Source organism: Ictidomys tridecemlineatus, chromosome 4 (assembly GCF_052094955.1).
Source record: "Ictidomys tridecemlineatus isolate mIctTri1 chromosome 4, mIctTri1.hap1, whole genome shotgun sequence".
NCBI classification, from domain to species: domain Eukaryota; kingdom Metazoa; phylum Chordata; class Mammalia; order Rodentia; family Sciuridae; genus Ictidomys; species Ictidomys tridecemlineatus.
In genome coordinates, this window is record NC_135480.1 from 16,984,338 (window position 1) to 17,056,426 (window position 72,089).

General features: G+C 33.9%; 6 protein-coding genes and 1 pseudogene across 6 annotated transcripts; all 7 read left to right on the top strand.

Moving 5' to 3' along the window:
• Positions 1–6,185: 6,185 nt before the first annotated feature.
• LOC144376641 (olfactory receptor 1165-like) lies at positions 6,186–7,303 on the top strand. Its single transcript, XM_078044895.1, has 2 exons — positions 6,186–6,193; positions 6,337–7,303. The coding sequence occupies exons 1-2, from the start codon at positions 6,186–6,188 to the stop codon at positions 7,301–7,303; spliced, it is 975 nt and encodes a 324-aa protein (XP_077901021.1).
• A 7,226-nt stretch (positions 7,304–14,529) lies between these two features.
• On the top strand, positions 14,530–15,489 carry LOC101968302 (olfactory receptor 1165). Its single transcript, XM_013365802.2, has one exon. The coding sequence runs from the start codon at positions 14,530–14,532 to the stop codon at positions 15,487–15,489; it is 960 nt and encodes a 319-aa protein (XP_013221256.2).
• Positions 15,490–22,275: 6,786 nt separating this feature from the next.
• On the top strand, positions 22,276–23,225 carry LOC106145447 (olfactory receptor 1165-like; annotated as a pseudogene).
• A 7,419-nt stretch (positions 23,226–30,644) lies between these two features.
• On the top strand, positions 30,645–31,604 carry LOC106145446 (olfactory receptor 1165). Its single transcript, XM_013365801.2, has one exon. The coding sequence runs from the start codon at positions 30,645–30,647 to the stop codon at positions 31,602–31,604; it is 960 nt and encodes a 319-aa protein (XP_013221255.2).
• A 13,009-nt stretch (positions 31,605–44,613) lies between these two features.
• On the top strand, positions 44,614–45,573 carry LOC101956161 (olfactory receptor 1165). Its single transcript, XM_005342917.2, has one exon. The coding sequence runs from the start codon at positions 44,614–44,616 to the stop codon at positions 45,571–45,573; it is 960 nt and encodes a 319-aa protein (XP_005342974.2).
• A 6,167-nt stretch (positions 45,574–51,740) lies between these two features.
• Positions 51,741–52,718, top strand: LOC144376750 (olfactory receptor 1165-like). The gene has a single exon (XM_078045030.1). The coding sequence runs from the start codon at positions 51,741–51,743 to the stop codon at positions 52,716–52,718; it is 978 nt and encodes a 325-aa protein (XP_077901156.1).
• Positions 52,719–62,632: 9,914 nt separating this feature from the next.
• On the top strand, positions 62,633–63,592 carry LOC101967735 (olfactory receptor 1165). The gene has a single exon (XM_005341556.2). It carries the CDS (start codon positions 62,633–62,635, stop codon positions 63,590–63,592), a length of 960 nt encoding a protein of 319 aa, XP_005341613.2.
• Positions 63,593–72,089: the final 8,497 nt, after the last annotated feature.

Consider the following 72,089-nt stretch of genomic DNA (forward strand, 5'->3'; position numbering starts at 1 on the left):
CTAGGTTGGCTGCATACTTAGCTCCGGTAAAATGACTGCTATAAACATTAATTGAGCTCCTTCACTGTAGTATGATGATTTTAATTCCTCTGGGTACTTATCCAGGAGTGGGATATCTGGGTCAAGTGGTTGTTCCATTCCTAGTTTTCTGAGGCATCTAAATACTGCTTTCCAGAGTGATTGCACCAATTTGTGCTCACTTCAGCAATGTATGAGTATAGAGTTATCCCCACATCCTCATAAAAAATTTATTGCTACTTGTTTTCTTGATAATGCCATTCTGACATCAATGAGATGAAATCTCTGTGTAGATTTAATTTGCATTTCACTAATTCCTAGAGAATACTTTTCATACATATATTTTGACCATTTGTATTTCTTCTTCTATTACTTGCATTTTCAGTTCCTTTTCTCATTTATTGATTGTATTATTTGCTTTTCTTTTTGTGTTAAGCTTTTTGGGTTCTTGATATTTATCCTGGAAATTAATGCTCTATCTTTTGGGCAAGTGGCAAAGATTTTCTCACATTCAGTACACTTTCTCTTTACATTCTTGAGGGTTTTCTTTGATCTGAAGTCCCAAATGCCAATGTCTAGGCTTGGCACACCACCACACAGCTTTGTAGGTTCAAACAGCAATTCTTTATTCCCGCTCTCACACGCCTCCACACAGGTCCAGGGGCAATCCCCATCTCCCTCACAATTCAAGTCCTAAATACTTTCTCTCCAGGAGAACTCAGCCTGGAACTCAGGCAGCAGGCACGCCCTACTCCCAGCAGGAATAATCTTCAACCTCCAACTTCCCTAAAACTCCTATTGTCACGCCCTAAACCCAAGGACCAGGATACTTCCTGCAAGATACACCCTAATCCTGGATCCACCCTGGTGATTGAGCAGGGTCACCTTTCTCAAACACACAAGCAAGGTCCCAGCAAATTTCCAAGGCAAGTCCATTTAACATGGGGTACGCTGGCAAGGATTTCGATGCGTCATTCCTACTTGGTAATGGCCCTCAGCACTGAAGAAGCTTTTTAGTTTGATGCCATTCCATTTATTGTTTATTGATTTTAATTTTTGATATTTGGGTCTCTTATTAAGGAAGTCAGTTCCTGTTCCAATATATTGAAGTATTTGGCCTATGTTTTTTTCTAGTATATGCAAGATTTCTTGTCTAACACCTAGATTCTCAATCCACTGTGAGCTGAGTTTTGTGCAGAGTGAGAAAGAGGGGTAAAATTTCATTCTACTCCATATGCGTTTACAGTTTTCTGAGCTCAAATTGTTGAAGAGGCTCTTTTCCCCAGTGTAAGTTATTGGCTCCTTTGTCTAGGAGGAGTTAGCTGTGTTTTTGTGTTTTAATTTCTGTGTCTTCTGTTCTATTCCATAGGTCTTCTTCCCTGTTTTGCAGCCAATACTAGTTCTATTCCTATAGCTTTTTAGTATAATGTAAGTCTGATATTGTGATGCCTCCTGCTTGATTTTGTTTTTTTATTTATTATTTATTTTTCCATTTTCTTTTGCTAAGAATTGCTTTGGCTATTCTGGTGAGTGCTTCTTCCACTCCCATGAAGAACATAATTATAATTTTGATGAGAATTGCATTGAGTATGTAAATTTTTGGTCATGTAAACAATATTAGAAGTTCCTTGGAATTTTTATGTGAATCCTCCTTATCAAGTAGATCCCTTTTCATTTCCTTGGGTAAATAATATGTATATTTCTTGATATTAAAATTTAAAATAAATAGTTCTTAATGTTTTCATCATTACATGAGTTCACCCTTAAAATCAACTGTGTTTGAATATGTTTAAAATAACACTACTCAATTTCTAATTAATAATATCATTGATCATTTATCTAAATATTTATGCTGCTTAGAGCTTTTGTAAGCATGAGTCCCCTTGTATCCTAAACACATAAGAAATTTTCATATTTTGGATCACAGTATATGTTCTTTAAAAATATGTTCTGATACATTAATCAGTCATTCAGGGTTGTTATTGTTTGTTTGTTTGGGTCTTTTTTAAATTTTCTTGTTGCTTGTCACTATAATTGCTATGTTAGTAAAAGTGAAAAAATTATAAAAGTGTATCCATATTTTCATTCATTATTTTATGACTGAGAATATTCGACATCTTTTTTTTAACAGATTTTATCTATGATTATGCAGAAGGTTATTGGGATACTTCTGTATTTTAACTCAAGGATAAGCATCATCACAATGAAGATATGAAATTCTTATCTGTTTCTATATAGCAAGTATCACTTCTTGGTTAATACTGCCAGAGTTTAGTTCCTGGATCAAAAATTATGTCATGTCAACAGCTCATTAAAATAATTCTTTACAAATCTAATGAGATTACATATCAGATGATAAAACAGTCAATATCAGATACACAGATTCCTAAACCAAAATCTTCATGTTGTTTTGGAAAGCATATGTACTGTTTTTCACTTAATATGATAAAGAACTAGTAGTTTTTAAAACATAGACATAATTACACAATTGCTGTAGTGCACACATTGCTTTGGGCGTCTTTATTCTTTTATTTTTTTAAACATGCTGTAGTGAAATGAAAGTAGAATAGAGAGGGGAAAATGAAATGAATTTGGTTCTCAGTGTTCTGTTTTAAAGCACTTATTTGCTTGGACTTAAAAGTATTTTTACTGATTAATCTCTGCTATAACTTAAGCTCACATGCTAGAAAAAATACACTGATGTGGATAAACAAGCTAAAGGGCTTCCAAGCAAAAATATTTATTCTGCAACTATCCCCAATTGAAAACAGTTGATACTTGTAAAGATGAACATAAAATGCTGCTTCATTTTTCCCTATCTATTTCCCCAATTCCTTCAGTGTAACTGCATCAGAATGTCCAATCCCTTGTAAAAACCAACCAAACAACCAACAACAACAAAAATATCTTGGTAGTTATTATTTTCAAATGCCATTACCTCTGTGCATTTCTCAAACTTCATAGTCATTCATGAAACTCGGTATTATTTTTGTGGTGTTTGACACAACACTATTGTTTTTACAATGACCTACATCCTACAAGAATAAGTGTAACAGGTATAATAGATGAATGAAAAATACCAGTGCTATAATCTACAGGGCTGTTCTGAAGAATATAGCTAGGTCTATAGTGAAAGCCAGATACTTAACATATGTAAGGTTTCTGAACTCCTTAGATGAAGGCATATTTAGAAGATATACCAGAGTGTAGAGTAGAGTTCTGTCTAAATACATGTATCTAGGTTGGTACATGAAAAAAATATAAAACCATATCTATCTTTTCATTATTTCAAGACTAAGATTATTTGACATCTTTATTTGAACAAACTTTATCTATGATTAGGCAGAATGATATGCAAGCAAATCAAACAATACTAAAAATGCTTATAATATATAATTATGTTGATTTGATTGAAATAAATATGGTCTTGTTCTTTCATTGAGATTTTTGTGATTTTCAGAGTGTACCCTCCATATAGAAGTCAGGTATTTTTAAGACAAGTCTATCAATATATTGCCAATTTAGAAGAAACTATACTCCAGGTAACAGAAGAGTGAACTTCTCTAATTCTGTTGTTTATACTTCTTCAAAATAATCAGGATTCTCCAGGGTCTGTATCCCTAGTGTTAAAGAGCTAGATGTAAAACAAAGAGCATTATTATGGGATATATGTTCATGAGCTATATCTTCCTCAGAGCATCATTATGTTGTTGACAGTTGGAAAAATTTTAACTCCCTCCTTTATTGAATTCTATTTTGGAAGATTCACTGCCTTTAAAGGGATGTGAAATGTATAAGAACATTTTAATCATGAGGGAGAATGTGCATGAAGTGTGTTCATAAGGCAAGAAAGTACACGATTAATATGGAGAATATGTCCTTTGGTGAGTTGCTTCAATGCTGGGCAACTTTTCATTCTTCCAAGAGATGTGTTGAAATCCAGAAATGGCTTGGAGAGAAAACAAAAACAAAAACAACTGTGGGGTCTGAGATAGAGGAATGTCTCCTTAGTTCAGTGAATGGTGCATATTCAATATACTAAATTCTGATTTCATGACTCCAAGGATAATTTGACTGAGTTTAAAATTTGTTCTGAATTCTATGTCACCCTAGAGGGTTTAAGTGAACTGTCAATGGTAAGTTTTTGTTTTCATTATTTATTGAATTAAGTAAAATAGAGAACAGACCTGAATGCAAACATCAAATAGCAAATCTGTTATGCTTTCATAAATGTTCCAATAATATAAGTGCAATGAATGTATAGCATGAGAAAAACTCACATTTGGATAACCATACACATTTTCTTGGAAGAGATATACAGGGAAATTGTGATTAAACAAGATTAAAACACAAGTGGAGGAATGGAGTCAATATAATAGATCAGAAGAAATAAATATTTTTAGAGAATGCAATTTTAAGATACCTGTATGAATGGACAGTATTGCTTGTTGATGTATTAAGGAAAAGTGATCAAAATTCATAGATTCCATTTATGCACTTTGAAAGACAGTGGAGTCAAAACTTCAGTGATTCTATTCAAGGGTTAGTTGGAGAATAGATTTTATTAGATAGCAAGCAATGTTCTGTTGAAATGCCTGCTGCAAGAGTAGGAGTGAAGAATGAGAGACAGCTTTATATTTCCTCATTTTTCATTAACTGTGCCTGATTTTACAATAGCCCCAATCTGAGCATCTAAAAGGATAAGCAAAGGCAAAAATCACCAGGCAGTGGTTGGGGAACAGTGCAAAGTGAGCATTATCTAAGCACTGGAAAATGAGTCCATGGGCACTAGAATACAAAAAGAAATGTGAATGTGAAAACAAAAAGAAATTAGAAAGTAAATGTCTAGGTCTAGTTTTTCAAGATCCTAAGTGTATAAATAAGGGGTATGTGGTTCACCAGTAACCCTATGTGTGACTGTTTGCAAAAGTCACCAGCTCACCTAAGTTTCTACCATTGCACCATGTCAAGTTTGCAAGGTACAGCAGTGCTCTGTCCTGGGACTAATACTTGTAGGTTTCAGAGATCCTGTCACTTGAAACACAATAGCAAAAAATTTGTCCCAGTTCTCAGATGTGTTAACATCACAGTTTTTTGACCTCTATTCACTCAGACATTGTGTGGATTACAAAAATAGGATGTATTCATTATTCAGCCTTACATATGTTTTTAGTTCTCTTTGGTCAGCATTCCAAAATGATCTCATGAAGCAAAGGTGATAGATACTTGGAAAGAAAAATTATTATTTTTAGTATTCTATTTAACTGCTGATAATGGGTTGTTTCTTTGTGTTTAATAAAATATGTGCTATAAAATGCACAGATGGAAGGTAATCCATCTGAAACTCTTAAGAAAATTTCAAAATACACACTCAGCACATCACTGTAAATATTTAGCATTGTCAACCTTCTAAATGACCATACAGTTTTGTATATAACTGCAAGAATGTATTTATCAGTGGAAGGGTTGATGATATACTTAAAAGTCTTCTTCAGTAGATGCTTCATGATAAATTGAAAATAAGGTTTGCTAGGTCAAGGCTCACCTGCAATCCCAGACACTTGGGAAGCTGAGGAAGGATAATTGCACTTCTAGGACAGCCTGAGGAGCTACTCAAAATCTAAGAAAATTAGTGAGACCTTGTCCTAAAAAACAACTGGGGATGCAGTTCAGTGGTATTACATGCAAGAACTCTGTAACCAAACAACCAACCAAACAAGTAAAACAAGAAACATGAAAAAAAAATAGAAAAAAGGAAGGAAAGAAAAAAGAAAAAGATACTAGAATATGTCTTGAATATGAAAAAGTTAATTATGTTGATAAAGAACTGTAAAAGTTTGAAGAGGTATATTTTGTTCCTCCAATTTTTATTCATTTCTTTGTATTTGCATTTAGAAGTATTTCCTATTCCCAAGGATTCTCTTGATGTGATCATATAAAAAATATGATTAGCTCAATGATTTTCCAACATTTCTACATGTCTCCATGCTTGTCATAAAATATTTTCACATGAAGCCTTCTATGCATGCATCTGATACATTTATATACATTTATATATATTAAATAATCATTATCACTCCGACTTTTTATTCAGATAAAAAAACTACAGTCCTGAAGAAAACAGTAACTTCCTCTTTATCAAGGACCAGGTAAGGGGTCAAGTAAGAATGCAAAGGTAAGCAGAGGACTCACCACAGAAAAACTGACAGCCCTCTTCCTCACTGGGCCACACTGAATATCACCTAAGTCTCTGCAATTACATTATGTCATGTTCTGCTGCTCTAATTTTATTTCTTTCCTCATGTTTTTTCTTTTAAGAAAAATCACATTACATGAAGCCAGAAACCAGAGCACCATAACTAAATTCATCCTGGTGGGGTTCTCAGAATTCCCACAGCTCCAGGCTCCTATCTTCCTGCTGTTCCTCACCATCTACATAGTCACTCTGGTGGGGAATGTGGGCATAATTATAGCGAGAAAGATCAATGCCAAGCTTCACACACCCATGTACTTTTTCTTCAGCCACCTCTCATTTCTGGATATTTGCTACTCCAGTATGATTACACCCAAGATGTTAGAGATCTTGATTGTGGAAGATAGAACTATCTCCTTCAATGGATGCATGACACAGTTTTTCTTTGGCTGTGCATGTGTGATTACAGAAATGTTCATGTTGGCAGCGATGGCCTATGACCGGTTTGTGGCTGTGTGTAACCCGCTTCTCTACACAGTTGCCATGTCTCACAAGCTCTGTGCCCTCCTGGTGGGTGGATCTTACATGTGGGGTGTCCTGTGCTCATTGATACTCACATATTCTCTGGTAAGACTGTCCTACTGTGGGTCTAACATCATGAATCATTTTGGCTGTGAGTACTCTGCCATCCTCTCTTTGTCCTGCTCTGACACATCTTTCAGTCAGATGGCATGTTTCATCATTTCTACATTCAATGAAGTGTGTAGCCTCCTGATCATCCTTGCCTCCTATGTCTTCATCATAGCCACTGTCAGCAGGATGCCTTCTAAGGGTGGCCTCCGCAAAGCCTTCTCCACCTGTGCCTCTCACCTGACTGCCATCAGCATCTTCCATGGGGTCATCCTCCTTCTCTACTGTGTGCCCCATGACAAAAGCTCCTGGCTCTTGGTCAAAGTGGAGACTGCACTTTACTCTGTCATGATCCCCATGCTGAATCCCCTCATCTACAGCCTCAGGAACAAAGATGTGAAACAGACAGTCAGGGGGCTCTTCTATGCCAAACTGCATTCTCTCTATGTAAAATTCAGATAAATATGTTTTTGTATAACTGACCCATGCATAGTTCTTAAAAAATGTTTATATGAAACTTGTTTCAACTGAATGTTTTAATATGTTTACATTCATGAAATATTCCATATGAAATGATCATAAATGTTCTGAGTGTTTTGTGATTTTCAATTTGATTTAAAAAATGCTACTTTTGTATATTTCTTGTGAAGAATTTCAGAAGGTAGTATGCTTCTAAAATTCCCCAGTGAACATAATTCAGAATAATGAGTTAGAAGTACATATCTAGAGCTCACACCTTGTGCTACAGCCTAGCTTTTCCTTGTGCTTACCAGAGGTGCCAGAAACAAAAATGAAAAGTGACTGCAGCAGATTCATATGTGAGTCTTTAGAACTAACTGTGTTGAGTCAGCAGTTCTATAAAGCATCACTTTTTGTTTCACCTTAATAGAGTAAATACAATGAGAACTCTTGGTTATATTATGACAACTATTGACAGAATTCAGCAAGTAGAAATTAAAAATAAGAGCTACTTGTTTTATGCATCCTTTGTTGTCTGAGTTCCAGTGTAATGTATTAGAGTTCAATGAAATTATTGAGATAATGCTGAGTGCAAAAAAAATTTATACTTACCTTCTAACAATACTTGTTTCCTGTTTTGAGGGATAGGAAGATTGTTTTGGAATTGTACCTTTGATCATGCATTCTAACAATAAACTCATGTCTTCTGTAAGTCTTCATCAGTAAATTGCCTTATGTACCCACTCAGTTGATTAAACAAAGGAGTCAGTGTTGTATGGTGTATCTTTCCTTTTCTTCCAAAATTTATAGAATGACAGTCACTAAGAAAGAAAGATATTAAACAGTTGGTTAGAAAATGTATTGCAGGACATCGGATTTAAGAGTCGGAGTTTTCTGGTCTCTGAACCCTAAATATATGGAATATGCAATCTCATGTGTATCCTATCTCTCTTCCTTTTGTTCCATTTCCCATTATCTAATCTACTGCACTTCTAATTTCCCTCATTGCCTGCCCTTGCACTTTATTGTGAGTTACCTTTCTTGGATCTATTAGAGAAAGCATCTGACCTGTGGTTTTTTGAGACTTGCTTACTTCACTTAGCATGACAGTTTCCAGATCTATCCATTTGTCAGCACAAATGTCATAAGGTCTTTCTTCTTTATGACTAAGTAAGGCTCCATTGTGTATCTATACCACATTTTCTTTATCTATTCATCTCCTGAAGGACACCTAGGTTGGCTCCATATTTAGCTCCTGTAAAATGACTGCTATGAACATTAATGGAGCTGTAGGATGATGATTCTAAATCCTATGTGTACTGACCCAGGAGTGGGATATCTGGGTCAAGTGGTGGTTCCATTCCTAGTTTTTTTGAGGCATCTCTATACTGCTTTCCAGAGTGATTGCACGAATTTGTGCTCATCCTATCAGTGTATGAATGTTGATTTATCACCACATTCTCACTAAAAATTTATTGCTACTTGTATTCTTGATAATGCCATTCTGACATCAATGAGAGGAAACCTTTGAAGTTTTAATTTACATTTCTCTAATTCCTAAAAATGATCCATCGATCTATCTATCTATCTATCTATCTATCTATCTATCTATATGCCATTTGTATTTCTTCTTCTATGACTTGCCTTTTCAGTTCCTTTGCTCATTTATTGATTGGGATATTTGATTTTTTTGATGTTAAGTTTTTTTTGGTTCTTGATATTTATCCTGGAAATTAATGCTCTATCTTGCGGGCAAGTGGCAAAGATTTTCTCCCATTCGGTATGCTCTTTACATTCTCAAATGTTTTTTGATGTGAAGAAGATTTTTAGATTAGTGTCACTCGTTTATTGTTTATTGATTTTAATTTTTGATATTTTGGTCTCTTATTAAAGAAGTCAGTTCCTGTTCCAACATATTGAAGTGTTTGGCCCATGTTTTCTTCCAATATATGCAAGATTTCTGGTCTAATACCTAGATTCTCCATGCACTGTAAGCTGAGTTTTGTGCAGAGTGAGAAAGAGGGGTAAAATTTCATTCTACTCCATATGTATTTACAGTTTTCTGAGCTCAATTTGTTGAAGAGGCTGTCTTTTCCCCAGTGTAAGTTATTGGCTCCTTTGTCTAGGTTGAGTTAGCTGTGTTTTTATTTCTGTGTCTTCTATTCTATTCCATAGGTCTTCTTCCCTGTCTTGTTGCCAATATTAGTTCTATTCCTATAGCTCTTTAGTATAATATAAGGCTGATATTGTGATACCGCCTGCATAATTTTGTTTATTTATTTATTATATATTTATCCATTTACTTTTGCTAAGAGTTGCTTTGGGTATTCTGGTGAGTGCTTTTTCCACTCCCATAAATAGCATAATTGAAATTTTTATGGGAATTGCTTTATGTATGTAAAGTGTTTTGGGGCCAATGTTTTCTCGTATATGCAAGATTCCTTCTCTAATACCTAGATTCTTGATCCACTTTGAGCTGAGTTTTGTGCAGGGCGAGAAAGAAGGGCAAAATTTCATTCCACTACAAATGCACTTACAGTTTTCTGAGCTTTTAAACAATATTATTACTTTCTTCTGGAAATGTCATGTGAATCCCCCTTATCAAGTTGATCTCTTAATTTTCTTGGGTAAAGAATATGTGCATTTGTTGATATTAAAATTTAAAATAAATAGTTCTCAAACTTTACATCATTTCAGGAGTTCACCCTTGAAATCAACTGGTGTTTGAATGTGTTTCAAATAACACTAGTCTGTTATTAATTAATACTATAATTGACCATTTATCTAAATATTTACATTGCTTAGAGCTTTTCTAAGCATGAGTCCCCTTGTATGATAAACCCATAAAAATCTTTCCCACTTTGGATCACAGCATATGTTCCTTAAAAATATGTTCTGATACATTAACCAGTCATTCAGGGTTGTTTTTGTTTGTTTGTGTCTTTTTAAATTTTCTTATTGCTTCTCACTATATTTGCTGTGTTAGTAAAAGTGAAAAAATTATAAAACCATATCCATCTTTTTTTCTTTCATGAAAGAATATTTTACATTTTTTGAACAAACATTATCTATAATTATGCAGAATGTTATTGGGATACTTCTGTATTTTAACTCAAAGTTACACATCATCACAATGAAGATATGCAATTCTTATCTGTTTCTATATTGCAAGTATCTCTTCTTGGTTGATACAGCAAAAGTTTAGTTTCTGTATCTAAAAAACATGTCTGTAGTTCATGAAAATAATTCTGTAAAAATCTAATGAGACTACAAATCAGATGATAAAACAGTCAATATCAGAGACACATATTCCTAAACTAAAATCTGCATGTTGTTTTGGAACTCATATGTACATTTTGTCACTTAATGTGATAAAGAATTAATAATTTTGAAAACATAGAACTAATTGCACAATTGCTATAGTGCACACATTGCTTTGTGTGTCTTTTATTCTTTTATTTTTTTTACATGCCATAGTGAAATGAAAGTAGAATAGAGTGAGAAAATGAAAAGATTTTGGTTCTCAGTGTTGGGTTTTAAATTGATCATTTCTTTGATTTAAAAGTATTTTTAGTGATTAATATCTCCTGTAATTTCAACTACTATACAAGAACAAAAACACTGATGTGGGTCAGCCAACAAAGTCTTCCAAGCAAAAATATTTATTCTGCAAGCATTCCCCAATTCAAAAAAGCTGATACTTGCAAAGATGAACATAAAATGCTGCTTAATTTTTCCCTATTTCCCCAACTCCTCCAATGTAACTGCATCAGAATTTTCAATTCTTTGTTCAAACATCAAACAAACAAAACCTTTGGTAGTTACTATTTTTAAATGTCAGTGCCTCTGTGCATTTCTCAAGACTTCATAGTTACTCAAGAATCTGGGTATTATTTTTATGGTAAGTGTTTGACCCCACTATTTTTTTTACCCTGACCTGCAACCCACAAGTATAAATGTAACAGGTATAATAGATGAATGAATAATACCAGTGCTTTAATCTATAGGACTGTTCTGAAGAATATAGCTAGGTCTAGATTGAAAGCTAGATATTTAACATATGCCAGTTTTCTGAATTCTCTAGCTGAAGGTATATTCAGAATATATAGTATAGTGTAGAGTAGTGTTCTTCCTATATACATGTACCTATTTGGTACATGAAAAAAATTATAAAACCATATCCATCATTTCATTATTTCATGACTCACACTATTTGACATCTATATATTAAACAAACTTTATCTATGATTTTGCAGAATGTAATGCAAATAAATAAAACAAGAGTAAAAATGCTTATAACATAAAATTATATTGGCATGTTTGAAATAAATGCAGTCTTGTTCTTTCATTGATGTTTTTGTGATTTTCAGGGTGAACCTCCATATAGAAGTCAGGTATTTTTAAGACATTTCTATCAATATATTACCAATTTGGAAGAAACTATACTCCAAGTAACAGAAGAGTGATTTTTTTCTAATTATGTTGTTTCCAGTTCTTCAATATAATCAGGATTCTCCAGGGTCTGTGTCCCTAGTGTTAAACAGCTAGAAGTAAAACAAAGAGCATTATCATGGGATATATGTTCATGAGATGTATCTTCCTCCAAGCATCATTATGTTGTTGACAGTTGGAACAATTTTAACTCCCTGCTTTATTAAATTCTGTTTTGGAAGAGGCACTGCCTTTAAAGGAATGTTAAATGTATAAGAATATTTTAATTATGAGGGAGAATGTGCATGAAGTGTGTTCATAATGGCAAGGAAGTACACAATTAAAAATGTCTATCAGGAGAATATGTCCTTTGGTGAGTTGCTTCAATGTTGGGCATCTTTTCATTCTTCCAAGAGGTGTGTTGAAATCCAGAAATGGTTGGAGGAAAAAAACAACTGTGGGGTCTGAGATAGAGGAATGTCTCCTTAGTTCAGTGAATGGTGCATATTCAATATACTAAATTCTGTTTTCATGACTCCTAGGATAATTTGACTGGGTTTGAAACATTGTTCTGAATTCTATGTCACACTAGAGGATGTATGTGAACTGTCAATGGTAAGTTTTTGTTTTTATTATATTTACTGAATTTAGTAAAATAGAGAACACATCTGAATGCAAACATCAAATAGCAAATCTGTTATGCTTTCATAAATGTTCTGATAATATAAGTGCAAAGAATGTATAGCATGAGAAAAAAATCACATTTGGGTAACCATACACATTTTTTTGGAGGAGATATACAGGGAAATTGTGATTGAACAAGATTAAAACACAGGTGGAGGAATGGAGTCAATTCAATGTATTAGAAGAAGTAAATATTTTCAGAGAATGCAATTGTAAGATACCTATATGAATGGACAGTATTGCTTGTTGATATATTAAGGAAATGCCATCAAAATTCATAGCTTCGATTTATGCACTTTGAAAGACAGTGGAGTCAAAACTTCAGTGATTGTATTCAAGGGTTAGTTGGAGAATAGATTTTATTAGATAGTAAGCAATGTTCTGTTGAAATGCCTGCTGCAAGAGTAGGAGTGAAGAATGAGAGACAGCTTTATATTTCCTCATTTTTCATTAACTGTGCCTGATTTTATAATAGCCCCAACCTGAGCATCTAAAAGGATAAGCAAAGGCAAAAATCACCAGTGAGTGGTTGGGGAACAATGCAAAGTGAGCATTATCTAAGCACTGGAAAATGAGTCCATGGGCACTAGAATACAAAAAGAAATGTGAATGTGAAAACAAAAAGAAATTAGAAAGTAAATGTCTAGGTCTAGTTTTTCAAGATCCTAAGTGTATAAATAAGGGGTTTGTGGTTCACCAGTAACCCTATGTGTGACTGTTTGCAAAGGTCATCAGCTCACCTAAGTTTCTACCATTGCACCATGTCAAGTTTTCAAGGTACAGCAGTGCTCTGTCCTGGGACTAATACTTGTAGGTTTCAGAGATCCTGTCACTTGAAACACGATAGCAAAAAATTTGTCCCAGATCTCAGATGTGTTAACATCACAGTTTTTTGATCTCTCTATTCACTGGTACATTGTGTGGATTACAAAAATATGATGTTTTTATTATTCATTCTTACATATGCTTTTAGTTCTCTTTGATCAGCAGTCCTAAAATGACCTCATGAAGCAAGGGTTTTGGATACTTGGAAAGAAAAATTACTATATTTTAGTATTCTATTTAACTGCTGATAATGGTTGTTTCTTTGTATTTAATAAAATATGTGCCTGAAAATGCACATATGAAAGTGAAACTTTTAAGAAAATTTTCAAAAAAAAAAACTTAGCACATTGTTGTAAATATTCTACATTATCAACCTTCTAAATGACCACATACTTTTGCATATAACTGAAAGAATCTTTTTATCAGTGGAAGGGTTGATGATATACTTAAAAGTCCTTTTCAGTAGATCCTTCATGATAAATTGAAAATAGGGTTTGCTAGGTTAAGGCACACCTGCAATCCCAGACACCTGGAAAACTGAGAAAGTATAATTGCACTTCTAGGACAGCCTGAGGAACTAGGCCATAATCTAAGGAAATCAGTGAGACCCTGTCCCATAAAACAATTGGAGATGCAGTTCAGTGGTATTGTATTCAAGGACTCTGTAACCAAAGAACCAAAAAAAAAATAAAAAAGAAAAAAAGAAACATGAAAAGAAATAGAAAAAAAGGAAGAACAGAAAAAAGAAAAATATAATAGTATATGTATTCATAATGGAAAAATTAATTATGTTGATAAAGAACTGTAAAAGTTTGATAAGGGATATTCTGTGCCTCAAATTTTTATTCTTTTCTTTGTATTTGCATTTAGAAGTATTTTTTATTCCCAAGGATCCTGTGAGGTGATCATGTAACACATATGATTAGTTCAATGATTTTCTGACATTTCTACATGTCTCCATGCTTGTCATAAAGTATTGTCAAATGAAGCCTTCCATGCATCAGATATATTTATACACAATTTACATAATATAATGATGATCACCTTTTTATTCAGATTTTTAAAAAAAGCACAGTCTTGAAGAAAACAGTAACTTCCTTTTTATCAAGGACCAGGTAATGGGTCAAGTAAGAATGCAAAGGTAAGCAGAGGACTCACCACAGAAAAACTGACAGCTCTCTTTTTCACGCGGCCACACTGAACATCACCTAAGTCTCTACCATTACACCATGAAGTTCTGCTGCTCCAATTTTATTTCTTTCCTCATGTTTTCTCTTTAAAGAAGAATCATGGCATATGAAGTCAGAAACCAGAGCACCATAATTAAATTTATCCTGGTGGGGTTCTCAGAATTCCCACAGCTCCAGGCACCTATCTTTCTGCTGTTCCTAACCATCTACACAGTCACTGTGGTGGGGAACGTGGGCATCATTGTAGTGAGAAGGATCAATCCCAAGCTTCATACACCCATGTACTTTTTCCTCAGCCACCTCTCATTTCTAGATGTTTGCTACTCCAGTATGATTACACCCAAGCTGTTAGAGATCTTGGTTGTGGAAGATAGAAGTATCTCCTTCAATGGATGCATGACACAGTTTTTCTTTGGCTGTGCATGTGTGATTACAGAAATGTTCATGTTGGCAGTGATGGCCTATGACAGGTTTGTGGCTGTGTGTAACCCGCTTCTCTACACAGTTGCCATGTCTCACAAGCTTTGTGCCCTCCTGGTGGGTGTATCTTACATGTGGGGTGTCCTCTGCTCATTGATACTCACATATTCTCTGGTAAGACTGTCCTACTGTGAGTCTAACATCATGAATCATTTTTGCTGTGAGTACTCTGCCATCCTTTCTTTGTCCTGCTCTGACACTTCTTTCAGTCAGATGGCGTGTTTTGTCATTTCTACATTCAATGAATTGTGTAGCCTCCTGATCATCCTTGCCTCCTATGTCTTCATCATTGCCACTGTCAGCAGGATTCCCTCCAAGGGTGGCCTCCGCAAAGCCTTCTCCACCTGTACCTCTCACCTCACTGTCATCAGCATCTTCCATGGGATAATTCTTCTCCTCTACTGTGTGCCACATGCCCAAAGCTCCTGGCTCCTGGTCAAAGTGGACACTGTTCTTTTCACTGTCATGATCCCCATGCTGAATCCCCTGATCTACAGCCTCAGGAACAAAGATGTGAAAGAGACAGTCAGGGGGCTCTTCTATGCCAAACTGCATTCTCTTCAATTAAAATTCAGATAAATATGTTTTTGTATAACTGAACCATGCAGAATTCTTAAAAACATGTTTATATGAAACTTGCTTCACTGAATGTTTTTTAACATGTTTTCATTCATGAAATTGAATTTGAAATAATCATAAATGTTCAGAGTGCTTTATGATTTTCAGTTTGATTAAAAAATATGCTGCTTTTGTATATTTCTTTTGAAGAATTTCAGAAGGTAGTATGCTTCTAAAATTCCGCAGTGAACATTACAGAAGTCAGAATAAGGAGTTAGAAGTACATATCTAGAAATCACTCCTTTTGCTACAGCCTAGCTTTTCCTTGTGCTTAATAAAGCTGCCACAAACAAAAATGAAAAGTGACTGCAGCAGATTCATGTGTAACTCTTTAGAACTCACTGTGTTGACCCAGGAATTGTATAAAGCATCCCTTTTTGTTTCACCTTAATAGATTAAGTACAATGAGTACCCTTGGTTTTATTATGAGAAGTATTGACAGACTTTAGTAAGTGGGTATTAAAAATAAGAGCTACTACTTTTATGCATCCCTTGTTGTCTGAGTTCCAGTGTAATATATTAAGAGTTCAATGAAATGTATTGAGATTATTCTGAGTGCAATAAAAATTTATACTTACCTCTAACAAAACTTGTTCCCTGTTTTGAGGGATATGACACTATTGTTTTGGAATTATACCTTTGATCATGCATTCTAATGATCAACTCATCTCTTCTCTAAGTGTTTTATTATTAAATTGCTTTATGTACCCACTCAGTTGCTTAAACAAAGGAGTCAATGTTTTATGGTGTACCTTTCCTTTTCTTCCAAAATTTATAGAATGACACTCAGGAAGAAAGGAAAATATTAAGCAGTTGGTTGGAAAACATATTGCAGGACATCTGATTTAAGAGTCAAGGATTTCCTGGTCTCTGAACTCTAAATATATGGAATATGCAATCTGATGTGTATCTTATCCTTCCTCCCTTCGTTCCATTCCTCATTATCTAATCTAGTGCACCTCTATTTTCCCCTCATTCCCCTGTTCCTGCACTTTATTGTGAGTTACCTTTCTTCTACCTATCAGAGAAACCATCTGACCTTTGGATTTTTGGGACTTGCTTACTTCACTTAACATGACAGTTTCCAGATCTATCCATTTGTCAGCACAAATGTCATAGGTAATTTTTCTTTATGACTGAGTAAGTTTCCATTGTGTATCTATACTACATTTTCTTTATATATTCATTTCCTGAAGGACACCTAGGTTGGCTCTATACTTAGCTACTGTAAAATGACTGCTATAAACAATGATAAGCTCCTTCACTCTAGGATGATGATTCTAAATTCTATGGGTACTCACCCAGGAGTGGGATATCTGGGTCAAGTGGTGGTTCCATTCTTGGTTTTTTGAGGCATCTCCATAATTTTTTCCAGAGTGATTTCACCAATTTTCGCTCACTTCAGCAATGTATGAGTATAGAGTTATCCTCACATCCTCATAAAAAAATTATTACTACTTGTATTCTTGATAATGACATTCTGACATCATTGAGATGAAATCTCTGTGTAATTATAATTTGCATTTCGCTAATTTCTAGAGAAGACTTTTTCATACATATATTTTGACCATCTGTATTTCTTATTCTATGACTTGCCTTTTCAATTCCTTTGACCATTTACTGATTGGGTTATTTGGTTTTCCTTTGGTGTTAAGTTTTTTTGGGGGTTCTTGATATTTATCCTGGGAATTAATGCTGTATCTTGGGGGCAAGTGGCAAAGATTTTCTCCCATTCTCTATGCTCTGTTTTCACATTCTCGAGTGTTTTTATTTGATGTGAAGAAGATTTTTAGTTTGACGTCATTCCATTTATTGTTTATTGATTTTAATTTTTGATATTTGGGTCTCTTATTAAGGAAGTCAGTTCCTGTTCCAGTATATTGAAGTGTTGAGTCTATGTTTTCTTCTAGCATATGCAAGATTTCTGGTCTAATACCTAGTTTTTTGATCCACTTTGAGCTGAATTTTGTGCAGGGTGACTAAGAGAGGTTAAATTTCATTCTACTGCATATGAGCTTTTACACAATATTAGTACTTCCTTCTAGAAATGTTTTGTGAATCCCCCTTATCAAGTAGATCCCTTTTCATTATCTTGGATAAAGAATATGTATATTTTTTGATATTAAAATTTAAAATAAATAGTTCTTAAAATTTACATCATTTCATGAGTTCACCCTTGAAGTCAACTGGTGTTTTAATGTGTTTAAAATAACTCTAGTCCATTGCTAATTAATACTATCATTGACCATTTATCTAAATATTTACATGGCTTAGAGATTTCCTAAGCATGAGTTCCCTTGTATCCTAAACACATAAGAAACTTTCACACTTTAGATCACAACATATGTTCTTTAAAAATATGTTCTGATACATTAACCAGTCATTCAGGGTTGTTTTTGTTATTCTGTTTGTGTCTTTAAAATTTTTTTTCTTGCTTCTCACTATATTTGCTGTGTTAGTAAAAGGGAAAAAAATATAAAACCATATCCATCTTTTCATTCATCATTTCATGACAGAATATTTGACATCATTTTTTAATAAACTTTATCTATGATTATGCAGATGTTATTGGGATACTTCTGTATTTTAACTCAAGGATATGCATCATCACAATGAAGATATGCAATTCGTATCTGTTTCTACATTGCAAATACCTCTTCTTGGTTGATACAGCAATGGTTTAGTTTCTGGAACAAAAAAATGTATGCAGCTCATGAAAATAATCTTTAAAAATTGAATGAGACTACAAATCAGATGATAAAACACTCATCTGAGACACAGATTCCTAAAACAAAATCTGCATGGTGTTTTGGAATGCATATGTACATTTTGTCACTTAATGTGATGAAGAATTAATACTTTTTAAAACATAGAACTAATAGCAAAATTCTTAGAGTGCACCCATTGCTTTTGGCATCTTTTATTCTTTTCTTTTATTTTTTTTACATGCCATAGTGAAATGAAAGTAGACTTGAGTAGGAAAATGAAATGACTTAGTTTCTCAGTGTTTTGTTTTAAAGTGATCATTTGTTAGATTTAAAAGTATTTTAAGTGATTAATCTCTACTGTAACTTCAACTAATATACCAGACCAAATACACTGATGTGGGTGAGCCAGATAAAGTGCTTCCAAGCAAAATATTTATTCTGCAACTATCCCCAATTGAAAACAGCTGATACATGTAAAGATGTACATAAAATCATGGTTCATTTTTTCCTACCTATTTCCCAACTCCTCCAATGTAAAATGCATCAGAATTTTCAATACTTTGTTCAAACAAACAAACAAAACCCTTCAAAGTTACTATTTTTAAATGTCAGTGCCTATATGCATTTCACAAGACTTCATAGTTAGTCATGAATCTGGGTATTATTTTTATGGTAAGTGTTTGACACCACTATTTTTTTTACCCTCATCTGCAACTAACAAGTGTAAATGTAGCAGGTATAATAGATGAATGAAAAATACCAGTGCTATAATCTATAAGACTGTTCTGAAGAATATAACTAGGTCTATAGTGAAATCCAAATACTTAATATATGCAAGTTTTCTGAACTAGCTAGCTGAAAGCATATTCAGAATATATAGTATACTATAGAGTTCTGTCTAAATACATGTATCTAGGTTGGCACATGAAAAAATTATAAAACCATATCCATCTTTTAGTTATTTCATGACTAAGACTATTTGACATCTTTACTGTGAACATACTTTATCTATGATTATGCAGAATGTTATGCAAACAAATCAAACAAGACTAAAAATGCTTATAACACATAATTATATTGGCCTGATTTAAATAAATATGGTCTTGTTGTTACATTGATATATTTGTGATTTTTTTCAGAGTGTAACCTCCATATAGAAGTCAGATATTTTTAAGACATATTATCAATATATTGCCAATTTAGAAGAAACTATACTCCAAGTAACAGAAGAGTGAACTTCTCTAATTCTGTTGTTTATACTTCTTCAAAATAATCCGGTATCTCCAGGGTCTGTGTCCCTAGTGTTAAATAGCTAGAAGTAAAACAAAGAGCATTTTCATGGGATATATGTTCATAAGCTGTATCTTTATCAGAGCATCACTATACTTTTGAAAGTTGGAACAATGTTAACTCCCTCCTTTATTGAATTCTGTTTTGGAAGAGTCACTGCCTTTAAAGGGATGTGAAATGTATAAGAACATTTTAATCATGAGGGAGAATGTACATGAAGTGTGTTCATAAGGCAAGTAAGCACAAAATTAAAAATGTATTTCAGGAGAATATGTCCTTTGGTGAGTTGCTTCAATGCTGGGCATCTTTTCATTCTTCCAGGAAGTGTGTTGAAATCCAGAAATGGCTTGGAGAGAAAACAAAAACAAAAATAACTGTGGGGTCTGAGATAGAGGAATGTCTCCTTAGTTCAGAGAATGGTGCATATTCAGTATACTAAATTCTGTTTTCATGACTCCTAGGATAATTTGACTGAGTTTGCAACTTTGTTCTAAATTGTATGTCACACTAGAGGATTTAAGTAAACTGTGAAATGTTCTTGTTTTCATTAAATTTATTGAATGTACTAAAATAGAGAACACACCTGAATGCAAACATGAAATTTAAATCTGTTATGCTTTCATAAATGTTTTGATAATATAAGTGCAAAGAATGTATAGCATGAGAAAAACTCACATTTGGATAACCATACACATTTTCTTGGAAGAGATATACAGGGAAATTGTGATTACACAAGATTAAAACACAAGTGGAGGAATGAGTCAATGCAATGGATTAGAAGAAACAAACATTTTTAGACAATGCCTTTTGAAGATACCTGTATGAATGGACATAATTGCTTCTTGAAGTGTTAAGGAAATGTCACCAAAATTCATAGCTTCCATTTATGCACTTTGAAAGACAGTGGAGTCAAAAACTTCACTGATTGTATTCAAGGGTTAGTTGGAGAATAGATTTTATTAGATAGCAAGCAATGTTCTGTTGAAATGCCTGCTGCAAGAGTAGGAGTGAAGAATGAGAGACAGCTTGAATTCCCTCATTTTTCATTAACTGTGCTTGATTTTACAATAGCCCTAACCTGAGCATCTGAAAGGATAATCAAAGGCAAAATACACCAGGCAGTGGTTGGGAAGCAATGCAAAGTGAGCATTATGTAGGCACTGGGGAAGGAGTCCATGGGCACTGGAATTAAAAAAGGAATGTGAATTTGAAAACAAAAAGAAATTAGAATATAAATGTCTAAGTCTAATTGTACAAGATCCTAAGGGTATAAATATGGGGTTTGTGGTTTACCAGTAAGCCCATGTGTGACTATTTGCAAAGGTCACCAGCTCATCTAAATCTCTGCCATTACACCATGTCAAGTTTGCAAGGCACATCAGTGCTCTGTGCTGGGACTAATAGAGGTAGGTTTCACCGATCTTGTCACATGAAACACATTAGCAAAAAATTTGTCCCAGTTCTCAGATGTGTTAACATCACAGTTTTTTGATCTCTCTATTCACTCAGACATTGTGTGGATTACAAAAATAGGATATTTTTTCTTATTCCGTCTTACATATGCTTTTAATTCTCTTTGGTCAGCACTCCTAAAATGACCTCATGAAGCAAGGATGATAGATACTTGGAATGAAAAATTACTATTTTTAGTAGTTTATTTAATTGCTAATAATGGGTTGTTTCTTTGTGTTTAATAAAATATGTGCTATAAAATGCACAGATGGAAGGTAATCCATGTGAAACTTTTAAGAAATTTTTCAAAATACACACTCAGCACATCACTGTAAATATTTACCATTGTCAGTGACCATACAGTTAGGTATATAACTGCAAGAATCTATTTATCAGTGGGTGGTTGATGATATACATAAAATTCCCCTTCAGTAGATGCTTCATGATAAATTGAAAATAGGGTTTGCTAGGTCAAGACTCACCTGCAATCCCAGACAGTTGGGAAGCTGAGGAAGGAAATTTGCAAGTTCTAGGATAGCCTGAGGAACTAGGCCAAAATCTAAGGAAATTAATGAGACCCTGTCCCAAAAAACAACTAGAAATGCAATTCAGTGGTACTACATGCACGGACTCTGTAACCAATAAACCAAACAAACAAATAAAAAAGAAACATGGAAAGAAATAGAAAAAAGGAAGGACAGAAAAAAGAAAAAGATAATAGTATATGTCTTGAACATGGAAAACTTAATTATGTTGATAAAGAACTGTAAACGATTAATGAGGGACATTCTGTTCCTCAATTTTGTATTGTTTACATTGTATTTGCATTTAGAGGTGTTTCCTATTCCCAAGAATTCTTTTCATCTGATCATGTAAAAAATGTGATTAGCTCAATGATTTTCTGACATTTCTACATTTTTCTGTGCTTGTCATAAAATATTTTCACATGAAGCCTTCCATGCATCAGATACATTTATAAACAATTTACATAAAATAATGATAATCATTACTACTTTTTTATTCCATATATATATATATATATATATATATATATACATATATATATATATTTTAAAGTACACTCCTGAATAAAACAGTAACTTCCTCTTTATCAAGGACCAGGTAATGGGTCAAGTAAGAATGCAAAGGTAAGCAGAGGACTCACCACAGAAAAACTGACAGCTTTCTTCCTCACTGGGCCACAAGAATATCACCTAAGTCTCTGCCATTACAACATGTTAAGTTCTGCTGCTCCAATTTTATTTCTTTCCTCATGTTTTTTCTTTAAAGAAGAATCATGGCACATGAAGTCAGAAACCAGAGCACCATAACTAAATTCATCCTGGTGGGGTTCCCACAGCTCCAGGCTCCTATCTTCCTGCTGTTCCTAACCATCTACACAGTCACTGTAGTGCGGAATGTGGGCATAATCATAGTGAGAAGGATCAATTCCAAGTTTCACACACCCATGTACTTTTTCCTCAGCCACCTCTCATTTCTGGATATTTGCTACTCCAGTGTATTTACACCCAAGCTGTTAGAGATCTTGGTTGTGGAAGATAGAACTATCTCCTTCAATGGATGCATGACACAGTCTTTCTCTGGCTGTGCATGTGTGATTACAGAAATGTTCATGTTGACAGTGATGGCCTATGACCAGTTTGTGGCAGTGTGTAACCCCTTGCTCTACACAGTTGCCATGTCATGCAAGCTCTGTGCCCTCCTGGTAGCTGGAACTTACATGTGGGACTTCCTCTGCTCATTGATACTCACATATTCTCTGGTAAGACTGTCCTATTGTGGGTCTAACATCATGAATCATTTTGTCTGTGAGAACTCTGCCACCCTTTCTTTGTCCTGCTCTGATACTCCCTCAGTCAGATGGCATGTTTCATCATTTCTATATTCAATGAAGTGTGTAGCCTCCTGATCATCCTTGCTTCCTATATCTTCATCATTGCCACTGTCAGCAGGATGCCTTCTAAGGGTGATCTCCGCAAAGCCTTTTCCACCTGTGCCTCTGACCTGATGGCCATCAGCATCTTCCATGGGGTCATCCTCCTTCTCTACTGTGTGCCCCATGACAAAAGCTCCTGGCTACTGGTCAAAGTGGAGACTGCACTTAACTCTGTCATGATCCCCATGCTGAATCCCCTGATCTACAGCCTCAGAAACAAAGATGTGAAACAGACAGTCAGGGGGCTCTTCTATGCCAAACTGCATTCTCTCTATGTAAAATTCAGATAAATATATTTTTGTATAACTGAACCATGCACAGTTCTTAAAAATGTTCATATGAAACTTGTTTCAACTGAATTTTTAATATGTTTACATTCATGAAATTTTGAATATGAAATGATTGACAATGTTTGGAGTGCTTTATGATTTTCAGTTTGATGAAATAAATATGCTGCTTTTGTACATTTCTTGTGAAGAACTTCAGAACGTAGTATTCTCTAAACTTCCCCAGTGAACACTACAGAAATCAGAATAATGAGTTAGAAGTACATATCTAGAGCTCACACCTTGTACTACAGCCTAGCTTTTCCTTGTGCTTACCAGAGGTGCCAGAAACAAAAATGAAAAGTGACTGCAGCAGATTCATATGTGAGTCTTTAAAACTCACTGTGTTGAGTCAGCAGTTCTATAAAGCATCACTTTTTGTTTCACCTTAATAGAGTAAATACAATGAGAACTCTTGGTTATATTATGACAACTATTGACAGAATTCAGCAAGTAGGTATTAAAAATAAGAGCTACTACTGTTATGCATCCCTTGTTGTCTGAGTTCCAGTGTAATATATTAGAGTTCAATGAAATGTTGAGATAATACTGAGTACAATAAAAATTTATAATTTCCTCTACAAAACTTGTTCCCTGTTTTGAGGGATATGATGATTGTTTTGGAATTGTACCTTTGATCATGCATTCTAACAATAAACTCATGTCTTCTGTAAGTCTTCATCAGTAAATTGCCTTAGTTACCCACTCAGTTGCTTAAACAAAGAGTCAGTGTTGTATGGTGTATCTTTCCTTTTCTTCCAAAATTTATAGAATGACAGTCACTAAGAAAGAAAAATATTAAACTGTTGGTTAGAAAATGTATTGCAGGACATCGGATTTAAGAGTCGGAGTTTTCTGGTCTCTGAACCCTAAATATATGGAATATGCAATCTCATGTGTATCCTATCCTTCCTCTCTTAGTTTCATTCCTCATTATCTAATCCACTTCACTTCTAATTTCCCTCATTGCCTGCCCCTGCACTTATTGTGAGTTACCTTTCTTGTACCTATTAGAGAAAGCATCGGTCCTGTGTTATTTTGGGACTTGCTTACTTCACTTAGCATGGCATTTTACAGATCTATCCATGTGTCAGGACTCATGTCATAAGGTCATTCTTCTTTATGACTGAGTAAGGCTCCATTGTGTGTCTATATCACATTTTCTTAATCTATTCATCTCCTGAAGGACACCTAGGTTGGCTAAATACTTAGCTACTGTAAAATGACTGCTATAAACATTAATGGATCTCTTTCACTGTAGTATGATGATTTTAAAATCCTATGGGTACTGACCCAGAAGTGGGATATCTGGGTCAAGTGATGGTTCCATTCCTTGTTTTTTTGAGGCATCTCTATACTGCTTTCCAGAGTGATTGGGCCAATTTCCACTCATCCCATCAATGTATGAATGTAGATTTATCCCCACATTCTCACTAAAAATTTATTGCTACTTGTATTCTTCATAATGCCATTCTGACTTCAATGAGATGAAACCATTGTGTACTTTTAATTTACATTTCTTTAATTCCTAGAGAAGAATTTTTCATATATACCATTTGTATTTCTTCTTCTATGACTTGCTTTTTCAGTTCCTTTACTCATTTATTGATTGGGCTATTTGGTTTTCTTTTGATGTTAAGTTTTGGGGGTTCTTGATATTTATCCTGGAAATTAATGCTGTATCTTGGGGAAAGTGGCAAAGATTTTCTCCTATTCAGTACGCTCTTTACATTCTCAAATGTTTTTTTGATGTGAAGAAGATTTTTAGATTGATGCCATTCCATTTATTGTTTATTAATTTTAACTTTTAATATTTGGGTCTCTTATTAAGGAGGTCAGTCCCTGTTCCAATATATTGAAGTGTTTGGCCTATTTTCTTCTAGTATATGCAAGATTTCTGGTCTAATACCTAGATTCTTGATCCACTGTGAGCTGAGTTTTGTGCAGGGTGAGAAAGAGGGGTAAAATTTCATTCTACTCCATATGCATTTACAGTTTTCTGAGCTCAATTTGTTGAAGAGGCTGTCTTTTCCCCAGTGTAAGTTATTGGCTCCTTTATCTAGGATGAGTTAGCTGTGTTTTTGTGTTTTTATTTCCTGTATCTTCTATTCTATTCCATAGGTCTTCTTCCCTGTCTCGCTGCCAATATTAGTTCTATTCCTATAGCTCTATAGTATAATATAAGGCTGATATTGTGATACCTCCTGCATAATTTTGTTTATTTATTTATTATTTATTTATCCATTTACTTTTGCTAAGAATTGCTTTGGGTATTCTGGTGAGTGCTTTTTCCACTCCAATGAATAGCATAATTGAAATTTTGATGGGAATTGCTTTGTGTATGTAAAGTGTTTGGGGGCCTATGTCTTCTTCTAATATATGCAAGATTCCTGCTCTAATACCTAAATTCTTTTTTTTTAAATAGAGAGTGAGAGAAGGGAGAGAGAGAGAGAGAGAATTTTTAATATTTATTTTTTAGTTCTCGGCGGACACAACATCTTTGTTGGTATGTGGTGCTGAGGATCAAACCCGGGCCGCACACATGCCAGGCGAGCACACTACCGCTTGAGCCACATCCCCAGCCCTCTAATACCTAAATTCTTGATCCACTTGGTGCTGAGTTTTGTGCAGGGCGAGAAAGAAGGGCAAAATGTCATTCTACTACAAATGCACTTACAGTTTTCTGAGATTTTAAACAATATTATTACTTTCTTCTGGAAATGTCATGTGAATCCCCCTTATCAAGTAGATCTCTTAATTTTCCTGGGTAAAGAATATGTACATTTGTTGATATTAAAATTTAAAATAAATAGTTCTCAAACTTTACATCATTTCAGGAGTTCACCCTTGAAATCAACTGGTGTTTGAATGTGTTTCAAGTAACACTCGCCCATTACTAATCAATACTATCATTGACCATTTATCTAAATATTTACATTGCTTAGAGCTTTCCTAAGCATGAGTCCCCTTATATCATAAACACATAAAAATCTTTCCCACTTTGGATCACACCATATGTTCTTTAAAAATATGTTCTGATACATTAACCAGTCATTCAGGTTTGTTTTGTTTGTTTGTGTCTTTTTAAATTTTCTTATTGCTTCTCACTATATTTACTGTGTTAGTAAAAGTGAAAAAAATTATAAAACCATATCCATCCTTTTTTCTTTCATGAAAGAATATTTGACATCTTTTTTTGAACAAACATTATCTACAATTATGCAGAATGTTATTGGGATACTTCTGTATTTTAACTCAAAGTTACACATCATTACAATGAAGATGTGCAATTCTTATCGATTTCTATATTGCAAATATCCCTTCTTGGTTGATACAGCAAAAGTTTAGTTTCTGTATCTAAAAAACATGTCTGCAGATCATGAAAATAATTCTTTAAAAATCTAATGAGACTACAAATCAGATGATAAAACAGTCAATATCAGAGACACATATTCCTAAACTAAAATCTGCATGTTGTTTTAGAATGCATATGTATCTTTTTTCACTCAATGTGATAAAGAATTAATACTTTTTAAAACATAGAACTAATTGTACAATTGATATAGTGCACACATTTCTTTGGGAATCTTTTATTATTTTCTTTTTTTTTTTTACATGCCATAGCGAAATGAAAGTAGAATAGAGTGAGAAAATGAAAAGATTTTGGTTCTCAGTGTTCTATTTTAAAGTGATCATTTGCTTGATTTAAAAGTATTTTTAGTGATTAATCTCTGCTGTAACTTCAACTAATATACTAGACTAAATATACTGATGTGGGTCAACCAGCCAAAGTATTTCAAGCAAAAATATTTATTCTGCAAGCATTCCCCAATTCAAAACAGCTGATACTTGTAAAGATGAACATACAATGCTGCTTCATTTTTCCCCATTTCCCCTAGTCCTTTCATGTAACTGCATCAGAATTTTCAATCCTCTTTTTAAACAAACAAATAAAACCCTTGGTAGTTACTATTTTTAAATGTCAGTGCCTCTGTGCATTTCTCAAGACTTCATAGTTAGTCAGAATCTGGGTATTATTTTTATGGTAAGTGTTTGACACCATTATTTTTTTACCCTGACCTGCAACCCACAAGTGTAAATGTAGCAGGAATAATACATGAATGAAAAATACCAGTGCTAAAATCTATAGGACTGTTCTGAAGAATATAGCTAGGTCTATAGTGAAAGCCAGATACATAACATATGCCAGTTTTCTGAATTCCCTAGCTGAAGGTATATTCAGAATATATAGTATAGTGTAGAGTAGTGTTCTTCCTATATACATGTAAATAAGTTGGTACGTGAAAAAAATTATAAAACCATATCCATCTTTACATTATTGCATGACTCAGACTATTTGACATCTTTATTTTGAACAAACTTTATGATTTTGCAGAATGTTATTCAAAAAAATCAAGACTAAAAATGCTTATAACATATAATTATATTAGCATGACTGAAATAAATATGTTCTTATTCTTTCATTTATGATTTTGTGATTTTCAGAGTGAACCTCCATATAGAAGTCAGGTATTTTTAAGACAAGTCTATCAATATATTGACAATTTAGAAGAAACTATACTCCAGGTAACAGATGAGTGATTTTCTCTAATTCTGTTGTTTATACTTCTTCAATATAATCAGGATTCTCCAAGATCTGTGTCCCTAGGGTTAAACAGCTAGATGTAAAACCAAGAGCATTATCATGGGATATATGTTCATGAGATGTATCTTCCTCAGAGCATTATTATGTTGTTGACAGTTGGAACAATGTTAACTCCCTCCTTTATTAAACTCTGTTTTGGAAGAGTCACTGCCTTTAAAGGGATGTGAAATGTATAAGAACATTTTAATCATGAGGGAGAATGTGCATGAAGTGTGTTCATAAGGCAAGAAAGTACACGATTAATATGGAGAATATGTCCTTTGGTGAGTTGCTTCAATGTTGGGCATCTTTTCATTCTTCCAAGAGGTGTGTTGAAATCCAGAAATGGCTTGGAGAGAAAACAAAAACAAAAACAACTGTGGGGTCTGAGATAGAGGAATGTCTCCTTAGTTGAGTGAATGGTGCATATTCAATATACTAAATTCTGTTTTCATGACTCCTAGGATAATTTGAATGATTTTGTAACTTTCTATGTCACACTAGAGGATTTAAGTGAACTGTCAATGGTAAGTTTTGGTTTTTATTAAATTCATTGAATTTAGTAAAATAGAGAACACACCTGAATGCAAACATCAAATAGCAAATCTTTTATGCTTTCGTAAATGTTCTGATAATATAAGTGCAAAGAATGTATAGCATGATAAAAACTCACATTTGGATAACCAATAACCATACACATTTTCTTGGAAGAGTTGTACAGGGAAATTGTGATTAAACAACATTAAAACACATGTGGAGGAATGGAGTCAATAAAATAGATCAGAAGAAATAAAACTTTTCAGAGAATGCAATTTTAAGATACCTGTATGAATGGTCATAATTGCTTGTTGAAGTATTAAGGAAAAGTGATCAAAATTCATAGATTCCATTTAGGCACTTTGAAAGACAGTGGAGTCAAAAACTTCACTGATTGTATTCAAGGGTTAGTTGGAGAATAGATTTTATTAGATAGCAAGCAATATACTGTTGAAATGCCTGCTGTCAAGAGTAGGAGTGAAGAATGAGAGACAGCTTTATATTTCCTCATTTTTCATTAACTGTGCCTGATTTTACAATAGGCCCAACCTGAGCATCTGAAAGGATATGCAAAGGCAAAAAGCACCAGGGAGTGGTTGGGGAACAATGCAAAGTGAGCATTATCTAAGCACTGGACAAGGAGTCCATGGGCACTAGAATACAAAAAGAAATGTGAATATGAAAACAAAAAGAAATTAGAAAGTATAAATGTCTAGGTCTAGTTTTTCAAGATCCTAAGTGTATAAATAAGGGGTATGTGGTTCACCAGTAACCCTATGTGTGACTGTTTGCAAAAGTCACCAGCTCACCTATGTTTCTACCATTGCACCATGTCAAGTTTGCAAGGTACAGCAGTGCTCTGTGGTGGGACTAATAGAGGTAGGTTTCACAGATCCTGTCACTTGAAACACATCAGCAAAAAATTTGTCCCAGTTCTCAGATGTGTTAAGATCACAGTTTTTTGACCTCTATTCACTGGTACATTGTATGGATTGCAAAAATATGATGTTTTTGTTATTCAGTCTTACATATACTTTTAGTTCTCTTTGGTCAACACTTCTAAAATGACTTCATGAATAAAGGGTTTGGGTAATTTTAATGAAAAATGATTATTCTTAGTAGTCTATTTTACTGCTGATAATGCATTGTTTCTTTGTGTTTAATAAAATATGTGCTGTAAAATGCACAGATGGAAAGTAATCCGTGTGAAACTGTTAAGAAAATTGTCAAAATACACACTCAGCACATCACTGTAAATATTTACCATTGTCAACTTTATAAATGACCATACAGTTTTTTATATAACTGCAAGAATGTATTTATCAATGGAAGGGTTGACGATGTACTTAAAAGTCCTCTTCAGTAGATGCTTTACGATAAATTGAAAATAAGGTTTGCTAGGTCAAGGCTCACCTGCAATCCCAGATGCTTGGGAAGCTGATGAAGGATAATCGCACTTCTAGGACAGCCTGAGAAACTAGGCCAAAATCAAAGGAAATTAGTGACACCCTGTCCCAAAAAAAAAAAAAAAAAACAACTGGAGATGCAGTTCAGTGGTATTGCATGGAAGGACTCTGTAACCAAACAACCAAACAAACAAATAAAGAAAGAAATATGAAAAGAAATAGAAAAAAGAAGGACAGAGAAAAGAAAAAGATACTAGAATATGTCTTGAACATAAAAAAATTAAGTGTTTTGATAAAGAAGTGTAAGTTTGATGAGGGATATTCTGTCCTTCAAATTTTTATTCTTTTCTTTGTATTTGAATTTAGAAGTATTTTCTATTCCCAAGGATTCTCTTGATGTGTCATGTAAAATATATGATTAGCTCAAAGATTTTCTGACATTTCTATATGTCTCTGTGCTTGTCGTAAATTTTTTTCACATGAAGCCTTCCATGCATCAGATACATTTATACACATTTATATACATAAAATAATGATGATCACTACCACATTTTTATTCAGATTAAAAAAAAATTACAGTCCTGAAGTAAACAGTAACTTGCTCTTTATCAAGGACCAGGTAAGGGGTCAAGTAAGAATACAAAGGTAAGCAGAGGACTCACCACAGAAAAACTGACAGCCCTCTTCCTCCCTGGGCCACAATGAACATCACCTTAGTCTCTGCCATTACATCATGTCATGTTCCCCTGCTATAATTTTATTTCTTTCTTCATGTTTTCTATTTACAGAAGAATCATGGCACATGAAGTCAGAAACCAGAGTACCATAACTAAATTCATCCTGGTGGGGTTCTCAGAATTCCCACAGCTCCAGGCTCCTATCTTCCTGCTATTCCTAACCACCTACACAGTTACTGTGGTGGGGAATGTGGGTATAATTGTAGTGAGAAGGATCAATCCCAAGCTTCACACACCCATGTACTTTTTCCTCAGCCACCTCTCATTTCTGGATGTTTGCTACTCCAGTATGATTTCACCCAAGCTGTTAGAGATCTTGGTTGTGGAAGATAGAAGTATCTCCTTCAATGGATGCATGACACAGTTTTTCTTATGCTGTGCATGTGTGATTACAGAAATGTTCATGTTGGCAGCGATGGCCTACGACCGGTTTGTGGCCGTGTGTAACCCCCTTCTCTACACAGTTGCTATGTCTCACAAGCTCTGTGCCCTCCTGATTGGTGGATCTTACATGTGGGGTGTCCTCTGCTCATTGATACTCACATATTCTATGGTAAGACTGTCCTACTGTGGGTCTAATATCATGAATCATTTTTGCTGTGAGTTGTCTGCCATCCTCTCTTTGTCCTGCTCTGACATTTCTTTCAGTCAGATGGCATGTTTCATCATTTCTACATTCAATGAATTGTGTAGCCTCCTGATCATCCTTGCTTCCTATATCTTCATCATTGCCACTGTCAGCAGGATGCCTTCTAAGGGTGGCCTCCGCAAAGCCTTCTCCACCTGTGCCTCTCACCTGACTGCCATCAGCATCTTCCATGGGGTCATCCTCCTTCTCTACTGTGTGCCCCATGACAAAAGCTCCTGGCTCCTGGTCAAAGTGGAGACTGCACTTTACTCTGTCATGATCCCCATGCTGAATCCCCTGATCTACAGCCTCAGGAACAAAGATGTGAAAGAGACAGTCAGGGGGCTCTTTTATTCCAAACTTCATTCTCTCCAAATAAAATTCAGATAAATATTTTTTGTATAACTGAACTATGCACAATTCTTAAAAAATAATTTTATGAATCTTGTTTCAACTGAATATTTTAATAGTTTATATTCATGAAATATTGAATATGAAATGATTGTAAATGTGCAGAGTGTTTTATTATTTTCAGTTTGATGAAATAAATATGCTGCTTTTGTATATTTCTTGTGAAGAATTTCAGGAGGTAGTATGCTCTAAACTGCCCCAGTGAACATTATAGAAATCAGAATGAAGAGTTAGAAGTACATATCTAGAACTCAATCCTTTTGCTACAGCCTAGATTTTCCTTGTGCTTGATAGAGGAGTCAGAAACAAAAATGGAAGGTGACTGCAGCAGATTCATATGTGAGTCTTTAAAACTCACTGTGTTGACCCAGCAATTCTATAAAGCATCACTTTTTGTTTCACCTTAATAGATTAAGTACAATGAGAACTCTTGGTTATATTATGAGAAGTATTGGCAGACTTCAGCAAGTAGGTATTAAAAATAAGAGCTACTACTTTTACTCATCCCTTGTTGTCTGATTTCCAGTGTAATATGTTAGAGTTCTATGAAATATTGAGACAATGCTGAGTGCAATAAAAATTTATGCTTACCTCTAACAAAACTTGTACCCTATTTTGAGGGATATGATGATTGTTTTGAAATTGTACCTTTGATCATGCATTCTAACAATAAACTCATCTCTTCTGTAAGTCTTCATCAGTAAATTGCCTTATGTACCCACTCAGTTGCTTAAACAAAGAGTCAATGTTGTGTGGTGTATCTTTCCTTTTCTTCCAAAATTTATAGAATGACAGTCACTAAGAAAGAAAAATATTAAACAGTTGGTTGGAAAACGTATTGCAGGATGTCTGATTTCAGAGTCAAAGTTTCCTGGTCTCTGAACCCTAAATATATGGAATATGCAATCTCATGTGTATCTTATCCTTCCTCCATTTAGTCCATTCCTCCTTTTCTAATCTACTGCACCTTTATTTTCCCCTCATTCCAGTGCTTCTGCACTTTATTGTGAGTTACCTTTCTTCTACCTATAAGAGAAAGCATCTGATCTGTGGTTTTTAGGGACTTGCTTACTTCACTTAGTTGACAGTTTCTAGATCTATCCATTTGTCAGCACAAATATCATAAGGTCATTCTTCTTAATGACTGAGTAAGGCTCCAATATGTATCTATCTACACCATATTTTCTTTATCTATTCATCTCCTGAAGGACACCTATGTGGGCTCCTTACTTAGCTACTGTAAAATGACTGCTATAAACATTAATGGAGCTGCTTCACTGTAGTATGATGAATTTAAATCCTATGGGTACTTACCCAGGAGTGGGATATCTGGGTCAAGTGGTGGTTCCATTCCTAGTTTTTTGAGGCATCTCCATACTGTTTTCTAGAGTGATTGGACCAATTTGTGCTCATTCCATCAACATATGAATGTAGATTTATCCTCACATTCTCATCAAATATTTATTGCTACTTGTATTCTTGATAATGCCATTCTGAGGTCAATGAGATGAAACCTCTGTGTAGTTTTAATTTACATTTCTCTAATTCCTAGAGAATTTTTCATATAGTCTTTTGTATTTCTTCTTCTATAACTTGCCTTTTCAGTTCCCTTGCCCATATATTGATTGTTCATTTGGTTTTCTTTTGGTGTTAATTTTTTTGGGTTCTTGATATTTTTCCTGGAAATTAATGCTCTATCTTGGGGGCATGAGGCAAAGATTTTCTCCCATTCAGTACACTCTCTCTGTACATTCTCAAGTGTTTTCTTTGATCTGAAGAAGCTTTTTAGTTTGATGCCATTCCATTTATTGTTTATTGATTTTAATTTTGATATTACGAAGTCAGTTCCTGTTCCCATATATTGAAATGTTGGGCCTATGTTTTCTTCCAGTATATGCAAGATTTCTGGTCTAATGCTTAGATTTTCGTTTCACTGTGAGCTGAGTTTTGTGCAGGGTGAGAGAGAGGGGTAAAATTTCATTCTACTCCATATGCATTTACAGTTTTCTGAGCTCAATTTGTTGAAGAGTCTGTGTTTTTCCCAGTGTATGTTATTGGCTACTTTGTCTAGGATGAGTTAGCTGTGTTTTTGTGTTTTTATTTCTGTGTCTTCTATTCTATTCCATAGGTCTTCTTCCCTGTCTTGCTGCCAATACTAGTTCTATTCTTATAGCTCTTTAGTATAATTTAAGTCTGATATTGTGATATCTCTTGCTTAATTTTGTTTATTTATTTATTATTTATTTATCCATTTACTTTTGCTAAGAATTGTTTTGGGTATTGTGGTGAGGTTTTTTCCACTCTCATGAAGAGCATAATTGAAATTTTGATGGGAATTGCTTTGTGTATGTAAAGTGTTTTGGGGCTTATATTTTCTTCTAGTATATGCTGATCAACTCCAAACTGAATTATCTCCAAATAAAATTCATATAAATATGTTTTGTGTATCTTAACCATACTTAATTTAAAAAATATTCTTGATGGCACTTGTTTGAACCATATATTTGATTATGTGTGATTATGTAAATACTCATGTTTTTAGTGATGACCTATGACTTTCCAACCTTTATTGAATATGAAATACTCTTGTGTCCATCCAATAATGAATACAATATGCTCTTAAATGTTTAGGACACTTTATAAATTTCTGTTTCATTGCATATATGCTGCTTTTGTAGATTTCTCCTGGTGTTCTCCCCACTGAACACCACAGAAGTCAGAATGAGGAGTTAGTATTCCAAAGAGAATTCATTTCTGTGCCATAACCTGAATTTACCTTGGGATTAATATTTGCGAGGTTCAAATACAAATGAAAGGTGCTTTTACCTGATTTGTACTCAAATGTTTAGAAGTTACTGTGTTGACCCACCAGTTTTATAAAGCATCACTTTTTGTTTTACCTTAATAGATTAAGTACAATGAGAAACCTTGGTTATATTATGAGAACTATTGACTGACTTCTGCAAGTAGTTATTAAAAATAAGAGCTACTACTTTTATGCATTTTCTCAGCATTATCTCAATGCATCCCTTGTTGTCTGAGTTCCAGTGTAATATATTAGAGTTCAATGAAATGCATTGAGATAATGCTGAGTGTAATAAAAATTTATACTTACTTCTAACAATACTTGTACCCTTTTTTGTGGGAAATGACATGATTGTTTTGAAATTGTACCTTTGATCATGCATTCTAACAATAAACTCATCTCTTCTATATGTCTTTTATCATTAAATTGCCTTATGTACCCACTCAGTTGCTTAAACAAAGGAGTCAATATTACTTGGGTTCCCTCTTTTTCCAAAAATCATAGGATGAAAGTCACTAAAAAAGTATATGCACAGTGCACAGTTCACTAAGAAATGTATTAAGGAACATTTGATTCAACAGTCAGGATTTCCTGGTCTTTGTACCCTTAGTGTATAGAATATGCAATCTTAAGTGTATCTTGCAGTTTCCATGAAACCTGAGATCACATACCTGAAACCCAAGAAAAACAAAATTATAAGGGTAATAAATAAAGAAGCCATGACCAGTGATTTAAGCAAAACAAAGTTGAGTATTAATTTGGAGGTAATGTTTAGTTTTATAGTCAATAACCTAAATATATTTGTGGAAACACTAATAGTAGAGTGCACAAATAAATTTCAAATATATATATATATATATATATATATATATATATATATATATATATAAATCCAACATGTATTTATTCTAGGTATATTAGGTTGCCATTACATTTAAATTCATTAATGACCTATTACATTGGCATAATAAGGGGAACTCACAGATTTATTTCAATCTGCATAATAAATATGTTAGATCAATATTTATTGATAACAGAAAGGGAGATAAACAGAACCAGCAACGTTTACATGTAAACCTGTACCTTTTGTACTATCAGAATCTGTATATATGAGGAACATAAAAGATCAGTTCATGTCCTCATTAAACTTGACAGATCCCAAGATCTGCAGCCGCAGGAAGCCATGAAAGCTAATGCTCAAGCTCCAGTGGTTGTTGAAAGGCCTGGTACCAGCAGAGCTATGGGTGCAGATCCAACTCAAGGGTCAGAAGGTCTGAGACCCAGGAGAAGCCAGTGTCTAATTTTGAGTCTGTATAACAGAAAAATCCAGTGTCCTTGTCCTAAGACACCAAGTCAGAAGAGAACTGATTACTCAGAAGAGGAGGAGCTATTTTGGTAAAACCTAGGCATTTAACTGAGAATCTACTTTATTCAGATGACTTATTTAAGAGTTAATCTCATTTAAAAATATCCTCACAGGAAATACCCATAATAATGTTGGGCATAGCAATGGCATAGTCAATCGATAAGCAGAATTAACCTTCACTTGTTCATGGGAAAACAAAATAAAACAAACTTCAACGTAATTAGAAATAGAAAAAAAATTACTGAACTGTTACCACAAAGTACAAAAGAAATGAAAATGGAAAGCATGATGAGGATAATGATAATAATAATGATGGTGAGATGTTTACATTGTATGGAATTGAACAGAATATGGTTTATTTTATAAGAATAAACATAATTATAATAATTATTTTTTTCCAATATACAAATATAGTACAAGTTTGTAAGGTCTACGTTAAATCCTCTTAAAACATTTTTGAAAATTATGTTTAGAGTACTTGGCCCTTCTTGGATATTTGGTATATTTAATACTATTTTAAATAGTATTTTCTTAAATATGTCATGTATCCTGTTATTATGAAAAGTGCAACTTTTGTTTTATTTTGAATTTAAGAAAATTGCAAAATTTTATCTATGTTTTCTCTTTTTCATTTTATTTCAAAATTATTTGTATTTTTATCTGTAAAACATCATAAATCTTGAGGAAAAAACAAATATTATTTTACTCTTCTCTCTCATCTTAACATTTAACATGTATTTCTGCAAGTATTCAGAACTATACTGTTTTTACTTCAATGACTGACAAAATTAAAACTAAGAATACTATCTTGTTATTGTAAAAAAATTCATGTTTTTTATTGGTTATTTTTGGTTATATATGGCCCCAGAATCCATTTTGTTATAATTGTAAAATCACGGAATATATCTTATTCTAGTTAGAGTTCCATTCTTATGGATATATGTGCTGCTGGAATTCACTGTATTGTTTTCATATACGTACCTGGGAAAACTATTTTAGATTCCTTTCTCTATTTTCCTTTTCTTATCCCCCCTCTAGTCCCTCCATTCCCCTTTATCTAATCTATTGCACTCCTGTTCTTCCCCTCATTCTTTTCCATCCTCATTATTGTGGGTTTTCTTCCACCTATGTTGCAGTAATTCACTTTCAGGTCAGCATGGGAAAAGAAAGAAGAAGAAGAAGCAGAGCAAGCGAAGCAGCAGCAGAAAAAAAAAGTCCTTTATTGTGTACAAGCAACCTTTTTATAGTATTGTGAACAAAGAAGGCAGCCTTCCAACATCAATAAATCAGGTCTTTCAGCTAATTAAACATAGCATACAGAAGTGACCCGCTTCTCATGGCTAATCTATTCTCAGCTCGGAGTATGTTGAGCTCTGCTCTTTGTTAATAACAGATAATAAAATTTTTCTCAGTGCCCTCCTAGCCCGCTTGGCAGAACATCCCGTTTGCAGGCAAGTCCTCCCAAGGACAGCAGACACCTGGTTTTCAAGCATGTCCACTGTTACCTATCTATACCTTGACAGAATATCCCGTTTGCAGGCAGACTCCATCAAGGACAATAATAGTAACACAGTCACATCTGATTCTCTACACACCTATCAGAGGATTTTTAGTTTTTTGGGACTGGCTTACCTCACTTAGCATAAGACTCTCCACATCTATCAATATGCTGGCAAATATCATAAAGTCGTTCATGTTTATCGCTGAGTAAGATTTGAATATATATACCAATTTTCTTTATTGTTCATCTCTTGAAAGACACATAGGTTTGCTCCACAAGTTAGCTACTATAAAATGACTGCTATAAACATAAATGTGACATGATGTTTTTAAATCCTTTGGGTGCCTCTCAAGGAGGGGGATAAATGGGTCAAGTGGTGATTTCATTCCTAGTTTTTTGAGGCACCCCCATACTGTTTTCCAGAGTAATTGCATCAATTTGCACTCATCCCAGCAATGTATGAGTGGAACCTTATCCTCACATCCTCACCAATATTCATTGCCACTTGTATTCTTGATAATGGAATTTTGACTGAAGTGGAATGAAATCTCATCATAGTTTTAATTTGCATTTCTCTAATTCCTAGACATGTTGAATACTTTTTCACATATTTGTTGACCATTTGCATTTCTTCTTCTGTGAAGTGCCTCTTCAGTTTCTTTGCCCATTTATTAATGACATTGTTTGGTATTTGTCTAGTGTTAGGTTTTTTGAATTAATTATATATCCTGGAAATTAATGCTCTATTTGAGGGTTGTGTGACAAAGATTGTCTCCCCTTCTGTTATGCTCTCTCTTCATATTCTTGAGTGTTTGCTTTGATGTGAAGAAAATTCTGAGTTTGATGCCATCCCATTTATTGTTTATCCACTTTTTTTTTTTTTTTTTTAGTTTTGGGGCTGTCATTAAGGAAGTCATTTCTGTTCCAATATACTGAAGTATTGGGTATTTCTGCTCTAATACCTAAATACTTGATCCACTCTGAGCTGAGATTTGTGCCAGGTGAGGGATAGGGATATAATTTCATTCCACTACATATGGATTTCCAGTTTTCCTTGCACCATTTGTTAAAGAGGTTATCTTTTTTCTATAGTATGTTATTGGCTTCTATCCAGTATGAGTCGGCTGTTTTTGTGTTTTAATTTCTTTGTCTTCTATTCTGTTCCATTTGTTTTCTTCCCTGTTTTGTTTCCAATACATGCTGCTGATTTTATTCCTATAGCTCTATATTATAATATTAGGTCTGTTTACAATGCCTTCAGCTTTGTTTCATTTATTTATTTATTTATTTTTACTAAAGATTGCTTTGGCTATTCTGCACCTCTTGTTTTTCCAGATGAATTTAATGGGTACTTTTTCCACTTCCATAAAGAACATAATTGAAATTTTGATGGGAATTGCATTAATTATGTAAAATGCTTTTGGTTATATGTCCATATAGACAATATTTGTTCTGCCTATCCAAGAATATGGGAGGTCTTTCTATCTTCTTAGGTCTCCTCAACTTCTTTCTTTTGTGTTCTGTAATTTTCACTGTACAAGCCTTTCACCTCATTTGTTAGATTTATTCCCTCTTTTCTTTTCTTTTCTTTTCTTTCTTTCTTTTTCTTTTTAAGACTATGGTAAACAGGATGGCTTCCTGATTTCTCTTTCAGCTGATTTGTCATTGGAGTATAGGAATACAACTGAAAATAATGCCTTAAAAATCTAATGAGACTATGTATGAGATGATAAAACTGTTAGTCTCTGATACACAGATTCCTTAACCAAAACCTGAATGCTATTTTGAAAAGAATATGTATACCTTTTGCCAATTTAATAATATTAAGAATGAATAGTTTTTAAAAGGTAGAACTAACTGCACAATTGCTCCTAGGCATGCATGGCTTTGGGTTTCCATCATTTTTTTTTAGTTTAGTTTGTTAGCCATAGTAAGATATAAGAATAATAGAAAAGGAAAATGAAAGGATTTGATTATCAGTACTTGGTTTTAAAGTGATTATTTGTTTTGATTTAGAAGTATTTTTAGTGACTATCCTCTGCTGTCATTTGCACTCATTACCAGACCAAATGTGTTGATGTGGGTCATGCAGTCAAAGTGCTTCCAAGCAAATATTTATACTTGAATTCATATTTATTTTATTTATAATTATACTTGCTAGCTACCCCCAATTAAAAACAACTGACACTTGTAAAGATGAAAATAAAATGCTGCTTCATTTTTGCCTACTGATTTTTCCAACTGTTGCAATTGGAATTGCACTTAGCAGTGTTTGTTTTCAAATGCTAGTGCCTCTGTACATTTCTCAAGACTTTGTAGTCAGTTGTGAGTCTTGGTAGTATTTTTATTGATAAGATTTTGACATCACTATTTTTTTACCCTATACAAATAAATGTTGTGTTTACACTAGATGGATTAAAACTATCAGTGCCAGATCTATAGGGATGTTCTGAAGAATATAGCTAGGTCTATAATAAAAGCTCCGATATATAACATATTACAATTTTCTGATCCCCTCTAGGTAAAAACATATTTAGGATACCCATAATGTGATTGAATATTCAAGAACATATAGTTCCAATATAGAGTATTTTTCTGCAAATACATATAACATGCAAACAAATCAAAGAGAATAAAAATGCTTATAGTGTAGTATATATTTACATTGAGGTTATTGCAATAAATAGGGTTCTGCTTTTACCTTGATTTGTGTGTGTGTGTGCTTTTCAGAATGTAACCTCTATATAGAAGTGTCATATTTTTAAGACAAGTCAAACAACATATTGCTTATTTAGAAGAAATTATACTGCAATGAACAGATGACAGATATTCTTTGTTTTCTTGTTAGTTCTTCCCAACAGTATGTATTCTCCAGAGGTCAGTGTCCCCTGAGTTAAGCAACTAGATGTGAGCAAACTGCATGATCATGGAATATAGGTTCAAGATCTGTCTCTTTTTTGGGCATCCCCGTGCTCCTACCAAAAACTTTGACAGATGGAAAAATGTTGTTAGTTCCATCCCTTATTGAATTCTGTTCTGGAAGAGTCACTTCCTTTAAAGGAATGCAAAAATGTACCAGAATATTTTAATTGTGAGGCAGAATGTATATGCAGTATGTTCATAATGGCAAGGAAGGCCACAATTAAAAATATATACCAGGAGAATCTGTCTTTTGGTAATTTACTTTAATGTTGGGCATATTTTCCTTCTTCTGTGATGTGTTTAAATCCAGTAATTGCTTTGAGAGGGGGAAAAAAACTATTAGGGCTGAGGGAGAGTATTGTCTATTGAGTTCAGTAAGCATTGCATATACAATCTGCCAAATTTTATTTTCGTGATTCCTAGGATAATTTGACAGAGTTTGAAACTTTGTTCTTAATTGCTATATTATAATAGAGGATTTAAGTGAAATCTTAAAGGTAGGTTTTGTTTTTTAATTACATTTATTGGATTTAGTGAAATAGAGAACACACATGAACACAAGCATAGAAATGATAAATCTTACATATTTTAAATGTTCTAATGATATATGTGAAAAGAATATTGATCATGAGAAAAAGTAATATTTGGATAACTACAGAAGTTTTCTTGGAAGAGCTGTGTAGGGAAATCGTGACGAAACAAGACAAATTTAAATCATGAGTGGAGGAATGAAGTCAATTCAGTAGATTAGAAGAAATAAATATTTTCATAGAATACAATTTTAAGAAACATGTATGAATAGACAGAATTGCTTGTTGATGTATTAAGGAAATATCATCAAAATCCATAGCCTCTGTTTGTGCACTTTGAAAGAAAGTGGAGACAAATACTTCAATGACTGTATTCAAGGGTTGTTTGAATGGTAGGCTTTTTAAAAATATATTTTTAATTGTAGATGAACACAATACCTTTATTTTGTTTTATTTATATGTGTCTCTGAGGATCAAACCCAGTACCTCACTCGTGCTCTGCAAGTGCTCTACTACTCAGCTACATCTCCAGTTTAGATGATATTTTTTGTTAGTTAGCAAAATGTGTTGAACTGCCTGCTGGCCACAGTAGGAGTGAAGAATGAGAGACAGCTTGGTAGTTCTTTATTTTTCTTTAACCTTGACTGATTTTACAGCAGCCTCAGCCTGAGTTTTGGAAAGTTTAGGCAAATGCAAAAAGCACCAGGCAGTGGTGGGGGAGCAGTCAGTGGGCACTGGAATTCAAAAGGGAATGTTAATTAAAATCTGAAAGGTTTTCACATACAAATTTTTAAGACTATGCTGTCTTTTGTGATGCCCTAAATGTTGATAGGATAGAATACTGCAATCTTAGCAATCCTGCAGGCACTTATCTTAATGACCTCCAAGGAACACTATAACTTTCACCACAATATTATTCTAGCATGAATTGCCTTGTGTGCATTTTTATGTACCTTTTTATTTGTAAATAAGGAACACACACTGCAGACCACCTCAAAATGATAGTGAGGTAGGTAGGGAAGGAACATCTTTTTTTTTTTTTTTTTTTAAAGAGAGAGAGAGAGAGAGAGAGAAAATTTTAAATATTTTTTAAGCTTTTGGTGGACACAACATTTTTTTGTTTGTATGTGGTGCTGAGGATCCAACCCGGGCCGCATGCATGCCAGGTGAGCAAGCTACCCTTGAGCCACATCCCCAGCTCAAGAAGGAGCACCTTTATGTGCTCCTGAACCCTTCCATTTTCCGATGCCTCCCTATGGTAGCATACTAAAATCACATTATTGATCTAATATTTGGGATGCAAGAAGAGTTAATAATTGTTTGAATGACTAATTGCTCAAATCATAATGCAATGTAGAAGACTGGAATGGTTACTAATGATCAATAAACCTAGTTCTAAGTGAAATTATAATCCAGGATTCTAGACAGACATCAACCTGAATTAAGGCAAGAAGTATAGTTAGGGGTTGTACAACTAGATCAAAGGCCATGAAGCCAATAAAGGGAGATAAGAGAAGAATCAAGCTGAGCATAAAATTTTAAAATCAATGCAGAATCTCTAAATTTCTCCAAGATCATTACAGTATGAATCTGTGGTTTATGGCTTTTGTCAGTAACCCTGACAAAATTTGACATGGTAGTGAATGAACCTGACTCAGTTCAAACAATTAACTGCAAACTGTATGTTTGTAGAGATATAAAAATAATAGTTTCCTGAGTTTCTTCCTCCGTGTCCTTGATCAATTTTCTTTGGATAGTGAGTCTAGTGTCAGTGCTTAACGTCAGATAAAGAAGGTTAATGTTGTAATAAGAATATTGAACATACACTCTGGGATATGTTTTAACCCTTTGAGAAAGTAAATAAATATTTAGTAAATATAAAATAAGGTTATTTAGCCAGGCAAAGTAAGAAGACTGAATAAAGTGTCTTGAAATATTTGAAAGTTGATATTCTGAGAATTATCATTATTTTTCTTTGTTCCTTAGAATGAGAAATGTGTATACTGAGAAAGAACAATTCTAAACTTCAATACTAATAAAGAACATTACAAGGTACACGTTTAAATATGGAATTGACTATGATGAATAGTGCCTCAGTTTCTTGTCATGACAAGGATTCAAGAGAACTCTGAAATGTGAGCTCAGTGGCTTTATTGTGAAAATGGGTGGCAGGAATTTTGTTAATGGAGGCTCAACACAAAGCTTGCAAAACAGAATTCTTAGAATTTGGTTTTATTTACTTTTTTTTCTAGATATACATGACAGTATATTGTATTTTGACGTATTACACATACATAGAAGAAAATATAACTTGTTCCAATTAGAATCCCATTATTGAGGTTATATATGACATGGAGTCACATTGTTCGTGTATTCATGTGCAATAGGAAAGATAGGCCCGATTCATTCTACTGTTTTTTTCTATTCCCTGTCCTTACCTTCATTATCCTTTTTTTTAGTCTAATAAACTTTTACATTTCCACTCCCTTGTCCTGGGTTAGTAATCAAATATCAGAGAAAATATTCTGCCTTTGATATTTTGGCATTGGCTTATTGCACTTCTCCAGTTCCATCCATAATTTCATTATTCTTTAGGACTGAGTAAAATTCCATTGTATATATTTACCACATTTTCTTTATCCATCCATCTGTTGAAGGGCTTTTACATTGATTCCATAGCTTGGCTATTGTGAATTGAGGTACTATAAAAATTGAAGTGGCTGCATCACTATACTATGCTGATTATAAATCCTTTGAGTGTAAACGAGGTGTGGGACAACTGGGTCAAATGGTGGTTCCATTCCAAGTTTTCTAAGGACCTTCACATTGCATTCCAGAGTGCTTTCATGAACTTGCAGTCCCTCCAGCAATGTCTGAATGTATGTTTTTCCCCACATCCTTGCCAACATTTTTTATTTCTTTTATTCTTGATAATTGCCATTCTGACTGCAGTGAGATTACATCTTAGTTTAGATTTGACTTATCTAAGTTTTAGAGATGTTAAACATTTTTTTTCATATATTTTTTGACATTAATAATTTATCTTCTGTGAAATGCCTATTCTGACCCTTAGCCCATTTATTGATTAGGTTATTATTATTTTTTTACGTTAAGTTTTTTGACTTCTTTGTATATCCTGGAGGAGCTTTTGTTAAAGATTTTCTCCCATTCTCTAAGCTCTCTGTTCATGTTCTTGATTGTGTCCTTTGCTGTGAAGAAGTTTCTTAGTTTGATACCATCTCATTTATCGATTCTTGATTTTGATTCTTGTGCTTTAGGTGCCTTATTGAAGAAACTGGTTCTTAAGCCAACATGATAGAGAGTTGGGCCTACTTTTTTTTTCCAGTAACGCAGAGTGTTCGTTCTACCATTTAGATACTTGATCCACTTTGAGTTGAGTTTTAAGCTTTTTATTATTTTGTAGTTATTTGCATATTAAAAGCATTTACTATTCCCAAGGACTTACGTGATTTGATAATATGAATAAGACAATCATCTCAATGATAGTCTGAGATTACTACATGTCTCCTTGTCTGTCATAAAATTGTATTTTAATGTGAAGTCTTCCATACATCAGAAATTCCATATATAGACAATTTTTATAAAATTGTGATGTTGAACACTTCCACTTTTTTTTTATTCCAGATAAGACAACTACCATCCTGAAGAACACAGCAACTTTCTCTGAAGCACCAGCCAGTAAGATTCCCAAGGGGAGCAAAAGGTCATCACTGCACACTGATCACGTTCATCCTCACTGTCCTACACTGAGCATCACCTCAGTGCCTGCCTCTCCACCATGTCAAGTTCTGCTGCTGTATTTTATTTTCCTTCCGCATATTTTTATTTGTTCAAGAAGGATCATGGTAAGTGAAGTCAGAAACCAGAGCTCTGTGGCCACATTCATCCTGGTGGGGTTCTCAGAATTCCCGCACCTACAGGCACCCCTCTTCCTGCTGTTCCTCAGCATCTACACTGTCACTCTGGTGGGGAACTTGGGCATAATTGTGGTCATAAGGATAAATCCCAAGCTTCACACACCCATGTACTTTTTCCTCAGCCATCTCTCATTTCTGGATATTTGCTACTCCAGTGTATTCACACCCAAGTTGTTAGAGATCTTGGTTGTGGAAGACAGAACTATCTCCTTCAATGGGTGCATGACACAGTTTTTCTTTATTTGTATGTTTGTGGTTACAGAAATGTTCATGTTGGCCGTGATGGCCTATGACCGATTTGTGGCTGTGTGTAATCCCTTGCTCTACACAGTTGCCATGTCTCGCAAGCTCTGTTCCCTCTTAGTGTCTGGGACGTACATGTGGGGTGGCCTGTGCTCCTTGATACTCACTTACTCTCTGCTAGTACAGTCCTATTGTGGATCTAATGTCATAAATCACTTTGGCTGTGAGTACTCTGCCATCCTCTCTTTGTCCTGCTCTGACACTTCTTTCAGTCTGATGGCGTGTTTCGTCATTTCTACATTCAATGAAGTGTGTAGCCTCCTGATCATCCTTGCCTCCTATGTCTTCATCATTGCCACTGTCAGCAGGATGCCTTCTAAGGGTGGCCTCCGCAAAGCCTTCTCCACCTGTGCCTCTCACCTGACTGCCATCAGCATCTTCCATGGGGTCATCCTCCTTCTCTACTGTGTGCCCCATGACAAAAGATCCTGGCTCCTGGTCAAAGTGGACACTGTTCTTTTCACTGTCATGATCCCCATGCTGAATCCCCTGATCTACAGCCTCAGGAACAAAGATGTAAAAGAGACAGTTAGGAGGCTGATCAACTCCAAACTGCATTCTCCCCACATAAAATTCAGATAAATGTTTTTGTATATTCTAACAGTACACAACTTTTAAAAATGTTTTTGGTGATACTTAAGTTTTAACTAAATATATAATATGTTCTCCTCCACCCAATATTGAATAAGAAATGCTCTTCAATGTTCTGAGTGCTTTCTAATTTTCTTGTTTCATTACAAATATTCTGTTTTTGTGTATTTCTTCTGAAGAATTTCAGAAAGCATGCTTCCAAACATTTTCATGGAACACTACAGAAGTCCAGAATTAGGAGTTAGAATTCCATATTTAGAACTTACTTCCATTTCTACAGCCTGGATGTTCTTTGTTCTTTAAGTAGTGAAAACACAAATGACATCTTCCTATACCAGAATCATACTCAAGCCTTCAGAACCCACTGTGTTTACTTAGAAAGTTCTGTGAAGTATAACTTTCTGTTTCACTTTAATACTTTAAGTGCTATAAGAAACTTTTGTTACATATGAAAAATATTGACTGGCTTTATGAAGTAAGTCTTGAAAATAAGAGGTATATCTGTATGCATCACCCATTTTCTGAGTATCCACGCATCACCCATTTTCTGAGTATCCACGCAATATGTTACAGTTCAATGAAATGTATTGAGGTAATGCTGAGTGCAATGAAAATTTATGGTTACTTGTAACAATATGTGTATCCTGTTTTGAGGGACATGACATAATAGTTATGAAATTGTACCTTTGATCATCCATTCTAACAATAAATTCATCTCTTATGTAAGTGTTTATGAGTAAATTTCCTTATATACCATTAAGTTGGTTAAATAGAGGAGTCAATGTTATTTATGTTCCCTGTTTTTTCCTGAACATCTATAAGTTACATTGATTATACCTCCAAAATAGATCTATTTATTTTTTTAAGGAAGGAAATTTTTTTTAAAAAAGCTTTATTCTATTTATTCATTTGTATAGATCTGTTTCTTGATTTCCATCGTCTCTGATCTATCATTGTAATACATTTGGAATTTAGTGGTTAATGCAACCCTAATATGGTTACTTTTCTTACAAGAAAGTTATTAATGAGAGATTAGCTATTATGTTCTTAGAAAATTTTAAATCTATTTATTTCCCTCTGTTGATTAGAACTGTAATATACATTTCTATTACATTTATAGTGAAAAGCATTCTTTTTGTAAAAAAATGTAGTAATTGACTCTCTGATATTGACTTTAAAATTTAAAAATATGTTCTAAAATATTTTTAAATGCCTAACTAGCTCTTAAGTAGATAAAGAGCTGAAATATCACCTGTAACTCACAGCCAATCACAGCCCATTCTCCCAACTCCCAGCAATAATAAAATTATTACTTTAATCATAAAGATATACTACTTCTTCTATAGGTATTAACTGTCTATCTCTTAAAAACACAAATTAGCATTTGCCATTGGCAAACTTTAAGGGAACACAATCATGTAGTGTGTGTTTCATGCATCCAAATTTTATAAATTATCCACGTGATTTTACAAATCATTCATTTTGGTGCATGCATTTATTATTTTAAAACTTTTATTCTTATTTAATATTTAATCAAGTGAATATTCCAGAAATTTTTGTAAGTCCGTATAGATTGAATTACATTTGGCATCCTTCAAATTAGGAAATATATTCTGCTATACAGTGCATAGATACTCATTATAATGAAATTGCACACATATTTACATCTGAATATTTTAAATTGTTCCTATCAATTACACTTTTAATAGTAATGTTCAAAAGTTAAAAAGTTATTATCTATTTTCTCAACAACAGTCAGTATTATTAGTCATTATTTTTACCCATTTGTTATAGATATTTTATTGCAGCCTTAATTTGAATATTTGTGTTTATTGTGATAAGGCATATTTTAATGTGCTTATTGATATTTTTCTAAATGTCTACGTATGATGCTTTGCCAGCATTTTCAATTATTTGTGATTTATATTATTTATAACTGAAAAATTTCATATACATTATGAAAATTATCCCTTTTCAGCTGTGTTCCTTGAATTTTTTTTTACATCATGCTTTATTTTCATGTTACTAATATCTTTGACAAGGAGCAAGTTTAAACCCTAACTTAGATAATATATTTTGTCTAATGTTTTAAGTAATATTTAAAAACATATTTATGCCCTTGAAATCAAGAAGATATTCTTCCCTACAGTATTCAAGATGATTTTTGTTCTACACATTCTCTATTAACATTTATTTGATAGAGTTCCTTCAAATATGCTAACATTAATGTAAATTTTTAATGATTATCATTTTAGAATTGTTGAAAAATTTTTTCTGCCAAACAACAACATATTTCATTTATCCAAAACATTTATCAGCAACCTCCCCCAAAAACCAACAAAAATTCATACGTACTAAAACAGAATGTGATTTTCTTTTTTTGTGAATTTCAAAAAGTTCATATTTTGAATAATCAATTACAAATGGTATAAAATATGGAGTTATTGTTATGGATTGGTTTAGTTTTTCTAATGACCAGAATATCAACATGTTAAACTTTCCCCTATGATTTGGTGATTTAAATTAATTATAGTTTAAATTAGAAATAAGGGATTTTCTCAAAATTGTGTTGTTTATACTCAGAGAAAACATCTGGTAAAGATTCTCTAAGGTATGATTCCCCAAGGTCAGTCAGTTCCAGGTAAAATACTCAAGTGAGGCCTGAATTTGACTTCTGGGTCTGATTCACCTGAAGAGACTCTGTGATGCCCAGATTTGTTTTTCATAATAAGATAATTTTTATATCCTTAGTACCTTCAGTGGTATATTTTGAATAGTATTCTCATAATTATCAACTAAAACAACTTGTAAAACAGCTACTTTATTTGAGAAATAATTTTTTAAATAATTTGCTAAATGAGACTTCAATAAATAAATCTGGATTTTATTGAATTATTGAATCTAAACACTATAGTAGGATTTGGGTGGGGAAAATTATATTTAAAAATTACAATTATTTTTTGTCAGAGGAACACCTTTTGAGCCTAATGACAGTCGTGTGTATATCCATCAACTGAGAATAAGAATACCAGGTATTGAACTCTCTTTCCTACACCTTTAAAACCTTGGCATGATCTTGTTTTAAACTTCATCTATGTTCTTTAATAATGTTTAATAACTCTGGCAGATATTAATGTTATGCAAATTGTCCATTCTCAGTTTTTAAAAATATTTAAGAGGGAGATTTTAAATAAATTGTAACACTGTAAAGAGATACAATGTGCCTTGTATATAATTTTTACTTTGAAGTCACATGGGTGAAAGCAGATCTGGTATAAATTGTGTAACTGAAGTCCCTATTTATCAGAGAAGTTTTCTATAAGAGTGTACCTGGAATCTGACAGTAGGAGGTAATAGTTCTTAAAATTTGAGGGAAAATCTGTTGTCCTATTTGGAAGTGATATTTTAATGAATGTATTGAATTATAAAATAATATATGCATGAGAGATTGAAAATGCTGAATGAACAGAAGGAACAGCAGTAGCCTATGGGGATGAAGGTACATTAGAGATTATAGGTCATCACACAGAAGTTCATAGATTACAGGTATGTTGTGAAAAGTTCATTTTGTAAATGTACAAGAATTTGAGCACCACAATAATGTAAGACTTAAATTCAGTTGTGCAGGGTGGGAGTAGACTGGTCACCTGAGGATCCCCTGTTACCTAGCTGATTATAAGTGGAATAAGCATTAAGTTGAGAGCACAGTTTGAGATCTTTCATTTGGCTCTAAGTTGTTTTGCTCAGCCTGAAGTCAAGATAAAAAGATAGCCTGAAGGAGCCAGAGAAAAACAGGAAGTAAGGAATACAAGAGAAAATAATGATTAGTCCTTGTATCAGGTCAACCTAAGTGGAAATTCTGCCTTAGATGCCTGGTCAAATGCAGGATGGAAGTTGTTAGTTCTCTCTAAAACTCTTCTCCTTAAATGTGCAAATAGAATAGTCCCATATGCATAAAGTATTATTATTATTATTATTATTATTATTGTTGTTGTTGTTGTCATGGGTACATGTACCTGATATCACTATGTATATGGGGCATCTCCAATTAGAAAATAATGTAAAACCATCATCCAGGACTATGTTCCACATTTAGGGAATGTCCCCAGAACTTAGTTTATTTTTTTCTTTATTTTGTGACATTATTTTTATTAATTGAATAAGAGACTCATATTTTCAAGGTTTGAGAGCCTGGAATAAGTTTGTATGTAAAACTAAAGGAGTAGTTAGAATGAAATCAACAAAGAACACTGCTTTTACTATCTCTGCCAAAATTTTTCTACTTCTTGTTCCCTATTTGCCCATATCTTGATTTCCAAAACAATATCTGGCTCTGAGTTCTAGGATTTTTCTTTATTGGTTAAAAATTACTAGTAAATTTAAAAAGACAACTCTATAAAGAATAGAAAAAAGAAACTGAGTCCTAGGTGGATTCCCTACAATGTAGAACACAGTCCTGAATGTTTTAACATCAATTTCTAATTTAAGATATCCCATATACTTCATTATATCATGTAAATGAAGCAATTATAGTAATAATGATGATGATAATCTAATGCCTGTAGGATCATTGTATTTTTATAGATAAGAGATGCAGAGAGCATGAATAGCTTCTCAGAGCCACATACAAACAGGCTGCTGAAGCAGAATTTCGACAGGGTATTCTGATCTGAAGTCTAAGATTTTTACAAAGTTTGTACATATTTTCAAGAAGAAATGTAAATGATCTATTAACAAGGTTTGGCCAATCAGCAAAACGATTACTAGTATTTGCAGCACTGGTAATCTGAGACAAGGATGTCAAGATGATATGGCCCATTAAAGGAACCATTATTGAAGAAAGGGGAAATAATTCAGGTAGATGTGAAGATTCAGACAGTATTTACCACACAAGGGGAATAAATGTTTAAAATCTTATAAAAGTGGTGTGTTTGTGCTAGATTTGTCCCTTTGCAGACAACGCAAGAAACCAGCTTAGGGTTTTCTGACAACTAAACATTATCTATTGTGTGATGTAAACTTTAAGAAACAGAGGGGAAATATTGCTGAAGACGTGAAAACAGAAGGATCCTTGTGTTTCCTTCTACCCTGAAGTAGGTCTCAACCTTGTTTCGCAGACTTCATCTGTTTGACCTGCTTAATTGTACCACACCCATAAAAGTAAAACTCAAGTTTTGCATCATGTGTTGATTACATAGATTGGTCTAAATGTCTAGGATTTCTCTTGGAATAATGTATATCTCAGCCTTCCAAATCTGCAAGGATTTCAAAAATAAAGTGAATCATTTCTATATTTGAAAAGAACCATTTGTTCAATCACGTGAACAATACAAAAAGTTAAAAATGAAACAACACAATGACTCCATGACCTGGACATGGGTGCACGGTTTGTAAGGTGAATTAGCCATGGTAAATTATGTAGAAAGTCATGATTTTGTATAACTGTAAAAAGTCTGTAAAGTGTTGCTTAATACAGATCAGTATTGCCTCAGATTTCATGTGTGAAAATGTTAGAATTATTTATGCTTGTGAACCAAACTCTGGTATACACTTCAATCCTTACTAAATGTGTTTATATCATAGTATTTTACACCCAACATCAAAGGTTGCTTTTTGTTAGTTGGAATTTCTTCCTTTGTATACATTTTCTTGTTTGTATTCGATGTATACAATGTATATGGTTTTTTTTGTTACTGCATATGATATTTTTCAAATTTTTCAAATTTTCAAAATTAAAGAATGCTCAATATTTTTCCTTAGAAATAAAATAATTTAGATTATATAGCTTTTACAGATGCTCAAAGGGTAGGATAGCAGCATCACTGCGAAAGTGAAGTGTCCATGATTTCAGAGAAGACCAATCAAGGTTTTTCAGATGACCAAAGGAGATTCTATGCAACTTTGACTATAGGGTATTTCTAGAACAGTAACACTAAAATATCCATACTGAACTGTTCAGTACCAATTAAGCTTCGGGAATGCATATCTGCCTGACTGGATTATAAACAAGAACCACCTGGTGAAACCCGTTCCTAGGATCCCTATTGGCAGGCATGGTTGAGCCATCTCTGTGGTAGAATGTCCCGCTGCCTGAATTAAGATAGGTTCCTCTGCTTTCCTTTCACAACACCTTCTCTCTGCTCTTTCAGCTTCTTGGGATGAACTTTCGGATTTCCTCCAACAGGAGCCAAATACAGGATGAGGGGAACCAGAGTACAGTCTTCACTTTCATCTTCCTGGGCTTCTCAGAATATCCAAAGCTCCAGGTGCCCTTGTTCCTGATATTCTTGACCATCTACACCATTTCTGTGCTGGAAAACCTTGGTATGATACTGATCATCAGGATTAACCCCAAACTCCACACTCCCATGTACTTTTTCCTCAGCCATTTATCCTTTGTTGATTTTTGCTACACCACCACAATTGCACCCAAACTTTTAGATTTCTTGGTTGTGGAGGACAGAAGTATGTCCTTCAAAGGATGCATAACACAGTTTTTCTTTGGCTGCACCTGTGTCATCACACAAACCTTTATTTTGGCAGTGATGGCCTATGACCGGTTTGTGGCTGTTTGTAACCCCCTGCTCTACACAGTTGCTATGTCTCGAAAGCTCTGTGCTCTGCTGGTGGCTGGAAGTTACATATGGGGTGGAATCTGTTCCTCCACACTCACATATTTTCTTTTGGCCCTATCTTACTGTGGATCTGGAATCATCAATCACTTTTGCTGTGAGTACTCTGCCATCATCTCTGCATCCTGCTCGGATTCCTCCCTCAGCCAGTTGGCATGCTTAGTCATCTGTATGTTCAATGAGATTTGTAGCCTGCTGATCATCCTTACCTCCTATGTTGTCATAGTCATTACGGTCATCAAGATCCCTGCCAAGGGTGGCCTCAGAAAAGCTTTCTCCACCTGTGGCTCCCACCTGGCTGCTATCTGCTTCTGCCATGGGGTCATCCTCCTTCTCTACTGTGTGCTCAAATCTAAAAGCTCCTTGCTCCTTGTCAAATTTGCAACTGTGTTTTATAGCATGGTCATCCCTATGCTAAATCCCCTCATCTACAGCCTAAGAAATAAAGATGTCAAGGAGACCTTGAGCAAGTTAATGCACTTAAAAGTGCTTTCTCACTCATGATAGTTACACCCTCCCCCCACACACATTTCCCTTCTAATTTCAAAATAATGTGAATTAAACATTGCATTGATTTTAATTGTTTCTTCAAATAATGATATGCAATTGTTTAGAGAACTTGTGAGATAATTTAAATATATCTGATTGTTAAATCAAGTTATACTTTAATAACCACTTATGAGCAAAGGAGAATAATGAGAAAGGAAATTCTGTGTGTTTTTTTTTTTACCTCAACTAGAATACATTAACCTACTACAGTAGCTTAAACAATGGGTGTTCTATGATGTCCATAGTCTATTTTTTAGAGCTTAAATATGTTTCTTTTTATTTTAATTTTTTAATTTTATTCCCCACCCAATCCTTCATTTTTTTTTACTGTTCTCTTATTCTGTATCCCAATGTGGCAACCTTATACACAGAACTTTATTAATAATAATTATCTTTTTAGTCCTCCAACCAAGTGAAGAAAGAACATGAGCAACACTATTTGATTTCCACGTAAGCACTTTTCCACTCCCTTTGCCTGCTCTACCTGAAGATCGTGGAATTCATACTTTTTTTCTTCCCAGCTCCAATCTCTATGTATAGGTTTTGAATGCTTACATTTTACTTTTTTCTGCATTTGAAATGCATTTAAATTATACATTCCATTTTATCTGGTGTTCTTTTGAGGAATTTTTCATAAATTGTAACTATGCTTCATTTTTAAACTGAATTGTGTTTCATCAAATGAATTTACCAGAATTATCTCATTTGTACTACTGTTTATTTTTATCTGGCATTGTTTTCTTTTCAATCTCTTAATGAAAGTGTTTCCATGAGCATTGTTCTGAGGGTCTTCTGTTGATATCTGTTAGTCTAATTGAGTTATTTACAAATTGTTAGAAAATTTGTTTGTAGAAGGAAAAAAATCATCTCCTTCACAGATGCATTAAGCAATTCTTTGTGTGTATTCTCTGGGGGACAGATATATTCATATCAGCAATGATGTGTCAGGAGTGGTTTGTGGCAGCTTCTCACCATCCTTTCCATACAGTTGCAATGACTCAAAGCTCTGACCTTTCTATCAGCTGTGACATGCTCTAGGGCTATCATCACTTCCTTTACATCCCTGTACTTTTGATTGGCTTTGTCTTTTGTGTGGTGGCTATGTTGACATACAACTTTGTGAGCATGGTGCTCTTGATGTTTTTCCTGCTCTGTCCCCTACATAATTTAGAAGAGCACTTATGCCTCTAATTTTCTAATGAAATATGGAAGATTTTCGTTACTGTGTGTCCCATGTTCCATTTTGATCATGAAAATGTCTTCAACTGGGGGTGCTACAAATCCTCCTCCACATGAATCTCTATCTGCTATGTTGTTGGCATGGTCCTTTTTCTTTGCTGTGTTCTTCCTTCTAAAATGCAATGGCTTGTTGCCAAGTGACCTGTCTATCATAGAGTGGCCATACCCATGCTCTACCCACCATAGATAGCCTTGGGAGCAAGGTGTGAAGAAGACATCAGGAAGATTACCAAAACCCAATTGTTACATCATAACATGTTAGAGATACTAATTACTTCTGAAACTAGTGGTGCAGTTGTTCTACAACAAATCAGCATATGAATCTATGGTAAATCACCAAGAAGTATCCCAGTGTCTGTTGGCTCTATTCTTTAGTACTTTCAATAGCAAAAATTATCTTGCTTCAAATCTCAGAAGACTTAAATCAAATCTTTGATTTAGATGTCATACAAAGGTTTCTATTTTACATATATATGGTATAACTGGATCAGATAGTGGTTTTATTCCTAGTTTTTTGAGGAATTTCCATCCTGATTCCCAGAGGGGTTAAACTAATTTGCAGTGCCACCAGAAATGTATGTGTGTTCCCTTTTCCCCACATCCTCATCAATATTTATCGTTACTTGTATTCTTGATAATCGCCATTCTGACTGGCACTGTAAATCATGTTTTCTCTCTATGTACAAGCACAAGAAAATGTAAAATGTTTTACAAATGTACATTTATGACTTAATTTTCCTATTCATGTTAACATAGTTGTGCATCAATTATCTATCATTTTAAAAACTTTGACTAGAATGATTTTAGATCATTTTCATTTGTGAAAAAAAGTAGAGTTCTCAATTATTTTTCATCCCATCTATTCCATGATCTTTCAGTGAAACCAGAATGCTGATGTAACATCCAAATATTATTTGCTCATCAGCTATTTTTAGATGAAAAATGTAATATGCATCCATAAACTATTGGATCAATGACTGAGGTAGCTCTGCTGATATCAGTTGAGCTGCTCTGGCTTGAGAAGGAGCTCAATTGCTCAGCTCACCTTCAGTCTCTCTCTTTCTTGTATCTTCTCTGGACTATTTACTTACTTATATTAGTTTATAGCAGAAGTTACAATAGGTGTTGCCATTAATTAAATACTGCATGTCACAAATTCAATCTTCAATGGTAACATTTAATGGGTCTGAACAAATAACATGGATAAGTAAAAAAATAAAGAAGGGAAAATGTCATCTCCCTCTTATGGAAATAGAAAGCTATATGTCATAAGTCAGGAGTACTGTTAGGAGTGAAGAATTTGGCTCAAAATTTCCAAATTGATGAAAATTAGTACAACTCTGAACACATTCTTGCTTCATAGTGCCATATAGCTTTACTGTGGATAAAATATAACCCATGAATGTAGCTTGATTTCCTGAAGCTTTCATATTACATATGAATTGCCTTCACTTATTGAGATTAAATATAGAAACTCAACTTGTCTTGGGTCTTGTCCACCATGTACCAGTGGAGAATAGGGAACATATCCATTCCTCATAGGTTCATTCTAACCTTTTAGGAGATACTTGTTTTCCTCAAGATTTCCTTTTTCTACCAAATAAAACTTGAAAAATTCTTACTATAACACTATCCCAAGATACATGTCTTATACAACTTACCATTTACATATATTCAACACTTATTAAGTATTGTAATATTTTAAAAAATATACTTTAATTTTTAAAATGTCAATCATTGGTTATAGTTTATTTGCCAGTCTATTATCCTAGAAAATGTCTAGGTGAATGTACATAGTTTAATAAAGATCTCTGAAATTTTTGCTTTTAATTGTGTACAATTTTACCTATTACTAAAATAGTGTCATTTTTCAAAACACATGTATTTAACACAGTGATCAGATCCATGCATTTAAAGTATTTGCCATGTCAAACAGTTATATAACATTTATCTGTGCATTGTTATGTATTTTATCTGTAAGATATCATGTCTTCTGACAATGATACATTTATCTACTTATATAATCTTCTCCTTATCATTTATTTAAAGGTATATCTGTATTGTCAACTATACATTTTAAAATTCATAGTAAATATGAAAAAATGAGGATAATACCTGATTACAATTTGAAAATTATTTGATGTTTCATTAGAAGGTATACTGTTTCTGTAGTTGTCATGTGAATATTCTTTATCAAAATGAGGCACTTCTTATTTTGTTTTGGCTGAAGAAATTTCCACATGGATCGCTATTACATTTTAAAAGAAGAGTTTCTGAAAATATGTCTTTACATTTTACATTTATTTGGGTTTATGGTTGTTTAACATTAATTGATTGCTAATTATTGCTGTCATGAAAATTTTATTAAAAATCCAAGAAGGCATGGATCAAGTGGTCTTGAGACTGAGTGACCTGGATTTATGATCCAAGTCTGCTTTCATATTTTCCTCTATTACAGTCCTTTTCCCTGAGGGCAAATTGGCACTTTAAACAAATAAGATATTTTCTTCATTTTGAAAACTGTTTTCTATTGTTCTAATCTTTTTGTCAGTAAGACTGGGTACATTGAATTTTCTTATAATTTAAGCTTTGCTTCTTGGATCATATTCCTTCTTAAAAAATATTTTTGAGTAACCTATTATTCATTTATTTTTTTCTTCTTTTTTTTCTGTTTTGTTGTGGGAATGAAAATGACAATGGTAGAACCAAGTCCATTCTCTCATTGGTTGCTGGGGCTCTACCACTGAACTACACTGAGGTTTTTATTTTTCATTTTGAGACAGCATCTCCCTAAATTGCCAACCCTTCAATCCAACAGGCAATCCTCACGTCTCTGCATCCAGAGTTGGTTATTCAGATGAGAGCCACCTCACTAAGCAACATCTTTCTTTTAAACAAATTTTGCCTTTGATTATACAGGATCTCATTGAGATATTTCTATATTTTAAGCCAAGCAGAGGACATGTAATCCATAGTTAACATCTGTACTTCCTAACTGCTTTTATGATAAAAATTCTACAGACAGTGACTAGGTTTCTGAATCTAAAAGCAATCTCATAGTTTATAAAAATGATGAATTAAAATCATAAAGATACCACATATTGGATGATGAAAAGAAGTTAATACCATATGCACAGATTATCTAACCAAAAACCTGCATATCATTCTGGAAAAAAATGTGTCATTGAAACTTTTTTATATAAGCAAAATTTCAAACATGTAACTTGTACAATTGTTGTTGGGCCCACGTAGATTCCAGCTACATTTATCGTTTTAGTTTTGCTTTATAGACAATAGCAAACAAATTTTTAAATAGAAAGAAAAGGAAAAATTAAAAAAGCAGTCGTTTCTAAGGATCAGATTTAAAGTAATGCTTTAAAACTTTAAAAGTATTCTCATTGATATAATCTTTTCCATGGCTTCAGTTGACATACCAGACCAAATGTGTTGGTTTTGTTCAGGCATTCAAGCATCTCAACCAAACATTTCATATTTGCTAGCCATAGTTTTTCAAAAATTCTTACTTATAAAGGCAAACTTTAATTTGATGCTTAATTTTAGAATACCTGTTCTGGATGATCCAAATTACCTGTAGCAGATAATTCAATTTGTAGAATTGATAGTTTTACATTTTATTTTCAAATGCTTATACGTATGTGTACTTCTCAAAGTTTTATGGTCAGCACCCATTCTCATGGTTTTAACGGGTCAATCTTTGGAACCACTGTTTTTTTTTTTTTAACTGCTTTTTATTCTAGGAAATGTGTGAATTACATTAGCTATATTTGAAATATCAACACTATAACTTTAGGGGTATGGTGAGAAAGAGAAGAAGCTGCAGTTTTGCAGCACAATCTTGACACCAAACAGATCTCAATTCTCTGATTCTCCAGTGAAGGCATATCAGGATCATATTGTGTCTATAAAGTGGAGTATAAAAAAAGCGGTATAATACATTCTTTGGTATGTTTCCCTGTAAATAATGTACAAATATTCGACAAGGAGAGGAGGAACAACACATGAACTGTTACTGTATTGAGATTAAAAGAGAAAATATGGCTAAGTTTTATTGCTGTTTTTCCCTTTAGTTTTTAGTATTACAATCTATATAGAGAGGTAAGTTGCTTTATTTAATGTGAATATCAACATATAACTGATTTACAGAACTTATGTTCTAACTAATAGAAGAGGAAAATATCTCTAATTATTTTGCATGTAGTTCATAACAACAAACTGGTCAGGATTCTCCAGGGTCCGGGTCCCCAAAGTTGAGCAGTTAGATACAAAACAAGCAATTTGAGCATGGAAAACAAATCCAATGTCTGTTTCTTCACTAAAGAAATTTCTATGCTCCTTTAAAAATGTTTAACAGCTGGGTAAAAATCATGAGTTGGATTCTTCATTGAAGGCTATTTTGCAAGAGTCACTCATTGCCTTTAAAGGGATAAAAATTTATAGAAACATTGTAATTTAGAGGGTGATTGTGCATCGGCTCATTAACAGTTGCAAGAAAGCCAGCAATTTAAAAGTGTACATTAAGAAAAATTGGGTTTTGGTGAGTTGCTTCAGTATTGGGCATCTTTTTCTTTCTTTTGGGGTATATTAAAATCAAAAAAAAAATTGTGCTAAAAAAACATCTATGTGGATTGAGGGAGAGAAATGTCTACAAAGTTCACCTGTAAAAAGTGTCAAACTCTACTCTCATTGTTCCTAACATCATTTTACTGAGAATGAAACTATGTTCTTTAATGTATGAGATACATGAGAGGTTTTTAATTGTAAGCTTTGTCCTCATTGCATTAATGAATTCAGGAATAAATATTATGAACAAACATGAATATGCAGATAAAAATAGCAAAATGTGTCAAGTATTTAATGAATAGTGTAATAACATAAGTGCAAAATAAATAGAGCCAGAAAAACTAGTGATATTTGGATAACCCTTAAATTGAGACAGAAGAAACAATGAGGTTTGGATAACCAGAAAAGTTTTCTTGGGAGAGCTACTTAGGGATCTTGTTATTGCAGGAGGACATACTATAAAATACTAGGGGAAAAATTGGGGCCATTTCAGACAGTTATAGGAAACAATTATTTTTATAGCGTAAAATTTTAAAACAATAATATGATTTGAGCACTATATTTAGTGACAAATTAATGTATTTAATACTTCCTGAGGATATTATAAAGACCCACATAGAACATTGTTGATTTCATGCTTTTGAGATGAACTGCTATCAATCACAACTATGCTGTTGTAGTCAAGGTGAAAGGATATCTAGGTTGAATTTTGATGGCTTGAAAGGACTTCATAGATAAATGACAGATGATCACACTAGAAGTAAAGAAGGAAAAATACCTTCAAATTTCTTCACTTTTCACTTTTTCCTGACTGCCTTTACTGTAGTCATGACATGAGGTCATGAGCAGAAAGCCCTGGACACTGATTGGAAACTGGGAAACAAAGATCATACACAACTGGATTGAGTGGACCGTTGAGGCCTAGACTGGACAGTAAGTCATTTACAACTAAAAACTATAGAATGTAAATTCTCAAGACCCTTTATTTTTTCTTATCCAGTGTCTAAGACATAAGTGTGGTTAACATATGTGTAGTTATTATATATGATCCCAGAAGTCCTGAAAGTACTTAGCTGAATTAGTTGCAAGGAACATCCTAACTCCTTTCACAAAATAATCACCAAAATGACAGTTTAACAATGATGGTACTCTCTGAGCATTTTTATGGACCTGATAATTTATAACAAAATAAATACATAACACACACTTTGCACTCAAAATAATTGTCAGTTGACAACCTTTATGTTGTCTGGAATCCTTTATGCCACTGTACTTATTAAACTAAATCATATAATTTATACAATGCAGGTATTCTCCTAGAGTAGAGATGACACAACATTTTGAAAGATTTCATACATTTTAAAAATCATATGAAGGTATAGAACCCCAGAATGGTCACAGATGATCAGTAAGAATAAGAGAAACTGAAATTATAGTGAAGGATTCTGAGTAAACAGAGAGTAATGAATTAAGGTAAGAAGGATCTCAAGGGTCCCTCCAGGTACCATGAAAGACCATGCAGGCAGCAATGGGAGACCAGAGGAGATTCACAAGGCATAAAATGTAACAGTAATGCATAATCCTCAAATTTGACCTCAAAATTCAAAATGCTTAAGCTTGGGGTTCATAATTTATCAGAAACTCATGAAATAATTATGCTGCTATAGTTAATTGTGCTTGTATCACATAGTTAAGCACAAGTAGTTTAAAGTTGTTTGGTAAGTAGAAAATAACAGCAGTTTCCTGACTTCAATCCTTCCAGGCTTCCATAGAATTACCTGGGCTTGTGGATCTAATTGTTTATGCTGACAACTGTTTAGGAAGGTTAATGGTACACCAAGATTATTAAGTGGAATTTATGAACAATTTGTATTAATCATTGTGAGAGATAAATTAAATAAAAGTATAAACAAATGTAAAGTTATACTGATGAAAAAGCAGACAAACCAATTAAAACATCTGGAATATTTGAAATATATATATTTGAATATATGAAAAATATTTGAATATATGAAAGAGAATGAATCATCCTTTTTTCTCCTCTTTAATAAACATACTTATTAGAGTCTAAAAACACAAGAAATATCATTATTGACAATGACACACTAAGATAAATATTTAAATATAGAATTGGCTATGATGTTTACAGACATGTATTATTTTTTTCAACTATAAGGCTTTGAAGAAGGATCATGGATATGAGCTAAGAGCTTCACTGTAAGGAAAAAAACAAAAGTAAAATTGCTAATGAATTCTGTACAAAATATATAAAAACAATTATGAGTTTTTAGCTTTTAAACTGTATCACATCATATTTTGATCTTGTCATACTGATTCTTAGAAAGGTCACTTAGTTAATTAAGGTCAGGATTTCACAAGTTACCTTGCTATCTTAGTCCTCCAAAGTCTTCATGTTCATGGATGTAGCCAAAAACATGTAATTTCAGTGACTGAACCTAAACACAAATTTTTTGGGTCAACACATGTGATCACCCAGGTCCACCCAATCTTGTATGTATTGGACAGTGAGGTGGTATAGCTGACATTCTGCTAGGAAAATTATCTTAAGATCTAATGGAAAGTTCTCAGCTATTACAAACTAGAGAAATAATTGTCAGAGTTCTGATAAATACAAGGTAGCTCCATCATATTTTATGGATCTCCACCTTCATTTCCAGAATAAACCTTTCATTTATACTCTACCTTGTGAAATTTCAAATGTTCAGATGTCTACACAAATAGGTTTCATATTTTTTCAATATTGTTATGTCATATTTTTATGGGTCTCCACCTTCATTTCCAGAATAAACCTTTTATTTATACTCCACCTTGTGAAATTTCAAATTTTCAGATGCCTACACAAATAGGGTTCATAGTTTTTCAATCTTTGTATGTTGTTTTTCTGTGGGTACTCCACCAACTTATTCCATGGGAAAAAAAAGAGCTTTTTTTTTATTTGTATGAGGTATTAATTTTTAGTAGTACATTTTTTTGTAGTTTTTAGTTGCTGATAAATATCTTTTCTAGGTTATATACTAAAAACAGACCATATAAGACTATAAAATTATATGAAGAATATATTAAAAATATATTCAGATATTTCCTTAGGATTGATTTGATATATTGAATTTATGATCTTAAAAAGATTATGAAATGGTGATAATTCTACTGAACATAATTATCAGTAGAGTTTGTTATTTATACATTGCTGAGGGTGGAACCCAGAGCTTCACAGTGACAGGAACGTGTTCCACTAAGCCACATCTCAAGGCAAACAGTGGAATTTTGTTGTTGTTGTTGTTCAGGTCATTTAAAGATGCTCTTGGATATTTGATGAGTCTTTGAAAATAGAATATGCATATAAGAAGTAAAATTTCAATCCATTAATACACAACTGTGAATGTGTGGAAAGTACATTTCATACTGTTTTGCTTATTACGTTTTTATTTGTTTTAATTGTTGCTTGTTTCTGAAATGAGATCTTGCTGTGTTGCCATAGTAGGTCTTGAAATCATGACCTCTCATGATCCTCCTCCAAACACTTCAGTTTGTCTGAATATTCCTCCTCGCCTGGTTACTACTATGGTTTTCTTTCTTTTCTTTTCTTTTTTAAGCATATTTCTTCTTCTTAAATGATTTGCCCTTCCATCAACGGATACCTGGTATGATCTGCCCAGTGCTTCCTGAGTTTGTTATATATGTTCTTTCTTTTACAGAATTATATTTATCATGAGCATTCTAAGCATCACATACATTTACAAATGCTTTGTAGGAAATAATATTGATAGGTACTACTGTGTTTTGCAGAAAACTGCAATTCTGAAGAAGGATAAAATTTATTTTCTGTTATAAAAAGTCAATGAGTGTTCTAAATAGAATCCAAAGTGAAGCAGAAAAATCAGGAAGCAAATTGACCACATTTGTTTACACTGGTTTATACTGAGCATCTGCAGAGCTTCTTCCTCTTCAAATGCTCAAGTTCTGATGCTCAATTTTATTCTCCCTTTATCTCTGTGTGTGTGTCTCTCTCAACATCTTCACAAAGAATAATGGTACTTGTGGTACACGACACAGGAAACCAGAGCTCTGTGGCCACATTCATTCTGGTGGGGTTCTCAGAATTCCCACAGCTCCAGGCACCCCTCTTCCTGCTGTTCCTCTGCATCTACACAGTCACTGTGGTGGGGAATGTGGGCATCATTGTAGTGAGAAGGATCAATCCCAAGCTTCATACACCTATGTACTTTTTCCTCAGCCACCTCTCATTTCTGGATATTTGCTACTCCAGTGTATTTACACCCAAGTTGTTAGAGATCTTAGTTGTAGAAGACAGAACTATCTCCTTCAATGGATGCATGACACAGTTTTTCTTTGGCTGTGCATGTGTGATTACAGAAATGTTCATGTTGGCAGTGATGGCCTATGACCGGTTTGTGGCCGTGTGTAATCCCCTTCTGTACACAGTTGCCATGTCTCACAAGCTCTGTGCCCTGCTGGTAGCTGGAACTTATATGTGGGGTGGCCTTTGCTCCTTGATAATCACATATTCTCTTTTGCAACTGTCCTACTGCGGATCAGGCCCCATGAACCACTTTGGCTGTGAGTACTCTGCCATCATCTCCGTCTCTTGCTCTGATTCCTCCTTCAGCCAGATGGCATGCTTAGTCATTTCTATATTGAGTGAGGCCTGCAGCCTCCTGGTCACCCTTGCCTCCTATGTCTTCATTGTTGTCATTGTCATCAGGATGCCTTCCAAGGGTGGCCTCCGCAAAGCCTTCTCCACCTGTACCTCTCACCTGATGGCCATCAGCATCTTCCATGGGATCATCCTCCTCCTCTACTGTGTGCCCCACTCCAAAAACTCCTGGCTACTGGTTAAAGTGGCGACTGCACTTTACTCCGTCATGATCCCCATGCTGAATCCCCTCATCTACAGCCTCAGGAACAAAGATGTGAAAGAGACAGTCAGGAGGCTCATCAACTCCAAACTGCATTCTCATCTAACATAATTTTTAAAAAGGTTATTTACGTTCTAACCATATTGAAATTTTCATATACTTATTGATAGTACTTTAGCTTTAAGTTAGTATATGGTTATATTCTAGATCAATTGAATATTAAAAATGCAGTGGTTTTCAGTGTGCAAATTGACCTAGTGTTTTCTCTGTTTTCATACAAATATAGTGCACTCACCTCTACTTCATCTGAGATTATGAAACAATTATGTTTCAACATTTCCTCACTGAAGACTAGGGAAGGAAAAATGAAGAAATATTTATTTTGGCATTTGCATCTTACGGCATAATTTTATGTTTATGTTTGTTTGTTTGTTTGGTACTGGGGATTGAACTCAGGGGCACTTGACCACTGAGCCATATCCTGAGCCTTTTCTTTTTATTTTATTTAGAGGCAATGTCCTACTAGTGGCTTAGCACCTCACTTTGCTGAGGCTGGCTTTGAACTTGAGATTCTACCACCTTACATCCCAAGCTGCTGGAATTATAGACATGTGCCACCCTGCTGGGCTTATGTTGACCTTAAAATAATGCACACACACACACATTATAAATGTCTTCAAGTGTTGAAACTCACACTTTTGACTCAGCAGTTTCTACAGAACATAACTTTTCATTTCATCTTATAATATTGCAAGTAGAATAGGAACATCAGGTTTATATTATGAAATGATTCTCTGATTTAAGCAAACATTTTGCAAATTGTATCTACTATCTATGTGTCACTCATTTTCCTCAAGTATAAAGGTAATATGTTACAGTTCAATAAATGTTGAGGTACTGACATCAAGAATTAAGATCAGTTCACTTCTAACTCTACTTATATCCATTTTTCAGTGATACTAAACTATAATTTTTAAAACTCTAACTTTGTTTACACATTCTCACCATCAACTTATCTACTCTTTATCAATGACATCTGCATCTACTTAGTTACTTAAACCATTTGGAAAATTTTAATGATTCCCACACAGTCTCTATGTATCTGCCAATAACTCATATTTTTTTTTACATCTACAAAATAGGAAATTTCTTCACTTCTCTGCTCTCAAAACTATCATAATAATACATTTGACTTATAGTAGCTAATAAAAAATAACCTAATTTCCTTTTTCTTTACTTTTCATATATTATCCATGGTTTTGTGAAACATGCAATCTATTTATTTCCCTCCCTAGAATTATCTAACCATTGTGTGTAATACATAAAATGAAAATCAGTCTCTTTGAAAAAATGGCATTTGCCTCTCTTGTATTAGCACTTAAAATTTAAAACATACAGGTGTGCATTTTTAAGAAAATAACTGTGTAATTAATAGATCAGAGTAAAACTATTTCCAGCACTATAAAAATAAATGCCTAGCTATTTCTTCTGGCTCCTGCATTAGACAAAATTAAGACTTTTACAATAAAGTTGCACTTGGTATAGAGATTCACTATCTATTTAAAGATACATCCCCCAAAATAGTAAATGATATTTCCTGATTGTATACTTTACAATTATATAGGGCTTATTTCTTGTATAATACTGTATGAACTCTATGACTTTAGAAAAAATCATTCAAAATTTTACATATATTATAATTTGTTCATTTTGTCCCTATTTAACTTTTTGTTGTAAAAGTTTCAAGTACTTTTATATAACTCAGACAATTATGAAGTTCATTTGTTTTTTTTCAGTTATAAATTCATGTATATGGTTATAATGCTCAGAAATATTTATGACAATGAGATTTATAGTTAGAAGTATTGTTCACATATATATAGGTCCAGATTTCAAAAAGGGCATACAATAAATAACAGTGTCTGAATATTCCAATGTTATAATCTACTCCATTAGCTATTTTAGTATTTTCAGACCTTTGGAAACTTAATAATTTGCTCATTATAGAACATGATTAAATATTTGTGTTTACTGAAGTTGGGAAGATTTTAATATTTGCATGGATATATTTTTTTCCAAATTGTCTTTGTATGCCATGCTACCAACCCATTGAATTATTTTCTTTTTGAAATTATTTTATGTACATTATGGATATTATTCCTTTTTATAACATGAAAACTTTTTATATTTTGCATTATTTTTCAGTGATTAATATCCTTTGATAAGGAGAAAGTTAAACTTAACTCAAATATAACTTTTTTAAAAATGATTTTGTAATTATTTAATATTTTACTTATCCACCTTGAAGTGAGGGAAAATTTCTCCTGTACCATATTTAGGAGTGTATTTAATTTTTTGTATTTCATTCTATGAATTTCCTCACATATGTCATTTTTGTGGAAAGTGTGAGGTTTGGGTAGAGGCGAATGATATGGGTTTCATTATTATGTGTTCTCTTTGTTTACATGTATCCTGTGGGTAGAAAGATATTTCCCCTGTGACTCACCCTACACAGTGTGAAGTTGGTGAATGTGTTGGAAGCTAGTACATAGAACAGGTCTTAAATGTCTCTTCATTGTTGATTCTTTCTTCCTGGAGCTTATGCCTTTCACCTAGAGAGAAGCACAACACAAAGAGCGAGTATTCCTTCAACCCAAGTTCCAGAATGGGCATTTACAGGAAACTAACCAACCTTAGCATATTCCAGAAGACCAGAGATGCAGTCAGCATCAACACTCCTTAACTACTGCATTTTTACTCATACCCATATCACATGCTGTTCACTCAATAAAATATTGCTTCTGTCCTGTTGCTCTAAAAATGCCAACATTGTTAAGCATCCATGTCTGTGATTTCGGTGTTACCATAAGCTACTGCCTCAGCAACTCTTCAAAACAATTCCATAGTCAGTGGCTTAAAAGTTTAATTAATTAGTTTTCCAGAAACTGCCAGTAACCTTATGTGTCTCTGTTTCATGCTATGTAGTACACTATGTCCTAGCACATTGCTGTGAGTATAGGTTTTCTCAAATCTCTCTCATCATCTTTGGAGTTGTTGGCTCTCTATGGGTTCTGGTTTAGATATGAGGTATCCCCCAAGAGCTCACATAAGAGACAATGCAAGAAACTTTAGAGGTGAAATCATTGGTCTATGAGAATCTTAACCCTATCAGTGCATGAATCCCCTGATAGGGATTAACTGAATGGTGACCTTAGTAAGGTTGGGTGTATCTGGAGGATGGTACTCTTTGGGAGTATACCATATTTTGTCTATGGTCAGGGGATCTCTCTCTCTCTCTCCTCTCTGATACCATATTCTGAGCTTCTTTCCATTACAATTCTGCCATGATATTATGACTCACCTTAAGCCCAGGACAGTGGAACTGGCCACATATGGGCTGAAACTTTGGAAACTGCAAGCCCTCAAATAAAATTTTTTCCTCTAAAATTGTTTTTTTTCAGGTCTTTTGGTCATAGCACTGAAAAAGTTACCTAAAAAACTAATGAAAGTGTCAGAAAAATAATAGGTCAAGAAGCAATATTGAAGGTCTCCCAAGCCTAAACTAAGAACTTCCAAAATGTCAGCCTCAGCAACTTGGTGAGTACTAGTCTCAATAAATAAATAAATAAATAAATAAATAAATAAATAAATAAATAAATAAATAAATAAATAAATAAGATTGAGAATATGATTCAGTGGTAAAATGCCCTTGAATTAAGTCCTCAACATTAAAAAAAAATCCTCAACTCACATTTCAATTGTTTGTGGTAGTTTGCATGCTATGTATATTGTAGAATCTACTACACTTCTTTTTAAGTTTGAGACAGGGTCTTGCTTGGTGATCTTGTAGGCCTTGAACTTGTAATCCTCCCACCTCAGCTGCACAAATCACAGGGATTACAAGAGTATCCCACAAAACCTGGCTTTCCCACACTTCTAAAGACTATTATTGCTGGGTGTAGTGGAGTACTCTGTAATCCCAATGTACCAGAAGATTGAGGTAGGAGGAATTCAAGTTCAAGTCCAGCCTCAGCAATTCAGCAAGGACTTAGCAACTTAGGTGAGACTCAGTCTCAAATTAAGAGAGAGAGAGAGAGAGAGAGAGAGATTATTTTTATATACCTGAAATATTTATGAAGTACATGATTTCTACCCAATCATAGCTATCATGTACAGTCAGTAGAAAAATGAATTTATATAATTCAAGGAAAAATGTATGGTAGGCTAATTTTGACAATAAACCAGGGTCATAGAAAGATGAGCCAGATAACTGCACCTGCATTTCCCGGGAAACCATTCACTGAAATTATAAGCTACAAGTTTTATGGTCATATAGATATATATAGGGGAAGGGTAAAATTACAAGGGTAATCAAAGTTGAAAATTTTCCAGATTGAGACCCTGAACTGATGCCACAGGTATAAAATGTATCACATGATCGTCCACACTTGCACTGAAACTGAGATGTGACTCATTTCAGAGGCCAGGAAACAGTAGGCCTGGAGGTTAGATGAAAGAGTACTAGAGTGCATGTGCTCTAAATAAATATTAGAAGCAGAAACATTTTGGTCCTGATTAAATCCTTTGAGACCTCAAATTATCTTCACACCTGAGTTTTGAACATAATGTTCAGTACTTTCAAAGCACATCAAAAGATAGGAGAAGGGCAGTCTCTACCTCTGGAGATGGAGAATCTGCAATCTTATTTGAGTGTATTTTTTTTTTTTTTACTTCAGCTCAGAGCTTCTTTCTCTGAAGATGGCACCAGTTCTCCCTTAAATGTGTATTTCTTGCTTTACTCCAAAAGATGTCTCTCTCTTGAGATAGCCTGCATCTTCCTTTAATGTGTATCTATCTGTGTTCTGTTCTACCTTTCATGTGTGTCTAATTATTGATTTTCTAAATAAATCTGTGTCAGAGAGAGATGGAGAGATGAGAGAGAGAGAGAGAGAGAGAGAGAGAGAGAGAGAGAGAGAGAGAGAAAGAGAGAGAGAGAGAGAAGCCTATAGAATAAAATACAATAACCTTTAGAAATCATCAAAACTTCTTCAGAACATATTATACATCAACAATACATTCCTTAAATAAGAAGATTATTTTAGTCAGTGTTTTCATCACTGTGACCATAAGATCTGACAAGAACAATTATAGAGGAGAAAAAAGTTTATTTGGAGCTCATGGTTCAGAATTCTGAGTCCACAGACAGCTAACGCCTTTACTTTGGTCCTGAGGGGAGACAAACATCCTAGCAGAGGGTGTGGTAGAAAAAGCAGCTCAGGACTTGAGAACCAGGAAGCTGAGAGAAAGCTCTGCTCTCCAGAGACAAAATATAAACCCCAAAGGCAGGTCCCCTGTGAACTACCTCATTCACCCACACCCAGGTGCCTGTAGGTATACCCAGGTGGTCCCTGGGATAAAGCTCTCATAATCCATTCATTTACCTCTGAAGTTCTTGTATTGTCTCACACAAGAGTGTTTGAGGGACACCTAATATCGAAACAATAAAAAAGATACAACAAAATGAAACATTTAAAAATGTTTAGAAAACTAGACAATAAGATAAATAGTGTTTTTATTAAAAAAAAACTAAATAGAAAAAAGAATAAAAATATTGTAACTGACATTAAGAATTCATATAGGGGATGGGGCTGTGGCTTAGGGGTAGAGTACTCACCTAGCACATGTGAGGCACTGGGTTCGATCCTCAGTACCAAATAAAAATTAAAAATAAAATAAAATAAAGCTATAAAAAAGAGTTTAATACAAAAATATTATTTAAATGGAAGTTTAATACCTAAATAATTATAGCTAATGAGAGAAGTTATCTTTGAGGTTTATCAGAGAGGAAAATAGAAACAAAGAAGATATTTACAAACTTTATATCTGATAAGAGGCTAACATCCAAAACATGTAAGGAGCTCCTACAACTCAATAACAAGTAATGACTTAATATCACAATTTATATTGGATTAAGATCTTGCGTAGATAATTCTCCAGAGAAGACATGCAAATAACCTATATTTCTATGAAAAAAATGTTCTGCACTAATAATTATCAGGGAAAGGCAAATTAAAACAATGGGATATTATTTTAGTTATGGTTCAAGCTATAAAGTCCATGTTTTCTTCAATGAGTGAACTTTCATTATTTAATTAATTCAATACCCAAAAGTGGTTAATGGAATAAATACCAGATGTAATTATTCCTACTGCTTCAAAAGAAAACACAGCTATCACAATAATGTAAGACTGTTCAACTAATTTTATGTTTTTGCAGCCTACTCCAATTAAAATTCCCTAATGTCCCTATCTCCATAGTCTGGGGACAGGTATAAAAGCTGAAGTTTGGCAGAGTTCAGACTATGAGTTCAACTTTCAGGTGTTTCTTTTTAAAATCCATCTTACTGGCATGATCACTGAAACACTTCCACTTTCATAACAAACTTTAAGCACATTGCTCTGTTAACTAATATTTGCTCACTGTGGACAGAGGTACCTCAACTTCATTAGTCTTAAGAAGAAATTCTTAGTGAATTAATCAAGAACTTCTGGTTCCAGTCAGTTCATTTATCTTTTGGTCTTTCAGTTCAGGTGGAAAACAGGGGTTCAGTTCACATAGGTGGCTATCTTTCTCTTTACTAAGATATTCAAATTTTGAAGGAAAGTTTATGTATTAAAACAGTATGAAAAATAATGAATATTTAAACTCTGCCCACCCAGGCCCCTTGCTATGGGAAAAACCTGCTCCTAAGAGATGCTCTAAGTGTCAAGTTTCTGTTTAAGTGAGGGTGGGAACTCATGGGGCCAAGGCTCCATCTTGACACTCAATCCAGGTAAATGTGAAAAAGTGGAAGACCATCTACAGATGTATTTCTGCTGCTGCCTCATGTCTCTAACTTTTTACATTTATCTTCTCGAACATCAAGACCTCTCATTTCATTGCCTTTTGCTTACACTTCCTCCTCTTCTTCAAGTTTGCTCATCTTAAAGAAAGGATTGTATTTTGGGGCTAAGAACATATGTAGTTTTTATTACAAAATTTTCATTGTATCATAGAATGTATTTTGTATGGAAATATTACTGGTGATTATGAGATCATTTTTTCCTATGTGTGTATATATAATTTTGTTAATACTTTAACTGTTTATTAATGTGCTTTAAGTCAGCTCATAATATTTTCTCTATATATACATATATATCAGATATATATGTGTATATAAATATTATATATGTATATATACCTGACTTAAAGCACATTAATAAAATTATTGAAAATTTGTTTGAAAACCTCTAATAAAAGAATAAAAGTTGACTCAATGTCTCAATAAAACACCCATAAAAATACCCAAGGAAGCAGTGTGCATTGAAGTTTGAATGGCGACGATGTGAACACATTATAATTGAGCTTCTGTAGCAAATTCTACAGAATCACGTTGAGAGAAATCTATGTGGAATTATGAAATATAGACATTTTAAGAATCAGTCCTGTGGAGATCAGTGACAATGACTGGGAGACCAGTGTCTTAGATTGGGCATCTGATGACTTCATGACTCTGGCATACTTGGTGGCTGGGAAAGTTTCTGTGCAAAGGCATAGGATGCCATGTTGCTAGGGAAATGTCCTCCATGTTAGAATCTTATCAGCTTGGACCTTAATCTCAGGCATAGCAGCTCCTGGGAATGAAGGAACCTTCTTGCTAAGAAAACAATGTTTCAGGAGTTCAACTGAATCAGTAACTTTAAACAATGAACATTCTTGAGAGCTGCACAATTCTCCTAACATTGCACATTGCAACTGTAGATTGTAATTGAGGAAATTGCTTCATACTGTTGCTAACTCTGAACCTTTCATGAATACAAACAATAATGCTTGCATAGTCTTTAATCTGACTTAGAGACATATATAATAAAAATTGCTGGTGTAATTCTTTAGACTTGCTTCTCCAGCAGAGAGCAGCATTCCAATGGACCACAGCTTTATTTTCAAGATCTGCATGTGTTGATTCTTATTTCTTCTGATCTCCCATTGCCCCTTGACGGAACCTGCTAGTCTGGTTGCATTGGTCAAGGCACAGTCCAACTACTAAATTCTATGGTGATTTGATTTTGTATCATGTTTAGAAAGGTGTAAAATGCAAAAGCAACTTACACTACCAAATGTGGGTCACCAATGGTGATGTCAAGCTCTCTTCAATCCTTAGTGTAAATCTTCAAATCATAACAAGGTGCTCTTTGGTTCTGCTTCCCTTTCCAATTTTTGTGATTACTTTATGCTATATTTATTTCAGTTCCACATGAATAATACTAATGAAGGCTGATTTTTAAATAATAAAGTTATTACCACATATTTTTCACATTTAGCATAGATAGAAACCCTCTGGAGGCTTTCTAGAATCACAAAGTGTGGGGGCATCATCCCAGGGTGTTTGATTCAGAAGGTTGATGGGACTGGAGAATTTATACCTTAATAAATTGCCAGGTTCAGTTGTGGCTGTTCTTTGGGTACTCCACATCTTATATCACTCATCACACACGACACCTTTTTATTCCCTCTATTTTTATTTTCTATTAATTCTGATTGTCAGGATTAACTTGTGGTTCTCTTTTGT

Excerpts from the sequence above, each read along its gene's own strand:
- LOC101968302 (XM_013365802.2), top strand. The coding sequence starts at position 14,530 with ATGGCATATGAAGTCAGAAACCAGAGCACCATAATTAAATTTATCCTG.
- LOC106145446 (XM_013365801.2), top strand. The coding sequence starts at position 30,645 with ATGGCACATGAAGTCAGAAACCAGAGTACCATAACTAAATTCATCCTG.
- LOC101956161 (XM_005342917.2), top strand. The coding sequence starts at position 44,614 with ATGGTAAGTGAAGTCAGAAACCAGAGCTCTGTGGCCACATTCATCCTG.
- LOC144376750 (XM_078045030.1), top strand. The coding sequence starts at position 51,741 with ATGAACTTTCGGATTTCCTCCAACAGGAGCCAAATACAGGATGAGGGG.
- LOC101967735 (XM_005341556.2), top strand. The coding sequence starts at position 62,633 with ATGGTACTTGTGGTACACGACACAGGAAACCAGAGCTCTGTGGCCACA.